This window comes from Scardinius erythrophthalmus (assembly GCF_964197995.2).
Source record: "Scardinius erythrophthalmus genome assembly, chromosome: 10".
Lineage (NCBI taxonomy): Eukaryota > Metazoa > Chordata > Actinopteri > Cypriniformes > Leuciscidae > Scardinius > Scardinius erythrophthalmus.
In genome coordinates, this window is record NC_138230.1 from 35,275,931 (window position 1) to 35,333,565 (window position 57,635).

A 57,635-nucleotide genomic window follows, 5' to 3' on the forward strand; every position below is an offset into this window, starting at 1 on the left:
GCCACTCCTTGGTTATCCTGGCTGTGTGCTTCGGGTCATTGTCATGTTGAAGACCCAGCCTCGACCCATCTTCAATGCTCTAACTGAGGGAAGGAGGTTGTTCCCCAAAATTTCGCAATACATGGCCCCGGTCATCCTCTCCTTAATACAGTGCAGTCGCCCTGTCCCATGTGCAGAAAAAAACCCCCAAAGCATGATGCTACCACCCCCATGCTTCACAGTAGGGATGGTGTTCTTGGGATGGTACTCATCATTCTTCTTCCTCCAAACACGTTTAGTGGAATTATGACCAAAAAGTTCTATTTTGGTCTCATCTGACCACATGACTTTCTCCCATGACTCCTCTGGATCATCCAAATGGTCATTGGCAAACTTAAGACGGGCCTTGACATGTGCTGGTTTAAGCAGGGGAACCTTCCGTGCCATGCACGATTTCAAACCATGACTTCTTAGTGTATTACCAACAGTAACCTTGGAAACGGTGGTCCCAGCTCTTTTCAGGTCATTGACCAGCTCCTCCCGTGTAGTTCTGGGCTGATTTCTCACCTTTCTTAGGATCATTGAGACCCCACGAGGTGAGATCTTGCATGGAGCCCCAGTCCGAGGGAGATTGACAGTCATGTTTAGCTTCTTCCATTTTCTAATGATTGCTCCAACAGTGGACCTTTTTTCACCAAGCTGCTTGGCAATTTCCCCGTAGCCCTTTCCAGCCTTGTGGAGGTGTACAATTTTGTCTCTAGTGTCTTTGGACAGCTCTTTGGTCTTGGCCATGTTAGTAGTTGGATTCTTACTGATCGTATGGGGTGGACAGGTGTCTTTATGCAGCTAACGACCTCAAACAGGTGCATCTAATTTTGGATAATAAATGGAGTGGAGGTGGACATTTTAAAGGCAGACTAACAGGTCTTTGAGACAGGTCTCATATATTGTGTTTTCTGGATTTTTTTTTTTTTAGATTATGTCTCTCACAGTGGACATGCACCTACGATGACAATTTCAGACCCCTCCATGATTTCCAAGTGGGAGAACTTGCAAAATAGCAGGGTGTTCAAATACTTATTTTCCTCACTGTAAATGTGTACCTTGAAATGCAATGTAAGTCACTTTGAATAAAAGCGTCTGCCAAATGCTTAAAAAAAGAAAAAAAATTAACTCCTTTAAACAAAATGTCAGATTTTCAGCTCAGCTTTTTGCCTTATCCTTATGCTGACTATATTATATATTTTAATATAATTTAATTAATTTCTAATATAAAATTATATTAAATTAGATGAATATAATATATAGATTATATCTATATATTATATAGAATATTTAAGAGTTTTGAATAGGGGTCTCAGACTATTGGACCACATTGTTTTTTTTTTTGCTTTTTTTTGCTTGTCAACACAAAATGACCAATTTTGGAGCCCAAGATCATGAAATCCTGATCCTTTCCATCCACTGGATGGCAGTGTTGATTCTTGAGAGATGGATGCAATGAATCATAAAAGGACTCAATGAGTCATCTGGCTCTGGGAAATAGTCTAGCACAATCAGTGCTCTCTCTCAGAGGACCAAAAAGAGCTTTCATACGCTGTCGCCATCTCGAAGCTCGTTATGGTTACATGTAGAAAAATCCCAAGAACGATTAAATAAAATACAAACCAGTGCATCAGCTTAGAAACTTTATTAACCACTTGATACTACCTTCACTTGGCAAAACTTAAGACGAAAATTGTGGTTGATCACATTGATTTCATATTTTTATTCAAAGCTGACAAACTACATAAGAAGCGTCCGTGTCAGAGACTCTGATGTGTTCGTGAACAGTGAGATCACTACGCGAGGAGACGGACAGACTGACAGCACACGTCACTGTACTGTCACGCCACAGATGAACACACAGCTTATGCAACTCTGATGGGATTGGAGTGCTATCATAAATACAAAGATCTCATTGCTTTATTTGATATCTACAGTTTACAGTACACTACTCATATAGAGCTAATAATGTAACAACATGGAAAGCAAGTGCTAGTCACTATGACTATACAGCAAATATGAATGCAAGTGCTCACTTCCTCATGACAGTCTTGGCAAGTCAAACTAATCTTAGTTGTTGTTGAGGACCCACCATGACGCTGTAGAAAAAAAACCTTTATTATATTATATTATATTATATTATATTATATTATATTATATTATATTATATTAAGAGATAATTTGTATGTAATTCACCTGGAACCAGCATAGTCGTCATCATTTCTGGCGTCTCTAAGAAATCCACATTGCCTCTCTGAAAGGTTTTACTGTAATTGGTTTGCAGATGACTATAAATAGAAAACAAAAACACTTTTCAGGCAATTATATTACAAGTTGAATATTTTTTACTATTGATTACATTAAGGACTTTTTAGGATTGTATTTTGAAAAGTGGTGACTTACTTCTTCCACACATTGCTTTGCTCCCAGAACTCGTACAGTATGAAGCGGGATTCATTGGCAAGCCGTTGAACTGCAACGCTGCCAAGAGAGCAGAGCCAGTGTAGGATTACTATCACTGGTCATGTCATAAACTTCTACTGGTTTTGAAATATGGTTAAAGTGTACTGCCGAATGTACTGACAAGCTAGCCTGGTTAAAACCAGACCATTCTCAGTAGTAACTGAGTTATGGTCTGGCAAAGCTTCATTAATAACTCATTTCCAAAGGGGCGTCACCAACGGACGTCGCTCAAATGCCTCTGGGCGCAATTGGATAGACCTAAAACCAATCAGAGCGATCGTCATTGTGTAAAGCCGGCCTCAGCGTTTCTGATTGGTGCCGCGATTTCGACGGATTAGAAATGGGGTTGAATGAGCTCTTTGCCAGACTACTTGCAGAGCAAATCTAAATTTGCTGGAAGTTGTCTGGGTTTTCCCAGGCTACTGACAAGCATTTATGTACTTTTAATATGAAAATTCTCTTGATATGTTGTGTGTTTATATATGTTTGTCATTACATATTTGTGATCATAAAGTTGCAATTTAGAACATTTAAAATATATTAACTTTAAATGTAATATTGAACAACATACTGCAATAAAAATTACAATCAAGTACTTTACATGTGCTTTAGTATGTTAGTCAACACATCAAAATAAGTGTACTTCTTTAAAGCAAGACAAAGATTATTCAAACATAATGATTTAAAAGTTTTTGGTAAAAATGTTACATTATTTCAAAGTGCACTTTAAGTGTGTTAATAGTGTTAACACTCTTTAATTACACTTAAATGGCATTTTATTTCAAAAAACATTTCCAAGTGCAGTTTTTTAAAAATACACTATTCATATTTGAAGGGCACGTTTTCATGATGTTTTTTGAACCTAGCCCACATTCCCTTTCACTGAATGGAAAATAGCAGCTTGAACATTCTACAAAACATCTCATTTTGTGTTCCACAGAAGGAAAAAGTTAATACGGGTTTAGAAAAAAATGAGAGTGATTAAATGATGACAGAATTATCATTTTTGGATGAACCGTTCCCTTCATTAAAAATAATGAGAATATTGGTAAGTCATCAAATCCTTCATTCAATGTTCTTGGCGTGAAAGCTTGTCAGTGAGTCATTTGAACTGACGAGCTTGAAGCAAGTCAATTATCTAATAAGCTAAAGTAGAACTCTTCATCCAAGCCATTCCCACTAATTAGCCAATTAGGAAAAAACTCATGATTAAACCAGACAATGGGTTCACTTTTTTAGGGGGAGAATGTTCCAGAGAAATCTACCGCTACCTGACGTGATCACTGACATTTAGTTAAAAGTCAAACCTGGACTGAGGGCTTATAAACACACGGCCACATGCTCGCAGCAAGCTGCAATTCATTCACGGACCGTAAGCTTGCTGATGTTACACAGGCTGACACGTGAGAAACTGGATGTTGTAGCTTAAATATTTCAATTGGATTTTAATGGAAATAAATACATAGTTCAGTCATGAAACTCTTCCACACAGCAAATTGGTTCTCCTAAATCCAGCGGCATGACTATTCAATCTTTTTGCTCAATCAATGTAACCTATTTATTTCTAAATTTAACTATAGGTGCCATAGGAATTTCCTAGCCCCCCTCCTTCCCCAGCACCACCTGCCTAGATCTGATTCTCCCTACTGTCCTAGCAGCAGCAATTATCCTATTCCCTATATATATGCATGTTACGGAAACAGCAGCAGCAGCGTAGAAGATCTAGTCCACCAAAACAAAGTCTGTGTACATTTTATTCTTATCAATAAAATGTTGTTTAAGTCTATTCTGAGAGTTGTCATGATTGAATTCATGGAGAAAACATCTAGATCCACAGTTCTCCACAAACCCAGAAACTGAAATATCTGATTCATCGAATTTAAACACATGGATATAAATACCAATTACTTGATTTGCCTAATGTGGAGAACTTCCCTAGTCTGACTCACAAAGAAAGCTGTATAAATGCAACAGACATTAACCCAGATGCAGTGGCAGTGTGTACTCACTGGAGGCAGCCGGTCTGGGCGCTGGCACTTTCAGTGTACTGCCTGAGAGCCAGCCGAAACTCCTCCACGTCCTCCTCCAGCACGGACAGCTGCCTCTGCACGATCAGGATGTGCTGGGAGGAAGGTCACAGAAGAGAGCAGCCCATCAGAGAACAGCAGTCAGAGAAGACGCCTCATATAGGATTCAGACCATGGGTTATTTATAAAAGTGTGCGAAACTGCTCCTGGATCAGTTCTCTCTTGCAGTACATGAAACCCTGATGTTATTCTGACTGATTATTTATGAAATATTCCCTTTCAAACATATAATAATAATTATATGGGGAAAGTAGTAAGCAAAAAATGTGTCCAAAAAGACAAAGTGATAGGGTTGAGAAGCACTGCAGGAGAAATATTATAAAATTATTATTAAAAATATCAGTAAGGATGGTAAAATTTTTATTGTTTTTAAAAAAAATAAGTCTCTTATGCTCACCAAGGCTGCATTTATTGGATTAAAAGCACAATAAAAACTGTGAAATTTTATTGCAATTTAAAATAACTGTTTTCTGTTTTAATATATTTTAAAATGTTTGAAATTGAATTACTGTGATGGCAAAGCTGGATTTTCAGCATCATTACTCCAGCCTTCAGTGTCACATGATCCTTCAGAAATCATTCCAATATTGCTGATTTGATGTACCCTGGTAATCCAGAGTTCTCGCGAGAGCAGAAGTTGAATTTGCTCAGTGAGTTACTCTGGGGTCGAGTAATGATGCTCATTAATATGCCCCTCGATCTGAGCTGCACCAATCACATCGGGTTATCTGATATAGGCGGGCCAGAGGCGAGCTAAACAGATGACGACAGCGCTGTGACGTCGAAGTCATTAGTAAACATGGCAAGATGCCTATGGATGAATACCAGTTGTTTGAAACGGCTTTGGCCGCTACAATGAACGAGTTAGACTTGGCTTTTTATCTAAAATAGGAACAGAAGACGGCGCTCAAATCGTTCCTTTGCAAGAAGGACGTTTTTGCTGTTTTGCCGACCGGATCTGGTAAGAGTATAATCTACCAGTTAGCTCCGCTGGTAGCTGGGGTTTATTGTTGTGATTGGTCGTAGTGTTATCCAATTGCTTGCAGCGAGATTTTCAAATACACGCTTGGTGCCGCCCCTCGAGCTTGGCGATTTTCATTAGTCGACGCCAGACCATTCATCTTTTAGATTTAGGTCTGCATTTCCAGGCTAGATTTGATGCTCAAGAAACATTTATTATTATTGTTATCAATGTTCAAAAAAGTTTTTTTTTTTTTTGAGAATCATGATTTACATGGCTTTCTGAGTCCCAGACAAGAGATGTCAGATCAACAATATTCCAAAATTAGGGGGTCCAAAAGCTGAATCCAGGAGGATCAAACAAGCAGGAAGACTAAAATGTCCACCAATGGTGCTGTGACTCATTGAGCGTCAGATAAAGCCATGAAGTCGTGCATCATAATAGCTGCTTTTTCTAAAATAGGTTGTTGACAGGTGGCTGAAGGGAACAGTAAGTGAGAGTTCGCACCCTGCAGCAGACGGTGACCTCTTCACAGGCTCTGTGCTTTTGCTATTGCCATTTCCCTTCTTTCACAATCTATCTTTATACACAGAAATAGGGGAATAAACTATTCCCATATTTATCTGCAACAAATGAATGTTATGCCAAGTACGAAGTGTGTCCTTTATAAGTATCCTCAAATCAAGGAGATCTTTGAACATAGTCATATGAACATGATCTTGAAGACTTGAATGATTAATGAGCATGAACAAAGCGATGAAATGATACAGATGCATTAGCAATGCTGAAATTGTTATTCCATGCATACAGTTTGTGCTAGTGAATGTCAGTCTGACAAATGACAAATGGATGCGAGGCTATTTAACTTTAACCATGAAATAGAGTTTCATAGATATTAGAGAGATAAATGATTTCTAATTTGGATGTATTAGAACGTGACTGCATAACAAATGCAATGAATCAGACTTGAAATATCGCTCATTATAAACCGACTGCTTGAAATCCCAGAAAGATCACCCATTTGCTTGTGAAAAGGATGTCTGCGAGTTGCTCTTAAGAGTCATGTGAAATAGGATGGGAGTGTTATTTAAAAAAAAGAATGCACTTGTTTGTAATTTTATGCTTCAGCATGTCCAATATAATGTTGTATTGTGCCTCTATCAGCACAGCAGTCACGCATTACTGTGTTTACAGCTAGTCTCCACAGGGGTCTGGGTGCCACTCTTTCACAAACAGAATCACACACAAACCACCTATTTAATGTCTGACAACAACATCTTGTGAGGCTGAGAGAAAAGCTCTCTGAAAATACTGCACAAAAAAAGATGGCAGAGCCAAATGAGAGAGGAAGATTGACAGACAGAGAAAAGCAATAACTTGGAACTAGTTTTCAGATCCTCACTGTTTCGACGACAGGTGTCTGTGGTCACTGTGTGAATGATTTTCTGGGAATATGGTAATAGACAGAATGATCATAAATTACTTACTGATTTGGTGGTGCTCTCCAACACCTCTTCTTCCACTGGCTCCAAGCGCAGTTCCTATTAATTTAGAAACAAGCTAGTTTTTCCACATGTTTTTAAATCTCATGACAACATGCTAAGATGAAATTAAAATGAAAAAGAAATTGCATGACAAGGAAATTTCCCCCTAAAATGCTTGCCACTGTAATGCAAAAAATCTGACACTGATCAAAGTAATGCGGCATAATCATAATCAAAAAAAGCTGTTTTAAATGCAAAACAAAATAACCTTTTTATTACCATAGTACATGGGTATTTCTTTATTATTACTGTAATTTATTATTTTGCAATTCCCATTATTCTCAATAGTTGTTGTCTGTGTGTGTGTGTGTGTGTGTGTGTGTGTGTGTGTGTGTGTGTGTGTGTGTGTGTGTGTGTGTGTGTGTGTGTTTATTAATGCTTTCTCTTGCATTTTGAGTGAAATATTTGAGGGATTTGTGAGATTTAGCCTCAACAGAAGAATTAGGAGAAGGAGCGATGACAGATAGAGATTTAGCATTATACTGAGAGATCATGTGTGTAGCCTGTTGCCTTTTTCTCGAGACGGTCGATCAGCTTTTGCAGTCTGTTGATCTGAGTTATCCACTGGTTGTCCTCTTCATACAGACCTGCAGAAACACACATTTCATCACACAAATACAGCTCTCTCTTTCACTGCCATATGTCTCTAGGAGGCATTTGCTCTGACTGAATGTAATTGAATTGGAATCAAATGAACTTATGAACTCAAATGAATATCTCCTTATACATTTTTTTGCATGAGGAATTAGCACAATTAAAGATGCTTTTCACCTTACATATACTCTTCTAAATTGTGTATTTGATCTGTCAAAATTAAAACATAAGCCCTACTAGAGAAAAATCCATAGAATATCCATATTACTATAATAATAATATAATAATTTGGTTCCCTTTAAAAGGTAGACTATAATCTATATTCTTTCTCTTGGGTCTCACCGATAGTCTTTCCTCACACTCCCTCCTACCTAAACTTCCTTCCAGATTTGCTCTCAGCTGGATGCCTGTCGGGTGTGCATATGTGCCCTTTTCTTCCTCCAGAGCACTGAGGCAGAGAATAATCACCTGAATTGACAAGGTTCAGAAGTGGGTTGTTTGGAGACAAGCTGTTATTCCTTTGAAGTCTTCGATTAGATCTCCTTCCTGACCAATGAATGGGCAGAACCTCTGGCTTCACTGGCCCCTTTCTGTGATCGAGACAGCACACACAGAGACACGTGCAAAAGCAAACAAAAACACACAATGAATATGTGTACCATGTTTTTTTTCCTCACTCGCTTGTTATCAGCTTCTCATTATTCTGCCCAGGTCATGGGGAGGTCAAAAATAATTATAACATTAGTGTTACATATGGCCAACCAACACCATCTCACGAAAAAAACGTAACTATTTTACTCCCTAAACATACCCATCTCTGGGGTGTATGCAGATCGTATTAAAGCATACGAATACATACGAATTAGCCACCAATTCGGTAAAATGGTTAAAAATTGCCATAAGATTGTGTTGGACCGACTGATAAATATACTTTGGGATTTGAACCCCTCTGAAAATAATAATTTTGAACATGCAGCGGGACTTAGTCTCAGGAGTGAATATTGAGGGACTTTAACAGATCCCATAACAGAAACGTTGAGATAGATAAAGCTGTGTGTACAGCATGTACATAAAATGATTCTGACTTCCCCTCATGCTTTATTTAACATCGTCACCTAAGTACTGTGACAACACCACTAAGGACCACTGAATGCCTATAGAAATACAATGTATAGCCTCTTTAGCTAGACTGGATGACTGCAGCTTTAAACAGCATGTTCCAAATAAAGAATCTGATGAAGAGTGAGATTCCTGGGCTTCACTTCAGACATTTTCAACAGTTTTGGTGCCATGACCCGGAAAGAACTTCTCGCTTAACATCGCTTGAGTGTTCCTCTCTGCAAAGAGAAGGGAAAAATGTTCTTTAGATAAAGAATGTTCTTACCAAACTTTTCGATAAACAGTTCTTTGGGGAACCAAACATGGTTAATGAAAAACATGGTAAAAAAAATAGGTTTAATATGCTGAAAATATATCCAAGTCTCCTGGTTTTCACTTGAGTTTCCAACAAACCCCAGGTGTCAACGTAACATATCCTGTAGATAAAATTTGTATCTTCATATCCTAATGAGGGGAAATAAGGAAAAACACAATCTATTGCTTATAGTATATGTCAGTTGCTTGTAGTATTCGGTATGTATATATTTATCTATTGCTTGAAGTATATGTAACATGTTGACACATTTTGAAGAAAATGCGAGTGTAAAACACCCCACCATATGCTAGGGTGTTGTGGGTAGTTAGCGGGGTGTTATGCGATTCAGTTACAAGAATATTGAGAAAGATTTTTTTGTCCAAAGATGGTTTGCGTCCCTAATTAATAGTAAATCTATGGGATTATTTGGCACACCTCCCTTAAGCAAGTTGCATGATTTGAGGTATCATTCATGTCCATAGTATAAATTGTGTGGGATGCGTTACATGCCTAAATATATACTAAATGTACACATTCTTGAAATCCCAAACCCATAAGCAATAATAATAGTGATTCTTCCCTTTAAAAATTGTGTTATAATCCTACATTATCTAGGGCTTTTCGCTGCAGTAAAAGCTAAAATGCCTATGCTAATATCATTCATACACTGCATCTAATTGAATTGCATTAGCAGAAACAGTGTATTCATATGCAAATGATGCTTCAGTGTTTTCATCCATCATCACAACGCAGTTCTTAAACATTACGACACTGATGCCTCTTTGATTGCACAAGACCTTTCTACCCTGCTCCTCATGCTACCAATTAAAATAAACAAAATAAGTCAGCTTGATTCTTCCACGCTTTCTTCAAGAACAGGAAATCTATCTATCTATCTATCTATCCAACCATCCATCCATCATCCATCCAGTAAGTATAGCCATAAGTGGAATGAGAGCAGTCAAAATTAACCCATATGGATGATTCAAGACTTGATCCTGATAATCTGGTTAGAGTTTATTTTGCAGTAATGACCACCTGATTGTACATTACCCCTTACTTTATGATAAAGTAATCATGACATATATTTTGTAACTGAATACCATTTTACTACTCGGTTGTGAGAGTGAAAAATACGAAATCTAATTATATCAGCTGTTCAGCTGTTCTCAGCAGCAGAGGAATGCTGTGCCTATTTTAACTCTGAGACAATGAAATAAATAGAGGCAGGCAGGTGTCAAAATTAAAGCTCGGTTGGCTGCTCATTATCCCTAAAGACACTGTTGCGCAACGCACATCCTGAGGGGAGCTTACCCTCCGTGGTTAAAAATGGCTCGCAACTGCATCAGCACACCGAATTCAGCAGCAAATCTGCTTGAGCCACACAGGTGAAATTCAGCTAGAAAATCAGAGCCACACAGGTGATTAAACTCAGCTGGAGTCACATCCACAGACCTGCATGAACCAACTGACAAATGCAAGGAATCGTTCTCTAGAGATCAGACACCTCTTATAAAGTGCATACACTCTGGGCTGTTTACACGACACCTTCAACTAAAAACATAAAACTTTTTATGCATTTTGGCGGTTCAACAGCATTTTGGGTGCCTGAAAGCGCAAGCTTTTGAAAACGGGTTTCAAAGTGTACGTTTTTGAAAACGGTCTCTGTGTAAACATGTCACGGTTTTGGTTTTGGTCCATGTTCTATGTCATTAGCCGCGTTTCCATTAGGCTACCCTTCAAATTGTGCAAATTGAAATTGCGAATTGAAAAAGCGCTCATTGGAAACACGTCAATTTTGCAAAAACTCCCATTTATCGCAAAAAAGTTTTTACGCTCGCATGAGGTGGTTTTTCAGGCAATTCGAAAAAGAAATATTTAGCAAAACTGCAATGGAAACAGTTTTTGCACATTTACAGGTCACCTGACTTAGAAGGCGCGGTGTGTTTGGACAGAATACAAGACGGAGTTCTTTATTGAATTCATAAAAGACAAAAGAATGACAGAAATACTGGATTCTAAACCTCAAAGAAATGCCACAATCAAGAGCTCGGAGCAGAAATGAGTGAGAAAAACCCAGACACACTTCATATGTGCTGCTCACAGACACAGTATAAGGGTCTCTCCTTGCCATTTATGCTTGGATAAACACACCTACATTTCCTTCCATTAATAATAATAATGTCTAGTGCGGTACATGGCTGTGATATATATAAACCTACCAACGTCTGTTGCCATGATTTTTGGAATGACTTAACGCGAGAGGAAAAATGACGTTTTAGTCGCATAACATCAGTTAATGGAAACGCCGTCATTTCGCAATAGTTTTTTATCGATATTTAGAAATAAATCACAAAAGTTTTGCGCGAATCTTTAATGGAAACGTGCCTACTGTCATTTGATTCCCTGTGTCATGTGAACCTGCCATGTGTCTTGTCATTGGTTAATCGTCTGATCATTATTCACAGGTGTTCCTTGTCTTGTAATTAGTCTGTGTATTTAAGCCCTCATGTTTGTCATGTGTGTCATGTGTTTTGGTCTTGTATTTTGATTGTGTAATGGCTGTCGGTGAGTCTTATGTTTCATGGTTTGCCATACCAAGCCTTTGTTTTGGATCTTTTGAATAAACTGCACTTGGGTTCCACAAACTTGCCTCCAGTGGATCCCTACATAACAAAAACGTGAATCTCTGAAGACGATGACGTCATGCACATGCGTGTTACATGTTCAGTCTATAGTGTTTCATCGCCATCTAATGGCCTGGCAACAGAAAACAGCTTGTTTTTTTTTTCATTTTTGCGGATCTGTGTAAATGGTTCTTTATTGGCATCTGTGAATCAATGGAGAACCTTTTACATCCATGGAACATTTCCAATGCACAAAAGGTTCTTTATAGTGGAAAAGGATTCTTAGGATTAAAAAGTTCTTTGCACTATGAAGAAAAAGTTTTTTTTAGGAACTGTTCACTAAAATTATCTTTGGGGAACCAAAATGGTGGTTCTTTATAGCATTGCTTTGAAAACTCCCTTTTGGAAATTTTATTTTTAAGAGTGTAAATGAAAATGATGCCCTGTGAAAAACAAAAATGAAGCCATATCAGCAGTACTGCTGCTTCCTAATAGCTGGTAATGGTCGTCTTTGCACACAGAATGCAGCACACCGGTGCTGTAAATGGGGTGAGTGCTCCTGTGAGGTGTGGATTCAGATTTGAGCTCATCTCCCTCGTTTCATCCCTGTGTGCGGTGCTGCTCCTCAGAGAGCCTGACTCGACGCTTCAGACAGAATAGAGAATGGACCACTCTATTTCAATTTGTTCTGGCCACTAGCCACTTTCAGCACATCTAACGCAGTGGGAATCAATCCCTCCTGACCAGCACACAATGAGAAGCCTTTAGGCTCAAAATGTGTAAACAGTTCATACAAAACACCAATGTTATGAAACTCAACACTGTCAACTGTGACACAAAAGCATGGTGACATAAGAGGTTACACGTGTGTTCTGTCCTTGGAAAAAAATTCCTTACGAAATTTCATTATGAAAATGGAGTGTGCTTATTTGTATACTGAATGTGCACTTGCAGTGAACTTCAAATATTAAAAAACTGTACTTGCATGATGTATAACATTAATTAAATAAAACATCACTTTAGTGTAAAGTACAATTAAGTACACTTTTAAAAAGTGCACCTTGTAATAATGTCACATTAACAGGTTTATCTTAAAGTACCATTTAAATCATTATGTTTTAATAATATTTTGTCCTGCTTTAAAGAAGAACACTTATTTTGATGTGTTGACTAATGTAGCCTAGGCTACTAAATAACATGTACGGTTCAATACAAATGACAAATTAATAAAGTATGTTTTAGTTTACCATAAATGCATGTCAGTACATCCGGCAGTAGGCTACACTTAAACCATGTTTCAAATTACTTAATTACTAGAAATTACTTAAGTGAGCAAAAAAAATAAGGTAATAAGGTCTCTTTTTAAAAGTATGCTAAAGTGTACTTCTTTTTCACAAGGTTTGTACCCTTTTGGATCTTGCCAGCCTCTGGTCACGCAGCGTGATCATTCTGCCAAACATCTCCTTTTGTGTTCTAAGGAATAAAGATAAAAAGGATTTGTGATGATGAGGGGGAGTAAATTATGTTTTCATTTCGGTTGAACTATCCCTTTAAATGCCTAAATATGTGTTCTGTCAAAAATCATCCAACCAAGAAAAAGGTCAGAGGGGACTTGGCATGCCAGTGCAGTGGAGATATTTTGAGTGTGCCCATGGGATTGTGAGTGAGGCTGTAGACTTGGTACAGTTGTAGTATCATTTACATTCATTTAGCAGACGCTTTTATCCAAAGCGACTTACAAATGAGAACAATAGAAGCAGTTAAACTAACAATGGGACAACAATATGCAAGTGCTATGATCTTTCCTAGTTTAATCTAATGCAGTATGTGTACTTTTTTTTATAAAGATAATAGATATAGAATAGAAGATAAAGTGTAAGTATTAATGGATCAAGTGTTGCCGAAAAAGATGCGTCTTCAGCCGTTTCTTGAAAATGGCCACGGACTCAACAGCTCTGGTTGAATTGGGCAGGGCATTCCACCAGCATGGAACAGACCAGAAAAAGCCTCAGGGACCATCCAAACCTGCAACCTAACACTGTTGTTCTGATTCTAGATCCTCAATTTCCCAGATCCCAATGGTCAGTGGGTAAGGTCATCTCCCTTCATCCCAGCAAGGATGGCCGTTGTAGGGTTGCTGATGTCCAAGTCAAGGACAGGACATATACAAAGCCCGTTGCCTGCCTCATCCTTCTTCCGGCCCTACCTGATCTCCCCTGATTGATCAAATTTGCTATACAAATCTGGGGGCGGCTGTTGAGAAGTTTTTGTGTCCCTAAGCTGCAAGGTGCAAAGCATGTGCCACACCCCTCTTAGGCCCCGATCACACCTAACGCGTTTTTCAGGTTCGAAAACGCGAGGTACACAGACAGCACTGCCCCATCACACAGAACGAGCAGTGCGCTGCGTTTTTTATGTTGCTAGGCAACCACCGAAACAGCTGTCCTGTCAGTGAAGTAAACGTCAAATCAGCCTTTTATTAACGTTGTTAAGCTCCTGGTAACCCGTAAGAGCACCACAAGTTTATCCTCCATCATCGCGCTCTCCGGGCGTTCGAGCAACTGTATCTTTCATCACTAAAACGGAAGGCCCGCCTCTCCATTCATTCGATTGGACAGTGGAAAAAAACATGATGATGTCGGGCGCTTTTTCTGCTCAGAGTTGCTTTTTTTTCAACTGCAAAAACGCAAGGCGCAGCAGGCGGTAAAACGCGAGGCGTCCGGGGCGCATAAACAGCGCGCAGAACGCTCACTGCCATAGAAAACCAATTGAAAAAAGGCGATGGGCAAATGAAGCCTCATGAAGCACTGAGGCTTTCCCCTGAATGTTTCGGGAAAAGATTTGATGCATCAAGAGTGTCGAAAACAGCGCCATCTTGTGGCAGGTCAAATTTATAGCAGCCATGTTTATGAGCAGCTGAGTGCGCAGCGCCGTTGTTTTATCCATTAAGCACAAATAAAAAAGCACAAATAAAAGCCTGACAGCGCTAAATGTTCAGTTTTCTGATAATATAATTCACATATTAAAGTGTGAAAATAAAATAAATGTAATATTAATACTATACAGAAATAAAAATACCAAAGAGTTGCTTGATGCAAGTAAATGTTGGTCTAATTATTTTATGCTTTCTATGCTGTTTATGTGTCAGAATATATGATCATGTAACATAGGCTGTTAATTATCTTAATTATATATATATATATAAAAAAAAAGTAAATGGACTTAAACTTCCAAAAACCTGTAAAGTAGGGGTCTAGGTTCAAACATTCCGACACGCAAAGTGAAGCATTCACGTGACTGGAAAGAAAGTGAGGCTTCGTTTTTGTTTTTGTTTTCTCTGAAAACAATACGCGCTCCGGCACGGAGCTTCATGAGAAATTGCACTGCATATTCAATACTCGTTTGAAGCTTCAGTGTCAAATGTAACATCACTAGCCTCAATGTATTGCTTAAATAATTTAATTGTTCATGAATTTCCTGTGAATTCAATGTAACATTGGCAGTTACCATGAAATTGATCTGGCATTGTTTATTGTAAACTAAAACACTGTTTTTCTGTTCTTTTGTAGAAACCACATGCGCACACACACACACACATACAATACCTGATTGGATGTAAAATAAAGACCTTTATACCTGAATGACTAGACTGGACCTGTTCTTACCGACAGCCCCATTGGCTTCAAGCTCACTACCTAAGCATCCCCTTACTCCTTTTCATGCATTGCTGAAGGTTTTTAATGATGCACTAATAACCTGTGATTCTGACGACTATGCTGTTATTGTGCTTTTAAATTTAACTGCTGCATCTGATACAGTAGATCATGCTGTTCTTATTGCCCGGTTGGAACATTGTGCAGGCATTACAGGCAGTGCACTGGACTGGTTTAATCTTAGCTTACCAACAGAAGCTTCTCAGTGAAGATTGGAGAACATGCCTCTAGTAATGCTCTGTTATCTTGTGGGCTCCTCAAGGGTCCATTTTGGTCCCCATTCTTTTTTCTTTATACATGCTTCCACTTGGTTCTATTATTAGAAAACATGGGCTGTCATTCCATTGTTAAGCGGACGACACTGATATGAACATAAAATAAATGCTTAGCTTTCACTGTTATGCCGACAATACTCAGCTGTATATTTCTTCAAAACCTAACGAAACTTACCAATTCACAAAACTAACGGAATGCATAGCTGATATAAAAAATTGGATGACTCGTAATTTCCTATTACTTAATTCTGAAAAAACAGAGATTCAAATTATTGGACAAAAAACTTCCTCACGTAATAACCTAGAATACTGTCTAACACTGGATGGCTGCTCTGTTAATGCCTGGCTCACACTACAGGAGTTTTAGGCCGATTTATGCCCGATTTACCCCTCCCGAGAATCTGAGAAAAAATCTTGTCGAGGACCTCGATCGGTTCCGATGTTCGGCGCAGATTATCTGGTAATGTGAGGCGTTCACAGATCGAATCTTGCCCCTCCCGATCTGCTCTCACACAAATCGGGCTCGCCCCGATCATATCAAACATGTTTGATATTTATCGGGATGAGCAAGATTGTGATTACGTCAGTGCTGTCAAAAAGACAGCAGGGCTGTCGTGCTGAAGGAATTTCCCTTGAGATAATTTTAAATGACTCAACTCGATATGCGTTTTTATCTCCATTTATTTATTGCTAAATAAATAAGTATTACGCTGTGGTCAGCAGGCACAAACGTTACATGTTCAGTAATGAAACCGAAACTAAAAAGCGCGTTAAAAAGCGTGTGGATTTCAAAATCAATGCACGCATCACCGGATTTAAAAATGCACATCTAGCTTGTTGCACGCACACATATTATGCCGAAATAACGATAGTATATTATGTTAACATTATTAGCCTAATAATAATAAATCTTTAATTAATATTTGATTGAATGCTGAATGTTGTGCTTGGTCAATTTAATAAAACGAATAGGCTACTTTAATTGTGACAATTAAAATGATTGAATATTAAATATTAAGTGGACAATTTTTGCAATAGTATTTATATGCTATCTAGCACCCCCTCGTTAAAAAAATATCTCGCACCGCCCCTGGCCCACGTATTAAAAAATCGGGCTATTTTTATAAAAATATATTTAAATCGGGCTCGGGCTCATAATTACAGTTATGTTAATGTGTTGTGTTGTGTTGTGTTGTGTTGTGTTGTGTTGTGTTGTGTTGTGTTGTGTCGGGCCGGGCCGGGCTCGGACACAACGTGCATGGGCTCGGGTAGGGGTCGGGCTTGATTTTTTTGGGCCCGATCTAAGCTCTTAACTCAAAGTACCGGTAGGTTCAAAGTCTCTGTGCGTGTGTATGTGCGTGCATGCGTGTGTGTCTCATGGCAATGCATATCCCATATGTTTCCATGTTTTTACACTTCAGATCTGCTGCGTGAGATCACGTGAGACGCTTCCTCTGGCACGATAATCTTAATAACATTTTGTAGTGTGTGGTGCACCGCGATTTTCAAACCTTGTAGTGTGAGCATGTTTAAGATTTGGGGGAAGAAAATCTGCAAAGATTCTCCTTAAGTGTGTGCTTCAACCAGATTTCAAAATCGGTTAGGATTTTAAAACTCCTGTAGTGTGAGCCAGGCACAAGTCTTCGTCGTCGGTTAGGAACCTGGGTGTGCTCTTTGATACCAATCTTTCATTTGAAAGTCACGTGCCTAGTATCTGTAAAACTGCATTTTACCATCTTAAAAATATATCTAAATTACACCATATGTTCTCAGTGACAAATGCGGAACAATTAGTTCATGCGTTCATGACCTCAAGGCTAGATTATTGTAATTTTCTACTGGGTGGTTGCCCTGCACGCTTAATAAACAAACTACAGCTAGTTCAAAACACAGCAGCTCGAGTTCTTACCAGAACCAGGAAGTATGACCATATTAGCCCGGTTCTGTCAAAACTGCACTGGCTCCCTATTAAACATCACATCAATTTTAAAATATTGCTGATCACTTACAAAGCACTAAATGGTTTAGCTCCGCAGTACTTGAGCGAGCTCTTAACAATTATAGTCCTTTGCGTTTATTGCGATCTCAAAATTCCGGCCAGTTGATAATACCTAGAATATCAAAATCGACTGTTGGCGGTAGATCCTTTTCCTATTTAGCACCAAAACTTTGGAACAGTCTTCCTAACATTGTCCGGGAAGCAGACACACTCTGTCAGTTCAAAGCTAGACTAAAGACACATCTCTTTGACCTAACATTCACATAATACATTACAGACTTCTAGAATTCAGTGTTAGGCTGCATAGATTAGGTCAGCTGGAACCGGGAACACTTCCCATAAATCTTGATGTACTCATTACATCATAAGAAGAATGGCATCTACGCTAATTTTAGTGTCTTTTGTTTATCCCAAGGTTTTCCCGCAGCCTGCCGGATCCAGGCCGTATCCAGATCTGATGAAGGACCTGCGCCTGGACCCGATGACAACGCAGTGCTGAAGTGCCAACTAGTCTCTCCCTATGGAGGATCCCTTTACCACTCTACAGATAAAGCGTTGTCGGGAAACTCAATTCGCGTATCTACCCCGAATTGATAAAATAAAATAAAATTCTGTATCAAATATTATAAGGAAACACCAGTACTTTGTTTAGGCCTGGTTTGTAGGGAAATCGAAACTTGCGCACATATATTCAAACGCACATAACTATAGAACCAATTCTTAATGCGCATGTGAACGCCATCAGCGTTTCTCACAGGTTCGCGTTTAAAGTCTGTGTAGAGAGAATGGTGTCGTCTTAGCGGCCCCTAATTTAAGACGGAAGCGAATCAATCAAAACTAACTTTAGCTGGAAAATAACTTATATAGCTTATAATAACTTAAAGTGTAAGTTGCAGGTTAACCACCACAGCCAATTAATGTGTAAATTAAAGTGCTCTATATGTATATATTTAATTATTTCGGTCTTAAAATGCGTTAAAATAACATTTATTGGGGTTTCTTCAAAGGTAGCGTGTTTTTTCAGTTACTGGGTGATGACGTCACAAGAGGAACTCGCAAACCATACTCAGCTAGATTCCTACTGTATTATGGCTATTTGGAGAACGACTGAGGATGCGGAAAACCATCAAATTCTTTATGGACCACAGCCCTACAATTTTTAACTGGTCAGGCGTGAGAGAGGGCAGCCATATGGCACTCAAAGAGTTATTAATGCTTGGTGTGAGGAGAATAAGTGGAGGGTTAGCCAGGTGTCCCGGTGAGTAACGTTAGCTACGTTAGAGCTCGTCTGGTGCAAACTTAACCTGGATAATATAACGGAACAAGCAGTCTTTTCAAAATATTGCCGTCATGTAGAATAGCAAGGAGGGACAACGACTGAAGACATTATTTACTTACAGTAAGTCAGTCCAAATCAGAGCTGTAGAGATGCACACACTGCACAGGCATCAATCTCATCGATGCCTCAAACGTCATGTACTTCCTCAATCCATGCGTTATCAGTTTCTCACGATTTAATTAGCGATGTTTATTGTCAGAAAAGAAAAAGAGAGATCGATGTCCCCATCACTGTGTGTGTGTGGGCTATCAGCAGTGGAGAGTGTGTGCTGCCGTGAGGTGAACGCGTTTAGGAGTTTAGTGGAACAGCTCAACCTGCGACCGACTGATATGACGTGCCTGAACCCGTTTGTTTTGCGAATAGCTTATTCTCATTTCAGGCAGGATCACGGTCCCCTTGAAGTCAGCACACACGAGTATGTTTACAATTGAGTTATTTTATCCATAATTTTTTTTTATCAAATAAAACATACAACCAACTTTTCTGAACTTATGTAAGGCGAATATAGCTGCTAGCGTACGGTGACTCTACTAGTGAGTTCCTCTTATGACGTCACGCCCCATCTAGTGGAAGGGAGCGGGAGCGGTTAAAACCACTGTTAAAAGTGCCAACTTTTCGTATTATATCAGCATTTTGGTATAAAAAACAATGGTGGGCGGTTCTTATCTTTATGTTTAATAAACACATTGCATTACTTCGTGAAAAATTTAACCTGCAACTTACACTTTAAGAACCGCTATAAAGCCAAAAGAATCTCTGTTACCTTAAAATATACGTTTATCTCTGTAAAGCTGCTTTGAAACAATCTACATTGTTAAAAGAGCTATATAAATGAAGATGACTTGACTTGACTTAAATGCATAATATTCAATAAAAAGAAACATGAATAAGATTTATTCATGTTTCTTTTTTATTTATTTTTATCATTGCAAAAAATGAACTAGATTAATCAAATTTTTTTCCTGTGATTTATTCACGATGAATCGCCATTAAAAAAAACTAATGTTTTTAATATATTTTATAATGTAACAATTTCACAGTTAATCTCCAAATAAATGTAGAAACAACATAAAGACAGTTTTTTTTAAATATGTCTAAAAGGTAGGAATTCTACAGAAATTGAATAAAGTTATCTCACAGTTTGCACTGCATAAATGTTAAATTATATATAGAATAATCCTTATTAAAGTTACAAAAGTTCTTTAGTCAAGAGCAGTGAGTGATTTTTCTGTTACATTTGTTCTTTGATTACCTTTACTGACAGTAAAGCTTTATTGGCTGCTGTCCCTTTAAAACATGCCGCTGCTGACAGACGCGGATCTCACACGCGCCTCATTCTCTCACAACTCTTTACCTTCATTTAATACTTTATTTAACTAATTTAAGACTGCTCAGTCTGCTCTTATGAGGATACTCAACAAAATGGACATTTTGGCATAATTGCGTGTTAGTGTTCGGTCAACTTCAAGCCGAAAGAGAACTCAGTTCTGACGCTCAATTTGTCTTGGCTTGAATGGTTTAAAAGCATTTGCAAGAATAAGAGCGCATCATATAATGTAACGCCAGCCAAAAGATGAAAAACAGAAAAACGGATGCTGCGTAAATTGCTTTAAATATTTAACACTGAGTCTTCTCTTTTTCTACCAGTTTCTACCAGTGAGGCTTTTTTAAACGTTCTAAATTTGAATGAGAGTAAAATGGAAATTATTATATTTGGACCTTCCGATTCCTCTATCACTCCTAAACTAAATTTTGGTGGTTTGTTCTCTTGTGTGAAGCCCTGGGTGAGAAATTTGGGCATGGTGTTTGATGAATGTAAATTTGATGAAATTTAGTAGTGAAATCCTGCTTTTTCCTAGCCTGGGTCTCCCCATGCTGCCTTGCGCGCAGCGCGATTTTATTCACGCTGCTAGGCAGCCTGGACACCATGGACCAGATTTTCCCCTCAAAAAGGGAACCAATCACAGAACAAGGAGGGAGCAGCAAGACGATGACGACGTCTATGAGACACACCGTCACCGAAGCAGTTTGTTTATCTTTGGATCCAACATTGCATCAGACGCGAAGTTACCTTTCGATGCAGCCTTAGATAGTGTTCTAAGTAGTTTAGAACGCAACTTTATTTCGTCGTCTTCCTCGTCGAATTTCTGTCGCTCTACATACGTCATCTGGTATAATTGAAACGATTGGCTATGAGCTACATACAGGCGCATTTGATAGACATTCGTAGTGCCCAATAAACGGCTCTGGGCATTCGTAAACCACACCTCAAATACGAGAAAATGAACATGTGGTTCCCAGACCACGTCTCAATGAGACGAGGTCTGACGTTAGCCAGGCTAGCTTTTTCCAGCTCCGACTGCTATCAAAAGTAAAGACATTTCTTACTTTTAAAAATTTAGAAAAAGTAATCCATGCATTTATTTCTTCAAGGCTGGATTACTGCAATTCTCTTTACGTTGGGATTAGTCATTAAGATATGTCACAATTACAATTAGTCCAAAATGCGGCAGCTAGACTTCTGACAGGTGCACAAAAACAGGATCATATCACTCCTATCTTACGTTCCTTACGGTGGTTACCAGTGAGTGGATTTTAAACTTTTACTTCTCGTGAACAAATCTTTAAATGGTATGGCTCCACCCTACCTGTCTGTCCTATTGACTGAGCACCATCCAATTAGATCACTCCGGTCGTCCAATCAGAGACTGTCTGATAGAGTCTATCCCTAAGTCAAGATTGAAGTGTAGGGGGGGACCGTGCCTTTTCTGTAGTTGCCCCCACACTCTGGAATGACTAGCCCATTTCGATTAGACTGGCCTCATCTTTATCTGTTTTTAAATCTAAGTTAAAAAAAATTTGTTTGATAAAGCATTTAATACATGTTGAAGAACCCTTCCATTGTTCTTCATTGTTATTTTAAAATGAAGCACTTATTTTATGGTATTTTACTTACATTTTTATTTGTACTGTGTTGTATTGTTGTTAGTTTTTGTGTTTTTAGTTATTGTAATGCACATTGGATAATGTGGGTTGTATTTAATTGTGCTATATAAATAAATTGCCATTGCCATATCAGAGCCAGAGTGTTTTTAAGAACAGACAGAAAAAGAAAAGGAAGCACTTCCTTTTAAAACCCAACTTCAGCATCCATAATTTCTTTATGCCAGCTGCTCCAGCTAATTTTCGTGAGATCGTAAGGTGAGTGGAACAGCACAGCTGCTGCATACTGAGAGGGAGGGGAGGTAGTGGGCACATTATGACACACACACACACACACGCAGCCCTGTAGCATGCAATCATCCAGGTGCTGGAACAAAACAGCTAATTCTGCATTCTAAATTCTGCGCTCTACTGACCCCCACGGTGGGCCATGCAGCAGACCCTCATCTGCAGTGAGTCAGAGACACTGTGAGCTTGAAATGAGCTGCTAATCAACCGCAACACACAAACACACACACAGGTTCTGGTGATTCGGTGACAGTTTAAACTGGCATTTGTCCCCTTTCTGCACAAAAACAAAAGCCTGGGTCATCAGTCTGCTGCTCACCTGGTCTATTAACAATTTATGCCGTTGATGCTCGAGAAATTCAGTCCCAAGGATGACTGTGCACAGAATCCTTTTTGCTTGTGTCAGTGCACAAGGGCTGTCTACATGAATGTTGCAAAGTGAAATGGTGTGTTTAAATCTAAGGGGACTCTGCATGTCCACTGGTGCAGAAGAAATCCACTCAATACCACTAAAAATGCTAGGGTCTGATGATTTTGGAGTGTGTGATTGCTTTCAGTACATGGTCAATAAAGTCATCATATGTATGAGTACAGTTGTAAGAATGCATATCTTAAATCCTGTTACAGTTTAGCCTCAATGGAAGCACTCAATTGAAATTTAAAAAAAAAAAAAAAAATAGTGTAATATTGGTTTTGCATAAAGTTGAACATTTCTCAGCTTTCAGCGCGTGTTCCTCAGTGCTTGTAACGCTATCTCACACAATCCCCAGTGCAAGCATGACATTCAGCTTCCGAATAGAATTATTGAAAATATCCACTCAACTCCTTGTTTGGTACATTCTTGGCAGCAATTGTATGTTTAATAAAATGTAAAAGTGTGTTCTGTGTCACTTGCCTCTCCTGCCGGGTCTGCTCAGCTGTGGTCTCCATGGCACACTCCAGAGAGCTCTGGAGAGACTGCAGCTGACTGGTGGTCTCCTTCAACAGGAAACGGGTCACAAACTGCTCCAGATGCGTGGCTTCCTGGTAGTCCTGCAGATTAAATACACAGTTTTCATTGTCACCGCTGCTGTAGAATGGGCTTTAAACATACACTGGCCTTTTAGGCAGAATGTTAATTTTATATAAGTATATAATGTATAATTTATATATAACACCATTCAAATAGTAAGATTTTACTTATATTCACCTGCATTTTTTCAAAAGTGATATTCGGAATTATTATTACAATTTCAAACTGTTTATATTAATATATTTTCAAATGTAATTTATTCCTATGATGGCAAAACTGAATTTTCAGCATCACTACTCCAATCTTATTATCATCAATGTTGAAAACAGTTGTGCTGCTTAATGTTTTTGTGGTAACCATCAGAGATCATTCTAATATGCTGCTTTGCTGCTCAACAAACATTTCTAATTTTTATCAATGCTGAAAACCATGGAAACCATGATACGTAAATAAAAGACCATTCATTTGAAATACAAATCTTTTGTAACTTTATAAATGTCTTTACAGTCACTTTTGATCAATTTAATGCATACTTTCTGACTAAAAGTATTAACTTTGAACCGATATAATGCATAATTAATATATAAATCTTATCAAAATAACTTTTATTCACAGTGACAGCCCCAAAGAAATTAAAAAAGGATAACAATAAAAAGCGCAGTGTAGGTTTCTGCATTTAGACAGCTGAATAAATGCATATGAGCCAAGCTCATAATACTCCCTATAAACCAGAACATTTCACTCTATCTTAAGTTCTTTGCAGATACTTGCAATCATGTACATAAATTAAACAGTTCATGCATCATAAGTCAATAAATCATCAAGGGGACAAATAAGACTGAGGGATTTAAAATGTTGGAGATGGTGTTTTTATTGCTCAACAGGTGATAAATCACCATATGTAGCTCTCTAACAGTTCATTGTAAAGCATTATATATTGTGTAGGGTTATCAGCACCGTCACGCAGAACCGAAGCACAATGTTCTTCTGCAAAATGCATGCAATTTAGTTTTTTAACTGCTGGAGGGCCATAAGTTCCATAGTGTACCTTTAATAATATAACTAGGCTATCTCAAACCGAAGTGCCAGAATTTTTGAATGTGATTTTGTCTCGCATCCGCAGACTCAAAGCTGCAGGGGTATGTTATTTGCGGGTGGTACATCAGTTTTTCAACGTTAGGAATCAACAGCCGCCTGTATAATTATGTTGCGTGCCTGAGCAACCATGTTCTGTCACTATAAGAAAAGCCATTATTAAAGCTGTGAACATCCCTTAGCTAACAAGACACATAATTCTTCTGAGCATCCAATAATGAAACAGGTGCTGCACATCTATTATGAACTACAACATCTATTATGATGTTGACATTCATAAGATAGGGAAATCCAACACATCAACCACCAACACATGTATTTACAAAGCAGGATATATCGACAGACTTTCAGAATCACCAGCAGCATGATTCACAGCTCTATAACCTGTGGATGTTTAACAAGCAGCACACATAACTAATCTTTCCTTCCAGTGCCAGTGCTTGTGGCTGACATTTTCATCAGTTTACACAACAGCCAATCTCGTAACGGTATATTCACACTCACACACAATTCTGTTGTTTCCAATAACTAAGGCAAGCAATCCATGTTGAAAAAGATGTCATCCTTATGAAAACGTCTGGAAATCTGGAGATAAAATCATAAAATATAAAAGCAATATTTTTTTAAGATTTGAGCTATTAATCTGTCTTAACTCTACCTGCAAACTGAAGGTAAGAGAAATTGTCTGGATGATACGAGCACCCACAGTATGACATTCAGATGTGTGGTTGCTGTTTATAGAGGTGGCCCGAGGGCAGAGACCACACGAATCACAGCAGCTGGTTTGCGCACCCACTCATGGCCCTATTCAATAAACACAACGCTATCTGTTGTCATACAGCATAACTATCTGTTGTTGCTCATGAATAATGGAGCTCATGCATTAGAGATGTACAGATTATCAAGTGGTGTGAATAGAAAGATCAAAGAAATGTGGCTCCTGATGTTTTTTTTTTATTACACTATATATATATATATATATATATATATATATATATATATATATATATATATATATATATATATATATATATATATATATATATGCTTCAAAGCCATTAGACACAAACTTGAAAATCTAATTTTTTATTGTTCATATAATGTTAGCATCTCATATATCACTGGACTGTAGTTCCTGTTTTAATGCTCAGAAATGCATTTTCGTTCAAGTTTTGTTCAACTGTTTAAATATTTTAAGCACTGCAAGCGGAGACATTCAACTCACTTTTTGTTTCTCACTTTGAGTTTTAATACTGTGAATTCGGCTTTTGCCTCTAAATGAGAAGTGTGTTATTCCTCATACTCTCTGAACATTGCAAAACTGCACCAAATTGAAATGAAATTCTGGCTGCACAAAGCAGCACCTGTCAATGTACCTAAACCTTTAAAATCATGCAGTGATAAAACATGTTTTACCTCTCATACATACCTACCTCTCATACCATACATACCTCTCTCTGATCATCTTCAGCAGATTTGTTTTTACTGATCTTTTGATCATTGCTGGTGGCTTAAAGATTTACGATAAAACATGGAAGCAAATTTCAGTTTCAGTTTTAGTTTCAATTAATTTCATTAATCGTGTTTCACTTCCTCTGTCTGCCTCACTAATCAAAGAGGCGTAATGAAATGACACAGCACTGCCCTTCATGCCGACGACTCAATTTCTGAGACGCTCACGTGCATAAAGAGCCATGTCTGCTGGGCCTGGAGTCAGTGCTTGGATAATTTATTATCTGTGCGAGGCAGCAGAAAGTGTCCGTTAAATGGCTCAGCGGGAACTGAAGCACGCATCTCATACTTGTGCGTTCTTCTAACGGTCGGTGTGACTGGACTGTGCTGATTACTAATATCAGATGCTCAGACTGTTCAGACCAGAATGTCAGTGCTGATAACCACCACCAATATTGGACATCTATACGAGTAAGACAGCAGCCAATAACTCAATTAATACATTTGTGAGTGTGGATCATCATGCATGTCACATGAGAGATGCAGTGTTGTAAAATATATGGAGTTCAGCTAAGTCTAAACTGTTTCGAAGGTAATAATTACTGTGGTGCAATAACCAAGCTCATATAGTAATTTATTGAATTTAATGACTGTGACAATCAAGTATTAAGTAATTATTGCACATAAATCCTAGCTTATATATACAAAAACTTTATTAAATCTTTGCATATGAACATTTCATGGAATTTGAGGCCAGTGTTGGAAAGTTACAATCCAACACTATCAACATTACTAACTACATTCTCAGTATGTGAGAGTATTTAGTAGTAAAATAGTGTCGTTTTTATTATAACAAGTTACAAGTAGCAATGTAGTGTGATAAAAATGTGTCACTTTGTTTCCATCTTATCTGTGGATATGGAAGTAAGCTATTTCCTATGAACAAGACTATGGGTAAATAACTCTAATTACAAAGTACACAAAAGTTTGTTGCACAGTTGTTCAATGACAATAAAAGTATTCTATTCTATTCTATTGCACTACAAACCAGTGTGTTTATGATAAAGATAATAAATTAAAATAATATGATAAGAAATACCAGTTTGCAACATCAAGCAGCATAACAGACTGTTTTTGTACAGCTAAAATTACTGGAAGGGTTGAGTTTTTAGTGTTTTGTTGTCTTATAATTTATTGTTGTCAATATATTTTTTTAAATTTTATTTTATTTTTTGTTCTTAATCTTTCAATAAACGAAAATAAGAAATGTTGTCATGGCAACAGCTGAAACAAAATAAGTGTAAGTGTTTTTTTAATAAATAGTTAATAGTTTTAGTTCACAATATTATACATGATTCATCCTAATTAAAATTGTTGTTTTTGTTTCAAATAAATGCAAAGATGTTCGATTGTTTAAAAACAGTATACTATTGTTCAGCTATTTCAAACTTATTTGTACCCCTTAGTGAAGAACAAGATATATATTATCTTGACAAATAAGACTCAATTTAGCTGGTACATCTACTGTACCAAAAACCAAAAAATTAATCATGAAAAATGAATAAAGCACGTTATCTTATTGAGATCAAACACCATCATAATCATGTTGAGGACAGAGAGCAGCATGGTTGTTTGTGTCAGAGAAATGTGAGTCTGAGCTAGTTCAGATCCATCTTCATTAACTCTAAAAGTTCCCACAGGTTTATTACGAAAATTACACATCTAACGGCTGCATTAGGGGCCAGGGAACATGCTGTGAGTGATTATGATAAGACGCTGAAAGCCTCCAGGATACCCACATAAATACACAAAGCCTATGTTCAAGTACACTTAACTAACACCATATTCAATCAGAGGAAGATGAGACGAACATTAGACAAGAAAACAATTTTCCTTCTTTTCTCCTAGTTTCAGTCAACTATGTAATTGAGATCATGTCCATTTGTTGAATATATGCAAAGGAGGTAAGAAGGCAACCCACCTTCTTGGTTTTGTCCATGGCTTTCAGTATGGATACGTTCAGGTCTTCCAAGGCAGCAAGGACATTTTCATATTCTCCAAGATGCTGAGAGAAGTATTCTAAGAGAAAAGAAAACCCATTTCAAATACATACGACAATGTTTTCATAAAAGCATCAGCAAAAAAATACACAAATTCTAGAACATCAATTAAAATAATGTCATATTTTGTTATTTTGTTTTACATTTAAGAATTTTTTTTATTTATTTGAATTTCTCTAGAATATATTTTCACTGTTCAAAGCAAATTAGCATTTGAGATCTACTGTAATATTTTTGTATACATTGCAAGTACCCCATGCAAAATGTACATATAAACCTAATGTTACTTTAAACCTAATACTTTACTTCATTAGTTACTTTCTTCTTCACTTAATTTAAAAAATGTATTATACACTACCTTTCAAAAGTTTGGGGTAATATGTTTTTGAAAAAATACTCTTAATGTCAGGTTTATGTTGAGTTTCATTGTTATTTCGTTCATGTGTTTACTTTCGTTTTCGATTTTCCAAGTCATATTACCTGCATCAAGCAACTTGAATTGTTGGACATATTGTACCACTAAATATGTCACCATGGCTGCATTAATTTGATTTTATTGAAAAATACAATAAAAAGTGAAATATTGTGAAATGATAAAATTTAAATTAGCTGTATTCTATTTGAATATTTTTATTAAAATGTATAAATGTGATGGCAAAGCTGAATTTTCCGCATCATTAGTCCGCATCATTAGTCATTGATTTGGTGCTCATCAACCTTATTGTCATCAATGTTCAGGATTCTTTGAAGAATAGAAGTGTAAAACAAAAAAATCAGCATCCACTTGAAACTGAAATCTTCTCACACTCACACTCACAATCACTCACATTTTCTGTGCACTTGTAATGACACATCAAGGATGTTAAGAGGCTAAAAGCAGGTTTAGTACTTGCCCCATTGAAGTCAACAGGGTGCAAATTTTAAAAATAGAATAACTCGGTGTAGGCAACACCGATTTTTGTCGTTGTTCTCTGTATTGACAGCACTCCAAATGTACAAAAAAATGAGCTCAATGTTAAAATTGACCGGAGTTCTCCTTTAAGAACCCCAAATGGTGGCTCAAGTATCATTTCATCATAGCTGTGAACATAAAACCTCCCAGTAATAATGTCAATAAAAACTGTTGAACTCTTACCACACAGCTCATCCGTGTCCACATTCCTGTAAACAGACCATAAACAGACATGTTAATTTCATTTCCAGTTAAAAGACACGTGACTTGCGTCTAAATGTGATCTAATGTTCTGTGCTGATTTTTAAGATGTAGACAGCATCTTGCTCAAAGGCAGGTCCTTTGGGACAGCAATGTTTGCCTAATGAGAGCGGGTCATCTTAAGACAACTAGACTCTTACACTACATAACAGCCACCAGGCAAACACTGACAACTCCATGTGTCAACCCTGCTCTGATTAGAGGCTCAATGCCGTGAGGTAAAGTCATCATCTTACAGGCTGAGAATATAAAAAGTCAGAATGTAATGTGTCACAATGCATAGAAAGCAAACTTTCCTAATGTGATTTTCAGACTTTGAAGCCAGTAATGTATAAGGGTCATTCACACTAAACAGTGAACATTTTTATATAATATTTTTAGATCAGTATTTCAATTTTTTGTAAAAAGCAAAAAACAAACAAATCACTATGTTTATATGAATCTAAATTATAGGTAGCCAAAATGTAGAAATAAATGGGAACATGCAAATTGGTTGAAAGGTAAAATTTGTGTTTTATTTTACTTTCGCACTAGACATCAAACAGCATTTTTATCAAGGGAAATATGACAGATTTAAAAGCAATTTCTATTAGCTTCACACAGTGACAGTGATTAGCGCAGCACAGAGGCTGAAAGATTTTCAGCATTTGGCAGTTGTAGAAGCAATGACTGGATTCTTTGGGTTTCTGCAGTCTAGAGCAGTGCATGGTTCCCCAAACTTTTTTCCAGGAGACCCCTAATTTAACAATCAAAATTCTTAAAATGGCTCTAGAGGATACTAGAGGATGGCTCTAGAGGAAAAAATAACTATTGCTAGATTTGGATAAAACACAGAGGGCTTGGCGTCAAAGCTGAACTGTTAACTGACTGAGCTAGACCTCGTAGCGGGAGGTAAAGTCATCGATAAACATACAAAGACTACCACCAGCCGTACACTGTCAATAATTTTCATATTTCATCTCATTTCTTCTCCCCCCCAAGACATTAGAGTAAAAAGCATTATGAGCTACAGGGATTGAAATTATCTTTAAAATGGGATAAAATCCCTATAATTTAGTTTCTACCTTTTGACATTTGCATAAAACCCTGAGCTCTTTTCACATCTAAAGATTAGACTTTAATACTGGATAATAATGAAGGAATTGTTTTCAATGAATTCTCCTTCCAGGTTCCTCTGACTATGACCAATGAATTGTGATAATCCATATCCATGAGAGAATAAATGCAGGACCCCTAATCTTACACAATTTCATATAATTGTCACTTTCCTGATAAAAAATAATTAGGTTTATACTTTACGCTTCTGATCACTATCTTTCATAATGAATAATTGATGCTTGGCCAAAAACAGTTGTGTTAAGGGGAAGAGCCAACCATAATGTTGGCACAGGAAAGTGATTTTCCCTTTGAAATACTACATCAAACCAAATCTGCCCCGGCCACACAATGAATAGAAAATAAAATCAGAAGCACATTCTCATCAAACACCTACTACAAAGGGAGCATGTACCAGCCAGAAGAGCTGCTGCTATGGAAACCAAGATGACTTTAAGTGACATGGAATCATTCCGCAAGGAGGTGAATGTTAGATAATAATCTGCTCCTTTAACATATGCTACATAGACTTGCTAGTTGCACTATATTAATCACTTCATAGACATGTCTCTAAATATTGGGCTAAATATCCAATTTTTATTTTGGGGTGAACTTTTCCTTTAAATGTAGATTTATTATTTCTCCTCTCTCACAAAAAAAAAAAAAAAACCATACTTGAATTTTTTTCTTTGGCATGTCATGCATTATTTCTCCACAAGTTAAAACCCTTTAATTTTCATTCAAGATAATCTGACTATGAGGAGGAAACCAAACTGTTTTATCTCTCTCAGACAAACACACACATCAACAGGGACCATTGACGCGGCTGTGTCTAACAAGCCTGAAGCACGATAAGAATCAGTCTGACAAGAGTCCGTCGCGTTTGAGAGACAGCGCACCCTTGCCCTCAGTGAATGTTACTCACAGCAGACGCTGTAATGAAATCATCAGGACAGAGTTGCTGCTGGGTGGAAGTCTATATGCTTGGAGGTCTATGACTCTTGTCGGTTTGCTAATGCATAGTCATGACTGTTTTTTTGTGACAAAATCACACAGCAAGAAAAATGGCAAGAATACTGTAAAAATACTTGAAGCGCCATTTAGTGTTCTAATCTCTATATTTGCGGTTATTCATATGTATACAATAGCTGGGAGTTGACTCCAAAAAGATTCAATTCTTTGACTCAGGGGCATTGAGTGGACTTCAATGCTTCAAATCAGTTTCTTTCAGGTAAACTGACTCAGTTGAAGGGCATTAATCCTGAGTGTGTTCATTAATTACGATTCATTCACTGATTCTTTCATTACGCCAGTAATGAATTAATTTACTTGAACACACTATTTTTTCTTACCAATCAATAAAATTAGTCTGGAATCAAGTCTTGAAATTGATTCTAAAGACTTGGAATCCAGAGACTAGTCCTATTTGTATTTAACAGCTCTGTTCATACGTAAAAGTGTAGTTCTAGCTATCGTTGTAGTACTCGAGTCCAAGTCTAAGACCATATTTTTGTGGTCTTGGGCTTGTCATGGACTCGGTTTTGACTCAAGACTCGATCCAGTTCAAGTTAGGGTTTCACTAGCCATTCAGAGTTAGTATAAACTAAGTTCATACTTAAATTGGAATGTAAAGTCCACACTAGAGACTTAGAAACTACTAGCTAGTTTGTCACTAACTTACTTAATTTGGTTGCACCATTAGATCTTAAGGCATAGTTTCATAATATGACATTTACCTTCAATAATTCAATAGCAGCCTTCAAATTCATGAGCAGAAGCTATGTGAAAACAGCACAAATATGTAACGTCTGAGAGGCGAGGAAAAGTGGATCTATTTGCAGCATTTTACTATAATAAACAAATCAAAATGAAAAAACAAGAAGGTGATAATCCATAGAACTCCCAAAACACCTAAAAATGTGTGCTACTAAACACAAGCAACATTGAACAAGAACAGAACAAACTAAGGGCAATATACAGCCAAACTGATAATCTAAACAAGGTGCAGGAGGATGTAATCAATCAAACATTGAGTAACTATAACAACAAATGAAACGAAGGACGAAAAACGTAAGAAATGAAAACTGAAGTCTATAATAAAAAATACACCTGAAACCAAAATTGAACGTGACATTACTCCCTCTCCCGGTAGGCACCATGAGAGGAACAACATAAGCGGAGGGAGCGTGGGTGTCTTGGTGGAGTAAACGGCGAGGCCAGCGACAGAAGAGACCGCAGGAGAGCCGCCACTGGAAGAGACCATGGGGGAGCCGGCAGGTTACAAGACCACGGGGACCATGGGGACACTAGTGGAGTAAGAGTACTTAGAGCTAGCCAGATAGGAGCCAGGAGGAGAACAGGCAACACTGGAAGACCAGGAGGCCAATCGGAGCCGCAGTGACGAGTGACCGTGGTGGAGCCAGGGTGCCAGAGGACTGAGGCGGAGCCGGTGCGAGTGCGGATTGAGGAGGAGCCAGAGGGAAGGAGCAGCTCGACCAAAGCCAAAGGGGTGGAGGGACGAAGCACAGCCGGTGGCCCAGAATCCATGGTGGAGGCTGAGCGACTGACCAAGGCGAAACCAAAGAGATGAGGGAGCCTAGTGGAGCCGGCATGCTGATGGGCCATGGTGGAGTAATGAGCTAGGAGGTCCGAGGTGGAGCCAGGGAATCCGTGCACCAAGGTGGAGCTGGGGGCCGGGATGTCCCAGGCAGAGCCATATCGCTGGGCAATCAGAGGAGGGGGAGCCGAGGAGCTGGACGATACAAGTGGAGACAAGGAAACTTGGAAGCCAGACAGGACTGGCAGAGACAAGGACGACTTGGACTACGTATCAACATCATACATGTCTAAAGAATGGAAGTTTTTAAAACAAGAGCTTATATTCATGCAATTCACTCAATTTACTGTTTTATTCCAAACATTATTCCTGGTCAGAGGCTTCTTTAAACATTAAGTTAACACGTAGACTTACATTAAACTAAGTTTAATGGTGCGACACAAACATATTTAGTAATGCATAAGTTGTAACTTAGTGCCCCTTTACATTGTAACTAGGCTAAGTTGTTACTTACACACAGCAGGTAAACCATGTCTTCGCCTGGACTCAAATGAGCTGGTCTCAACTACAACACGGTCCTGGCACACATGTATTTTTATAGTCAAAACAATTAGATTCCTGCTATATGACTGTCTGAGACATGTGGCAGTACCCACACAACAGTTCCAGCAATTAGATTTATTGTCAGGTGTATGTGAATGACAAAAAGCAATACTTACTCTGTGTTATGAGTGTCAATTGTATGGAAAAGCTCCTTTAATTCATCTCCTGACAGAACACCATCTGAGAAATAAGCCTTGAACTCATCAAAGGACAGCTTCCCATCATCTTTTGAGAGGAAAATGTGGTTAAAAATGTGCCTTGAAAAACAAAATATAACTCATAAAAGCATTTCAGATTTAATAAAGACAGAGTTGAATCCATAAATGAGAAAGAAAATAAAGTTAATCATCCTTCAGAATATGACAATTTAGCTCATGGACATCAGATCGCAGGTGTTTGGGGAAAAACATGCGCACAGACGCCACAAGATAATGTTTCCGATGGAACTGAGGGCTCGCGTTAGTTGGTACAGACGCCCAGAGGTTTTTAAACAAACAGTGACAGGTGAGTCACGGCAGGCTATACTCAAAATAGAATAAATGTACTGCTGCACATGTGGTGTGTGCTATACACCTACTAATATACACAATATAATATAAAATGCAGTAAAGGAACCTCAAAACGAACACAGTATGAGGAAGAGGGAAAAAGATCAGCAAAAATCCTTGTGAATGACATACGCCTAGGCTGTATTGTCCATTAATATTACATTGACTGACATGATAGAATCCAAGTATGTGTTGTAACAGAGACAGATTTCACAGACATAAACTGTGAAAATTAGAAGTTTCTAATACATAAACTTCTCATACATAAACTTACAATGTTTTCTTTTAAGAACATTTTAATATTATGCAGTTATCTTTAAATGAACAAAATATTAGTTGGATCACCAAAGTGTCTATCTTTGTGTTTCACAAAATTTGAAGGCAACCAGTACTTAAGTTAAACCAGCAAAAAAAAATTTACAGTGATGCTAAAGAAAAGTAACTGAGTTGAATTCCAATGCTAAACTGAACTTCAGAAAAGTATAATTCTAAACTATAGGAGGGGAGGAGCACAGTGAAATTTGTTTGGTATTGCTCTACTAAAATAATGACTATCATTAGGAAATGTATGGACAGTCTAGTGTTTCCATGACAACAGAGCAACAGCATAGGCTGGGAATGGACAACCACTCAAACATATGGAGGTATGGGATAATGTAGTCTATACCAAACAGTTTATTATGCAGGTGAACAACAAAAGAAAGAAAGGGCAATGCCTTACCATTTTTGTCAGCTCTTCTCAGTATCTGAAAGTAAACAGGGCATTATCAGTTCATAGCCAGGAGAAATCATGCTGCGTTGATCATATAAAGGGACTCTAGCACTGTAAATTATTTAGGTTGAGTCCTAAAAAGAGCAGAGATGAAAGAAAAAGTGATGATGGCTATGTTGAATTTGAACACCCAGGCGCACTGTAGCAGTCTGTTAAATAAAGTCCCAATTCACAGCAAGAATATTCACACTCTAAATATGGTCCTCTGCTATAGGCATGCCAAGACGATGCTGAATTTAGCTTTCTCCTTAGAGGAGTGATAAAACTATGCCACCAATCTGTCAGGGACCGGTGCTTCCTTATTCCAGAATGATAATTAACAATACACACCTCACGTCCCTGGGGAAGCTCTTTAGACAGCATACTACAATTTAATTAGCAACTCAAACTGTACTACATGTCTTTGTGGTTAAAGAAGATCTACATTATAGAGCAGAAAAGAGACTAGCCTATTTAATAACTAAATGTTCATGTGAATAATCTAATTAACAATATGCTAATTAACAATAAGCATAATAACTGTAAATACAATGGGTAATGAGTGCTCTGAGCACAGTGCATCACATAAACCTATGAATATCTATATATATCTATGAAGGATGCCAGTCTCACATGACCTGGACACTTCAGAATCAGTTTATACTAACTCAAATCCTAAACAGTTTAGAATTGAACCTTGCTAGCCTATATATATATTGACATGAACGCATCATGCAGTTACTGCAGATTTGTCAATTTCACATCGATCCATGATGTGAATCTCCCGTTCCACCGGTTTCCAAAGGTGCTCTATTGGATTGAGATCTGGTGACTGTGGAGGTCATTTGAGTAGTGAAGTCATTTTCATGTTCATGAAACCAAGAGGATTTGAGCTTTGTGACATGGCACATTATACTACAGGAAGTAGCCATCAGAAGATGGGTACACTGGTCATACAGGGATGAGTGTTCAGCTCAGGTAGGCTGTGGAGTACTAAGGTGTGGTAAAAAGTGTGGCAAGAAAATATCCTCCATGCCATTACACCACCAGCACAAGTCTGAACCGTTGATACAAGGCAGGATGGATCCATGCTTTCATGTTGTTTACGCCAAAATCTGACCCTACCATATGATTGTTGCAGCAGAAATCGAGACTCAACACTCAAGTACTGAAGACAATGTAACTTATCCATGTAACAATCGATTAATTTATGTTATTAACTAATATTAAGATCAACAAAAACTGGGGAACCTTGAGGTAAATTAAGTCTGCTAAAATGAAAGGTCAATCAATCTGCAAGTGGACTCAACACAAACCCGTAGCACTGCGGATCCATCAACAGGTTATTTTACGTCTCCGTTTTCATTTTATCGTTCAGCACATTTATTCCGTATTGCAATCAGACAATATTTTTTTTAAAATAGCCTACTCACATCCAAAAATATTGACATTCCTTTCTTTAACTCGATGGGAGTGCTGGCTTCATCTGACAGTGACTGCACCTCTTCAGAGCAATCCATAGTGACTCCTCGTGATAAATATTTATCTAACTTTCAGCTACAATAACGCTTAATTAATCCAAACAAGTGCGCGTGCAGAGAGAAGAATCGCGCGTTCTGCGGTGTGTACTGTACTGTGTACTGCGCGTGAAAGGAATCTCCCGCTGTACTCCAGTGATGAGCCACAGGTCTCCTGATGCTGTGACACACGCACCAATGAATGACATTCGCTTTGTGGTGTGTTATCACGCTAGTCATTACTCTCTACCTGTCTCAGCGGGGATAAACTATTTTATTACTCTCTCACCATGCATTTTTACGATGCATTTTTTTCCATGTTTGTTATGATGCAAATATAAATAATATAGCCTAATGGAAAACTACGCGATGAAGTTCATTGCCTACGTGTTTAGTGTTACAGGAGAATTAAATTTAAAGGCATTTAGTTTACACCGACAATTAACATTTTGTCATCATTTATCCCCTCATTTCGTTTTAAATCTTTAAGACTTACTTTACAGGAATGCAAGAGAAATTCTGAACAATTGTTCTTGTTCTTTTCTGTGGAATGAAATGAATAGTGTTGGAAGATTTCAGCACAAAAAAAATAATAAACGTAAGAAACGTTATTACTCAATAGGCCTAACTGTTTGGATCAACATGAGGACATAATGTTATAATTTTATATTTGTGAACTATTCCTTTAAGTGTTCGTAGCACAGTAATTTCAAATACATTTTAGCGTTAAAGGGTTAGTCCACCTCAAAATGAAAATTCTGTCATTAATTACTTGCCATCAAGTGGTTCCAAACCCATAAGTCTTTCGTTCGTCTTCAAACACAAATTAAGATCTTTTTGATGAAATCTGAGAGCTTTCTGTCCCTCCATTGACAGCTACGCAATTACTTTGATTCTTCAAAAAGTTCATAAAGAGAACATAAAACTTCAGAAAACTACAGAAAATTTGAACTAAACCGCTCAATTCATGGATTAGTTTTACAGTCTCTTCATGAGCTTTTTGAAGCATCAAAGTAGGCCTAGTAGTTGCGTTGCTGTCAGTGGAGGGATAGAAAGCTCTCAGATATAATCAAAAAGATCTTCATTTGTGCTCCGAAGATGAACGAAAGTCTGACGGGTCTGGAACAACACGAGGCCAAGTAATTAAAGACAGAATTTTCATTTCTGGGTGAACTATCCCTTTAAGGATCATGTTCACACCGTGCACACTATTCACTTTTAATCATTTGAGAAGTTCTCCATACCTTCCCATCTAAAAATCATGTAAAAACGATTTCTGTGAGAATATAATAGTTCAAACTTTGTAAAATTCACTTTTAGCCAAGATAACAGATAGCAACTCCTTGCCATGAGGCACACACATCTAGTGAATTTTAGTGAATTGAAGGTGAAACAGCAGCGACATCTTGTGGTGAAACATGCCAAAATCAGAAATGTCATGTTAAAAGAAGTTTAAAGGGATACTCCACCTCTGGAAAGATGAATGTGTATTTAAATTGGGTCATTTATGTAGAAGAAATGTGAAATTATTTTTTAATTTGGAGCTTTCTAGACTGAGAAAAGCCAGAAAATGTATTTTTGGCTCATGTGGATGAAAAACAACAACTCCCAGAATGCACTTGCTTCGCTGCTCTACGAGGCAACTCCCAAGCCACGCCTACCTGGTTAGAGAGCAGTTGTAAACAATAAAGCTAACTAGTCTCCGTAAGTCTGCCCGGGTTTTTGAGATCACATCGCACAAAATTATTTAGATAAAAATAAACCGATTCTTGAGACACTGGACAAAACATGTCGCAAGCTTTTAGCTGAATTGGCTTTTTTTTTTAATAGCAACATTTCAATTTTTAAATGCATCAGAGATGATCACTAATAATACTCTTAAAAAAAGGTCCCAAGACTAGTCCTTTTTTTTCCATAGTGATGCCATATAATAAACATTTTTGGGTAAACCATTTTTTTTTTTCATAATGTGAAGAACATTTTAAAAATCTAATTATCTAAAGAACATTTCTCCATATAAAGAACCTTCTATTCAGTGGAAAGGATCCATGGATGTTAGAAGTTCTTCAGGGAAAATGCCAATAAATATCCTTTATTTTTAAGTGCATTAAAAATTCAATAAATGTTAAATGACATTAGTTTGGTAGCAAAGTTTAAGCTCACTAATGGGACAGCTGCTAAATCACACAAAAACACACCCACAAAAAAAACTATACAGTATTAAATAAACTCAGTTACCCATGCAGCCACATTAAAGGACAATGTGGTTTAGAACTAAGCTGCCATTAAGAAACCCTTTGACCAAGGCCATTGCATCCATGATCTGTTGTAAAGGGAACAATTCATTACCTTTGAGCAGAGTGTGCATGAATGTAGTGTGGCCGGATGAGTCAGTTTACAACATTTATCCGTTTACTTACAGACAAAGACAAATGTTGCCTTCAATGTCTAAAATCACAAAGGATCCATGACATGGAAGACAGGTCTGATGATTCCTCAATGTGGGAATACCTGAATTAATGGCTATGATGCAAACCCTACTCTCACATTCCAGACCAGTCAGTTAATATTCCCATAAATTCAAAGTTGATTTCCTGAAAATCGGTGTAAAGTCCAATGCCTTCATAACCTTCTACTCACAAAATCTATTCATCTTTGTACTGTCATGGTCCATTTGGAGGCACCTTCATTTGGCAGAGATCCAGACGCTTATCGTTATAATTGTGAAATATACAAAGCTAAGGGCTTGTGTGACAGAATTCCAAGAAGGGCAGGGTATGTTCTAAAGGTAAAGTGTGTCAAATATCACAATGATAAGACTGGAGGCCTTTAACTAGCTATTTTAGGGGCAGTTATTACATTTTACCATGTTGCAAAGTCAGATTTGTCAACCTATTATTATATTGTGCTTCAGTAGATTTACAAACCAAACTAGATTTGTATATGCTGAAGGAAAAGTATGGTAGGCGGAATTGAAATTTAAAAAGCTTTGACTTTGATTATGCAAATATAATACTACATCAGAGCAGCTTTGCTGTTGTCATGAGAATCGGATGTGCACGAGAATCAACACGCACTGCGGCTTTGTGAAGGCTGAATATTCTATCAGTGAATGTCAACGGGAGATTCTCAAACTTTAATTTCTTAAAAAGTATAACATTTATTAAAGCTAGAAACTAATCATGCCAACATACCAAAACAAATGCTGTAATTATCTGCAAAATAATGTTTGAGTCTATACGTTAAGCCAGTTTTGACTAAATTAATTGAACTGAACCTGTGTTTGAACTAAATTTATGATATGATCAAATTCATTAATAAATAAAGATATATATATATAGATAGATAGATAGATAGATAGAGAGAGAGAGAGAGAGAGAGAGAGAGAGAGAGAGAGAGAGAGAGAGAGAGAGAGAGAGAGAGAGAGAGAGAGAGAGAGAGAGAGAGAGAGAGAGAGAGAGAGAGAGAGAGAGAGAGAGAGAGACTTAGTAATGAAATTATCTGCAAAGTTAATGAAAATGACATACAAAGTCATCATTTTGAGATAAAACCAAATGATGTCGAAATTAGATATGTCGAAATTTGGAAGTCATCAAACGTCAAATTAGTTGAAAAATCGAATTTTAAAGAAACAAATAAAAAATAAAACATAGAAGGTCATTTTTTTACTTTTATCTCATAATTATAACTTCGGTAGGTCATAATTTAGATGTTTATATCTTATGGCTTAGCATGTATAGCCTAATTTAGACTTTTCATGTCAAATTGAACTATCTCAGTATTTCATCATTATGATTTAGCCTGCCAAAGCATGATTAAAATAATAATAATAATAATAATAATAATAATAATAATAATAATAATAATAATAATAATAATAATAATAATAATAATAATGAGGCACAGGCTTCCACACAGCTGGGAAGGGAAATGTTTGGGGGACCCACCCAAAAAACAAACATTTTTCCCGGGCTATAAGAACAATAATATTATACAACAGAATAGTTATGAAACCAGAAGAAAACCAGAGAGAGACAGAATAGAAACTGTCCAATGTGTGTTTTACTCGTCAACGCCCAAAAGCGGTGCTTTTACTAGACTAGTAAATTTATGTATATTGGATTTAACGATCATCTGACCTATATATTCCCATTAGTTAATGTTGTACACCACTGATATTCAGGGCAATCAGAGAGCTGTTTGTTATCGCGATACTTACAGTGACGGGCAGATAATATCACGTGACGACCTCGCACAGAATACTGGGAAACAAACAGTGGCATGAATAACGCTCGGCGTAAACATCCGTTGCTGAGGTGGACAAGAGCTCGCACAACACAAGTAATAAAACAACTCGTCCGGCAAACACAACGACCGTCTATCCGCGACTTTTAATATCGGTGTTATTCGGGCTAAGAGATGTGACATGTTGAGCTGGGTGAGCGGCGGGACTTTGGACCGGAGCCTGGTTGGGAGGAACGTTACTGCAGACTGCAGTGAGCTGTGCCTGGAGTCTGGAAAGTTGAGCGACGCGTGTGTGTGATTTATCCGTCAGACGCGATGACAGCGGCGATCTGAACACGCCTGGAGGGATTTCATTCCTCTGATGTTGGGAAGGAGAGTATGGCGTTCATAAGAGAACGACAGCATACACATTTGCATCTCGAGTCCTTGAAGTGGTACAACTCCACATCAGTGTTCCCCAGATAAATTATTACACATTACTGGACTTTTCGGGACAATTCCTCACTATCAAGGGAATTGATTGCTGATCCCTTTGTCAGAGGATCCCTGGGATTTGGCAACGTGTAAATCCAAGGGTCAATATTTTGGACTGGACGTCCAATCAATCAATCGAGTGAAGTCATATGAAGAAGGCATGAATATGTGGAGCTCAGGGTCGGTGCAGGGTGTGCTGAAAGCCCTGAAGCACGCCGCGGGTAAAGGACACATTCAGCTCAGCCGCTGGCTGCAAAAGACCCCTGACTCACTGGACTGCGACAAGATCGACATCTTGATCTGTAACGTCTTTGACGAGAGAGCCAACGGCGGGAAATCGGAGGCAGAGCCCGCGGGACTGGCCGAGACCGGTGCGCCCTTCACCCCCGAGTTCAGGCATCCGTGTTGCATTACCACCTGTTGCTTTAAAAGTGCCCTGTTGGCGTGCGTCCTGACAGCCGTGTGCTTCTCATCGGTAGCGCTCGTGCGCCAGTACCTGAAGGATGTCTTGCTGTGGGTGGAGAGTTTGGACAGTTTTGTGGGAGCCTTGCTGTTCATTGTCGGCTTGATCACGGTGTCTTTCCCCTGCGGCTGGGGTTACATCGTGCTGAACGTGGCCGCGGGGTATTTATATGGGTTTGTGTTGGGGATGGGACTGGTGATGGTTGGGGTTTTGATCGGGACTTTCATAGCTCATGTAGTGTGTAAGCGATTGCTGACGAACTGGGTTCTGAGTAAGATCGGGAGCAGTGAACAGCTGAGTGCTGTTATTCGGGTGGTGGAGGGGGGGAGTGGACTCAAAGTTGTGGCCTTAGCGAGACTCACTCCGATTCCGTTCGGTCTCCAGAACGCGGTCTTCTCGGTAAGTCTGTTTTTGACATTCTTGCTAATAATGTTATTATGCTAATTTTTAACAAGGCATTAACAAATGTTTTCATTTGAGCAATATCTCACCAGTGTTAGGCTATTTATTTTATTATCATTGATATTCTGTTGTTTTAGCCTATTTATTCATATTTTAATTCGGTTTTGTTCACTTCAATTTAAAAGTCTTTTTTTTTTTTTTTTTAATAGGCTGTCTTTATAGTTTATTTATTATTATACCATGGTCTGGGTGAATACTCGATTCTGATTGGCTGCAAGGTGTCCATTAAAAAGTGATAGAGGACACCTAGTAAATAAACCGTCAGGCGTAACCAGGGAAACCAAGTTATTGTTTGTAAAAACTTTAGATTTCAATTGTAAAGCTAATTAAAACTAATGTTTTAAAAAAATTGTTATTTGGCAAGTGACCAAGGTATAAGTGGGTTAATGCCCTTCGAGGTGTCCATTGTCAGGTATTAATGGACGACGGCGAGGCGTGAACTGTCCGACGCGCAGCGGAGTCCGAATGCCCGTCGGGCATTAACCCTTACTTGTTATTAAAGTTGTTTTATTTATTTTAAGTTAAACTAAACGAAAATTAGATGTTGCCTTCCTTGGCAACTAGCTGGAATAAAATATGCTTAAGGTTTCTTATTTTATGTCAGTTCATGCTTATTTTGTTCCAAGTCAAAAAATTGTTTATGGTTTTAAGTTTTAGTTGACGGTAATAATAACCCAGTATTGCACGAGTGCATGAGGATTACTAAATTGCAAGAGATCATAAATCTATAATTATGAAACATATGAATTGAGCGGTTTAGTCCAAATTTTCTAAAGAGACTTGGTCACTTTATATGATGAACAGTGTTGGGGCTAGTTACTCAAAAAAGTAATATATTACATATTACATATTACTCTCAAAAATAGTAATGCCTTACTTTACTTTATTACTCCCTGGAGAAAGTAACTAGTTATATTACTAGTTATATTACTATAGTTACATTTTTTTTCTTAATTACTCTATAATTGCCTGAGATGCATCAGATGGAGGGAGAACATACAAAGGATGAGTGTTCTTTAGGGTTTTTATTACGCCAACAACAGACTGGCACTGTCTAGCACAAATAACTACAAACAACTGTACTTGTACTTGCCGTTGTTGACGCTTCCATTTTTCCCCATCTGTCCCAATAATATCTGTCTGCAGAGCCGCAGTTTCACCACAGCAGTTTTACCCGCGCATGCGCAGTTTCAGGTTGTAATTCAAGCCCTATTAATAGTCATTTATATGCAAAATTGTCTATAAAACACAACCGGTCTTCCGACCTTTAACCGGTCTTCCGACTCATGAATATTCATTAGGGAAGTCATCCCTGATTGGCCTTAACTGCCGCGTGTCGACCAATCGGTGATGGTAAATGAAACCTCGTGCCAAACCCAGACCAATCACTGTTCCATTCACGCCCTCCTCCCCTTCCCTTCTGTTCTCTGTGCTGTGTGATGAAGGTGCTACTGGCAAATGTAACGCAAGTAACTAGCTCGGGAAAACTGTAATAATATTACTATTTTCAGACGAGTAATGCCTTACACTACTAGTTACTGAAAAAAGTAATATTATTACAGTAACGCGTTACTTTGTAACGCGTTACACCCAACACTGATGATGAACAGATTGAATGTAGACTTTTATTCACATATAAACATTAATCAGCGAACATAAACAGAAGCTCAACAGAACCTGCTTGATGTGCGAGAACAATCCTCATTGGTTCTTGTGGAAGCTCAAATGTGCTGTGTAACACGAAAATGAACCTCATTGGTTCTCACACATCAAGAGAACATGCTTGAGCTTCTGTTTACTACAACTGATATGTGAGTTCAATCTGTTCATCATATAAAACGATTGTGTCTCTTCAAACAATTTGGACTAAACCACTCAATACAAATGGATTAGTTTAACAATCTCCTTATGAACTTTTTGAAGCGTCAAAATGTCAGTTGCATAGCTGTCAATAAACGGACAGAAAGCTCTCAGATTTCATCAAAAATATCTTTATTTGAGTTTTTGCATGAACTATCCCTTTAAAAAGCTGGTCTGTATCAGCATATGAGTAGTGTGATAGATTTCCCCTCTCCTCTCAAATAATTCCGTAATCATTCCGCTTGAAATCCATTCCGGGATTTACATTTCTTCACTGGTGAGAGAAACCTGCATCAAGCGAGCATAAAGCAAAAAAAGCGCAATACACAGACTTTCAGGCCGGAGCAAAACATACAACTTTCCCAATATCAGTGCTCACAAAGTCTGTACGCCATGAACACAGACAAGCCAAAAGAAACAAAACGTGAAACAATATTCATATCAGTCTCAGGACGGTCACTCAATTTTGAGGACAGAACTGTTGTATAAATTAGTACTTGTAAATTTTATTGTTATGAGGTTTTTTTTATTAGTAAAGATGTTTATACAACATGGAGGTCTCTGAATAATTGCATTGAGGTGGCTGTTAATCTTTAAGGAGCATCCAGGTGGCTTTATCCAGCTTTGCCGGAATTAAACAATTAAGACCTCCTGCTCTGAGCCGGATTTAAATCAAACATAGCTGCTCTTCACGCAGGATCAAGGGTAAAAACAGGACTCTATGAACGTTGAAGTATGTTACCTTTAGACGCTCTGCACTACCGATATATTACACTTTTAATTAGCTGACATACGAGAAAGAATCTGCAATCTGTAACAATGACAGAGGACTGTAAAGAACAGTGACGCACAACTTCTGCAGTGTCTAGCATCATTTTGTCAGGCTTACTCAGAATTGAATCATTACTTACCCAGTTTCTTTAACCCTTTTGTTAAATACATAATGACACAAAAATATACAGTCAGCAACATTTAAATAAATAATTTACAAAAAAATAAAATTACACATTGGCTCTTAAATGGGATTTTAATGACAATGACAAGTATTTAGATCATATTTAGTGTTGTCCCAAAAAATATGCTCATGCTTAGACTTTTCAAAGAGCTATATCTTATTCTGTGTAACCATAAGTTTCATTTTAATACAAACAAAGATTACAATTGCTCATATTAAATTAGATTTGAGATGTACTTAGGCATTAAGGCTGGTTTGGTTTGTGATATGAACGTGGACCAGCATCCTGCCATTGTGTAACATGTTTGACTATTATTTGTACTGTTTGCATAATTTATTCACTGGATGATTCATAGGTCAATGTTTTGCTCCTTTCAAGTTTTTTTTTTTATGATTATGAGCAGATGTCTTCAAGATTGATGATTTACACCACTTCTGCTTGAAAGGCTGACAGTGATTGACTGATTATATCTTGGTTTCTTGAATGCTGGAAATGAACATTGAACACCTGCTTACAGTTGGAGTTTGCATCATTTTAGCAAGCAGCTACAATGTTAAACAGAGCTGGTTTTTCTATTTACAAGTATAGGGCTGCACAATTAATTGAAAATAATCTAAATTATTTACAAAGAATTGTACATTTTGTCAGTTACGATATTCAATTTACGTCTACTCTTGTTGCATCAAAATAGTCTAGTATTGTGCTGTCTGCTTACTGTGTATAATTACAAGTTTGATTTCATGCAGCTCCACTTTTAAGGCCAATTCACACCGCACAGACAGTCACCAGTTTACAACACGTCACTTCTCAGACATTCTAACTCCTATTCAGCATGTTCAATCGGCGGCATTATAAAAATAGTGGTTCAAAAGGGGAGGGTCATAGAAGAACCATTATTGGTTCCTCAAAGAACCTTTCAGCGATCAGTTCTTTATAATAACAACCATTTTCCCTTAGTGTGAAGAACATTTTAATAATCTAATTCTGAATAACTGTTTTCCATTATAAAGAACCTTTTTAGGTTCAATGGATGTCTAAGGTTCTTCATAGAACCATCAATGCCAATTAAGAACTGTTATTTTTTTAGAGCGTAAGAGGACAAGGAAAAAGTTGACCATTTATGTACAGACTTGATTTACCGATGTATAGCCTAAACCCCCAATAAATTCATAAACACACTTCTCAGCTTGTTTTAGATAAGGGCAGTGTTATTATTAACTAAAACTAAAACCATAAAATGTGTACACAATAAAACCCAATAAATGTTAACTATAAAAACTTGTTTATATAACGTCGTTTTAGATGCATAAAGATTCTATACATGCAATTTCCCTGCACGAAAAAGAAAAAGATTTGTCATAATCATTCAGCCCTATTTAGACATTACATTTGAGTCAGAAGTAACCTACAGTACACTAGTAGAGTGTCATTGCTCTTGAAGCAAACATAAGTCTCTGTTCTTTTTAAAGGACACTGTAATGATCAAGCACTCATCTCAATCGCTGTTAAGTTCTGGGTTTGCTTTTACTTAGAATTGAACCTGATACCGTGAGTCAGTACTCTTGCTCCAGTAGCCTGCCTCTACCCATTGTCCTCCTTTGTAAAATCAGTGAGGATGATATTCAATTTGCACCAGTTGGAAAGCGAGTGAACATCAGGTTCTCTATAAGTGCCAGTGACTCTAATTGTGGTAGGCTAATTGGTTTTATTTCGCCTTTATTTTTTTACGTAACAGAGGGATCACAGCCCAAGGGTATGATGTATGTCGGCACCAAACAGGTCACACTGGAATTATGTTTCGCACACACTCAGTAAGCACGTCCTATAGAAGACGGGGCTATATTTCAATGTGCCCTGCATTTTCTGCTGAAGCAGAACGTGATGTGTTATGTAGGTAACCCAACACAATGCATACGTCTGCATAGTGCATAATAAAATTTTGCCTCATGGCCATTTATAATGAAGTCACTTCTAAGAACAGGAATGCATCATTTTACCTTGTTCATGAATATTCATAGGTTGACGCAACCCAAATCCGACACCGCCTGCATCTTCTGCAGTCTATTTATGAATAAAAATGCATGGGTTTGATGTCATGTTTAATAGTTTAGGACTGGAGATACAGGTTTGTGCCTTCTTTAATAACTCGCACACAGCAGGTGATGCAATTCAATTACGCTAACCTTTAATGTGTTTATATGGGGTGTGTTTGCATAGAGACTATCAGATTTGGAACAGGGCAGAAGCGCTGCTTAAATATTTGTTTTTTGCTTTTTCTTCAAAGCATTAGAGCAATGTAGTAAAACCAGTAAAATGTCCTACTGGTGTTGTTTCGAAAATATGTGCATTACATTGTGTCTATTAAGTGTTTAAAAAGAGTTTAAAATTGAATGAACAATTGCTAGCATATTAACATATCAGGGATGTACCGATATGAAAGTTTTGGCAGATACCGATTCTTGATATTTGAAAGCTGATAACTGATATATTGGCCGATAAATCTAAATCCAAATTTTTATATAATTATTGAAAGCCTGATTACACAAACAAATGTCTCACCATTGAAAGCCCTGTCCTAAGCACACAATTAAAATGTTCTCATAATTTTATGTAGCCTATATGACAGACTTGTGCTGTGACACCATATTTCCCTTTTTTGAATTGATTCCAATCATATTTCAAGCAATTCAAAACCATTATGGCAAACTGCACATCTGAAGTGTCTCAGCTGAAGGAAATAATCCATTATTTATTGGCTTTAATATGGCGGCCCAATTTTCCTTTTAGGCCGATAACGATAACGTTAAAAACGAACATATATCGGCCGATACCGATATGGTGGCCGATATATCGTGCATCCCTACAATGCATGATTATAAAGAAAACAATATAGATTTTTTGTGTAAAGTGATCTAAAGAGCAGAAAAAAAAAATGTTTATTGCTTTTGAGATTGCTGAAAAAGTCTATTTAAAGGAACACGCAGACTTTTGGGGACTTTAAGCTTATTCACCGTATCCCCCAGAGTTAGATAAGTCTATCCATACCCTTTTCATCTCCATGCGTGCCGTAACTCTGTCTGACGCACCCACTGCTAGCCTAGCTTAGCACAAAGACTGGAGGTAAATGGCTCCAGCTAGCATAATGCTCCCAATAAGTGACAATATAACGCTAACATTTTCCCAGAAGATGGCTGTGTCTCATGTGACCTTGTTATTTGTACACGCTGTGACTATACAAATCACAACATGTAAATAGGAAAACGTTGGCGTTATTTTGTCACTTATTGGGAGCATTATGCTAGCTGGAGCCGTTTACTTCCAGTCTTTGTGCTAAGCTAGGCTAGCGGTGGGTGCGTCCGACAGAGTTACGGCACGCATGGAGATGAAAAGGGTATGTATGGACTTACCTAACTCTGGGGAATACGGTCGGTGAATAAGCTAAAGTCCCAAAAAGTCGGCGTGTTCCTTTAACATGTGAAGAACGGGGCTAAACAAGGCTGATGACACATTCTTGCAGGCAGTGAAAACACTGTGATTAATCTTGACCAACACCATGACCAAATATAGTTGTTGCTCTCTTTGACAGATCACAGATGTGTCCTTGCCAAATTATTTAGTGGCTTCCTCAGTGGGACTCCTCCCAACACAACTCCTTAACTCCTATCTGGGCACCACCCTGCGCACAATGGAGGATGTGATCGCAGAACAGAGCGTCAGTGGATACTTTGTGTTCAGTCTACAGGTAAGCCGTCAAAAACAAGTTTGAAATTAAATCAGCAAAGACCCTGGATATACAGTTGGGCTCATATGTTTACATACTACTTGCAGAATATTCAGCATATTATTAAAGTTTATATAAAGTAATTTTTTTGCACTGCTTCGAATTGTTCCACATGACAAAACATTAACTGAATAATCTTTGTACATTATTTTAACATGTTTTATCCATTTTATAAGTTTACACAGCCTTACACCTACACAGTAGTCTGTAGTCTACACAGGAGGCGAGTAGCGTGGCACGACATGGCAAAAGACAATAGTGATACTGTCAACACAGATTCTTATTTACATTTATTTATTTAACACAGGCATGTTTATTCAGAGCGACTTGCAAATGAGGATCATCACAAGCGATTTTTCAGTCACTTTTATTTATATTGCACTTACAATGCAGGTTGCGACACTGACAATCTTCCTGTTTATTTAATGTAAAAGAGGCAATAATATCCATAGCAAGCAGTAACATCCTTGAAGCTGCCCATGTTAGTTTCCCATCATGCTCTGCATTTTGTAAATCTCAGAATTAGCAGTGATGTTTAGTTTCAGATTTGCAGTTGAGGAACTAATGGACAACTACCACAAAAGGATACAATCAGTCATTGATGCTTGAGAGTGTTACACAATATTAGGATTATTCAAGTGTGTGCACTTCCAGTTTCATTTAAGTTGTTTTTGTTGTAGAACATACTTGTTGTCTGTCTTTTCCTGGACTAAAATTAGATATTTTAAATATTTTAATAGATTTAATAAATATATTTTTTCAAATGCTAAACATTTTACAGATTCTGCAATGGATATATAAAATCAAAAGCAAATGAAATATTTATGTCTAGCCTAGATTTTAGGGTCATTCTTGTGGAACCTGTAGTAAACCATAATTATATATGGTCACTGGCAGAGCTTTAGCCAAAAATGTGTACGCATTTTGCATTTGCTCTTGTGTGTAGTAAAGTTAGATGCCAATAATGGATTCTTGACTAAAACAGACTTTTCCGATATATCAGCCAAGGACATTTGGACAAATTTACAACCGCATTGAATAAGTCACATCATCTGGATCTTTGTATCAACCGTCGTCCAGCTCAGTCAGCAGATCCTCCCGGTGACTCACTCTCTCTGTTTCTCTCATCAGATCTTCATCAGCATAGGCCTGATGTTTTACGTTGTACATCGAGCACAAGTGGAACTGAATGCCGCCATCGCCGCCTGCCAGATGGAGCTGAAGACGTCGTACATGAATGGCGGAGCGACCAACCACAGCGGCTCGACCTATTGCAGCAAACGGGCTGTGGCGGGAGGGGGGATCAACGTTGTCTGATCAACCTTTTTATTGATGCTGAACATTTTTCAACCCTCCATCCGGTTGCATTGCCCTGACTGGACGGCAGGAGATCCGTCAGAGGGGAATTCCTTGGCTGCGTCAGGGAGTCTTGGGAGCTGCTACCGTCCCAGACAGCTGTTCTAGTGATGATGAAGGTCTGACTGCGGAGCGGTACCGGCCCATCAAACAGAGATGAGAAGAGCTGACCATCAGATCTGATGGAAACGTTGCCCAAAGATTGGGACCCTGGGCCAGTATTAACTGAGAAGTTTATGAAATTGACTTGAGATGTTTTTGAGGTACGTTTTCTTTTTAAAGTTCTTTTTTTGATGCTAATAGAAATTATAACTTTATAGGAGGTCTAAAGCATGAAATGGGTTAATTAATTAAAGAGAACGTTATAGAATTGTAGTTAGATATTACAGAGGGCCCAACTAATATATCAGGTTAATATGCTTCAGATGTTTGCTCTTTTGTTTTTATAAATATATACTGTTATTTGGTAAAAATGAAGAATTGTTGAATTTCTTTATATACTTTTCTGAGTTAATCTAAAGGTATTGCTTAATGGATTGTTGTTGTTTTTTTCCATGTTATGTGTAGAGTAAGAAAAAAAATTAGTCCGTTAGTACCACCTGGATAAAATTGTGGCTTTTGCCAACTGGGAAGACTTTTTTGCTACACTGCAGTTTTGTAAGGAACAGATGGAAGGACCGGAAATTTTCTTAGCTGGATATTTAAGGCTGTCCTGCCAAGAACCTTTAGTACAGCATGATTAGCTCAGCAGTATATGTTCGATTTCTTATTCTCATATTGAGAGGACTGAAATGATTTGCCTTCTTTCTAGTATGATTTAACCAAATGCTTTATTATAGGGCTGTTGGCATTTTATGACATCACTTTTGTTAATTTATTCATTGTTAGAATCATATAATTCCAAAAGTTTGCACATATGGGATTCTACACAACTAAATATGTAAGAGACAAAATGCTGAAAAGCTGGAAAAAGCAATTTTATTAATATATTCTATATACTGAAAATATAATGTATTTGTATAATTATATAAATGTTTATGTGTGTGTATAAACACATATATACATATTTATATAATAATCGCGATTAATCGCATCTAACAAGTTTTTGTTTACATAATGTCTTACATAATATATGTCTGTGTGTATATATACTGTATATACACATGCACACATATATTTATACATGCATACATTTATAGATTTATATAATAACTGCTGTTAAATCGATTAATCGCATCTGACAAAAGTTTGTTTACATAATATATATAAATATTATATATATCTGTGTGTGTATACATGTATATACACAGACACTCACATACAAATATATATACATATATATATATATATATATACATATATATATATATATATATATATATATATATATATATATATATATATATATATATATATATATATAGTTACGTAAACAAAAACTTGTTAGATGCGTTTAATTGCGATTAATCGATTTGACAGCACTAATATACAAAGGGAAGTATTTTTCATATGTTAGTTCATTATTATTCTTATGTAATGAATGCTGAAGTTGAAGCTGAAGAACATGGGTCACATCAGTCTGATGGGTTGCCAAAATGGCTCACAGTTGCCTACAATGCATCTTTTTGCTGTTTTTCTTGTTTCTCAAAAATGCTCACCAGTGAAATTTCAGCTCAAACCCTCTGTGGCACAGTAACTCGTTGTGAGTGCAAGGCGAACGGCTACAAATATCTGACAAAAGTGCAAACTACAACCAAAATATTATTACGTGAGTATTGTCTGTCGTTCCCTCCTTAGAGGTTCACCTAATTAGAAACGAAAGACTCCTGAGCACTGACTGACGTATTTGGGTCCCGGCTATACCATTTAGCACAGGCTTCTGTTAACGAGCCCAGAGTCGAAATGAACAGAGTCGCAGCTTCCACACCGGGAACATGAAATCCCTCAAGGCAGGGAATTTCACGGAATCCTGGTGCTTAGTTTGTTTTTGTCTTTTCACTACATTCACTCATTCTCAATGGTCTGTAATACTGTTGAGCTGTTTAACATGAAATGATACTGTAAATACAGCTGTTCATGCTGTAAACCAGTATAGACATGGAAAAGACTTTGATTTAGCTTGATTTTGTCATTGTGAGCTTTTATTTGTGTTGAAAAGAAACATGCTCGAAATGATGGATTTCTTAGTAACTGAAATTTACACTCAGTTGGTGGTAGTGACTTCATTCTCAGTGTCATTTGAGACTCACCATTTGGTTTACAGCATCAACACTAGAGCGTCACCATAAACTGACAATCAGTGGAACACTGGCGCGCTGCTCATTCCGAAGGCTGATCTCATCTTGTTACTCTGTATTTATGTCTTCAGTCATAGTTTTGCTGCTACTTAGACTGTAGGGTCTGAGTGAGATGCTGACAAGGGCTCGAATTAATATTGCAATTTTATTACAATGTGATCAACACCATCTTGTTTTTTTCTTATATAGAGTGTGTGCAAAATAATAGATTTTCTAACAAGTTGTTACATTTACTTTGAAAAGTGCTGGTGTAATGGTGCACAAATGGACACATTCCTTAACTTAAAAATGGGATGAATGTTTTGTTTTTGAGGAAATTGAATAAGCCCCTCTGTTTTCAGATATTAGCAATAAATAAAAACTGAACATGCTGACTCACCATCTGAGTTACATTGTAGAGATCCAACAATCCTGGTCTTGTGTTACGATGTCAACCTGCCTTGTACCTCTTGCTGCCTAAGACATTGAAACAGGACACTTGCCTGCGGTGTGTTCAGAATCCGACTGTAAAATGCAAAAATGTAAAGATTTGAAATGTTGCATAAAAATCCAACAGGCAACAAAAAATAAATTACAATTTGAGGATAAGTATCAGTGCTTTTGTCTTATTTTTCCAGTTCAAATGACAGAATGGGATATGCAACATTGCGTATAACAGTGAAGGGGTCTTGCGTGGTTCTTGGCTAACTTTAATCTGAGATTACAGCACATTTAAATAAAAGAAGTACATATGTAATTTCAGATTAGGGCACATCAGGTACTATATTGAAACCCCTTGACCCCTTTGACAAGTGCATTTTACATATACTGTATTTTGTAATACAGAGAATTTTGCAATGTAAATGGATATTTATCGCTGTACCATGCTTGTTCAGTGTTATTTATGAAATAAAATGGTTGAAAAAAATCACACAAGCGTGTTTGTTGTGCCGTGCTGTGCAGTCTGCATAAATACCCTATTGTTTCTTCATTTAATTCAGTGTATCAGTGTAGGAGATGCATCTTAAAATGAGTTCCTAACAGAAGACTGTTTGTGTGCTGATAATTCAGTTTAGTTACAGATTGATAGTGTTGTTTTGTATAATTACGTAAGATTTTCTCCCTCTCCTGGTTCCCTCCTCTTTCATTATCTGTTATCTTTGAGTTGCAGTGACATGGGACAAAGTACACCGTAATCTAACCTAAAGCATGTAATCTGAACGGTGAAATGAAGGGGAAGATCCAACCCAGTCTCATGAGAAAAGTAACTATTTTACGAGGTGGTGATTTTGTACGATTTGAATAGTTTGAAAATGCACGATTATTAGGACAGTGGTATTTTTAGGATTCATTTAGGATTTTAGGAAAACAATAAGCATGAAGGTCCACCTCTAAACATAACCGAGCTCACTGGAAAACTTAACTATTATGAATTAGAGAAAAATGCTATTTTTAGTAAAATAGTAACCATAAACCCTAAACATACAAAATAATTTTACGACGTGTTGATATTGTTTTAATTGTATGATGTGATTTATACAAAAAAGTACAATTTTTAGAAAGAAGCAAGCATGAAGGTCCACCCCTAAACATAACCAACCCAGCTAACACACGATATAGCCTAAGTTATGTAACGTATTGGTATATTTGGTAATTACATGACTTACTAATTGACAATGTAACAACAACTTTGCATTACATTTACATTTAATTTAATTTCATTACCATCAAAATACCAACTACAACTAACGTCTGCTCTCGCGTCAACAACACGCATGCGTCTTGGTGCTCTTGACAATGCGTGTTGGAGGTTAATTTTTTATTTATTATTTTTTTTTTAATTATTATTATTCTGGGGCTTGAAAGTGGTAGTTGCATAGGTTGTTTGGAACATGAGGGTGAGTAATAACAGAATGTATTTTTTTTTGGTGAACTAACCCTTTAACATCATCACGTTGAACAAAATCAATTGTAAAGCTGTCTTAGTCATAAATAACACCATTTGAACTTATTTAAAGAAATAATTTGAGCCATTTTACTGCATTTTGATACCCTGTTCTCGCAAGAGCAGAAGTTGAATTTGCTCAGCGAGTTACTCTGGTGTCGAGTAATGATGCTCATTAAATATGCCCCTCGATCTGAGCTGCACCAATCACGTCGGGTTATCTGATATAGGCGGGCCAGAGGCGAGCTAAACAGAAGATGACAGCGCTGTGACGTCAAAGTCATTAGTAAACATTGCAAGATGCCAATGGATGAATACCAGTTGTTTGAAACGGCTTTGGCCGCTACAATGAACGAGTTAGACTTGGCTTTTTATCTAAAACAGGAACAGAAGACGCCGCTCGAATCGTTCCTTTGCAAGAAGGATGTTTTTGCTGTTTCGCCGACCGGATACGGTAAGAGTATAATCTACCAGTTAGCTCCGCTGGTTGCTGGGATTTATTGTTGTGATTGGTCGTAGTGTTATCCAGTTGCGTGCAGCGAGATTTTCAAATGCACGTTTGGTGCCGCCCCTCGAGCTGGGCGATTTTCATTAGTCGACGCCAGACCATTAATCTTTTAGATTTAGGTCTGGATTTCCAGGCTAGCATTTTGAACCATCATATATAATTTTTCACAGGCTTGTAAATCCCAATTTAATTATAAATACAACACTTTCATACGCAATTCGATGGAAATTCACTGATTCCATTCTGTAATCAGATTACTTTTTGTATGTAACTAGTGAAGTAATGCATTTCAAGTATTATACTTGCAATGTACATTAGAGAATATAATCACACTACTTTTTTGATGTTAATGCAAATTACATTCTAATAATACAACTACATTTATTTACAGTAAAAAAAGTTACTGCATATGACAGATGGACAGATAATCAGAATTTCCTCCCAATCTAAAAACAATACTTGGAAAATGTAACTGTGATATGATTCATTAGATATCGCTTGATGCTACAACATTTTGTTTTAAATGCAAGAGTCTCCTAGGATAGAAGGAATGGATGGATATTCCGGAGCAACCTGTCCGTCGGCCATCTTGGTTTGGAGGGGGGGGGGGAAATCGACATACGTCGGCTTGCCACTTGGTTGCAATGTATAGGATGATGCACTGGTTCCACTGTAGAGGTTGATGTGCAACTATGCCATCAAAACCCATGCGTATGCAAGACAATGCTTTTTGAATAGCTGTCCACTGTGGTGACGTCTATGCGTGAAAGGGTTAAGGCATTTGTGTATATATATATATATATATATATATATATATATATATATATATATATATATATATATATATATATATATATATATATACATAACTTAATTACTTTCTCACAAATCATCACTTTACATTTTTTTTTTTTTTATACAAATGCCTTAACCCTTTCATGCATAGAGGTTACCACAGTGGACAGCTATTTTCTTGCATACATACATATACTTGTACTTCTCATATATACTTGCATACATATATATCTTGCATATATTCTGATAATGTATCCGTCTCATAACCATCAATGGGGCATAAGCAGATCATATGAAAATGTACAAATGAGATTGTATGAATTCATCATCAATTCGCCAAAGTGTAGTTATGAATTGCCTTGAGATTGTGTTGGAAGACCCCTGCCGGAGTTGCTCCATGACTGCAACCTTCACTGTGTCCTTGATAACGGAAAACCCTCCTGGAAAAGTGCTGACCAAACAAACACATTGTGTTCCCCTTGTGCAATACGTGGTGTGGTATACTGACATTTCTGTCTTTAACAGTTGGAGTAGGACTGATCTGAAAGTCCCACTATCCCCCCTTCACTGAAATAGCATGTGCTCCTGGCCATGTGTCAAAACAATTCAATGTGCTACAGTGATGCCTATTGAGGGGAATAGCATTGAGAATCACTATGTCTCATTGGAGGAGATTATGAGGACAGAGCGATCACTTTAACTATCTCCTCATGTCATGTTATTCTGTCGGCTATAAGTAAGCATTAGCTAAGAAGGATGTTCAAACAAAACCAATTACAGGGCTGGTCCTTTAAGTGGCAGTGGACGTGAACCCGGTGAGAGGGCCAAGGAGAGTGTGTTTGTGCTTCAAGCAAACTTCTGTAAGCCAGTCATACAGACCCAGAGGGCAGATCCGTGGCAGTCTGACCTGTTTTGGATTTAATATTTACTCATCTGACCAAGCAAAAGGTTTATTAGCCTTGGCAGTAGGATGCCTTTCAAGGTTGTCTGCAGTCACGTGTGTCCACCCTGCTAGAGACAGCTGGTGCCTTGACACTTATTTGCTTTCCTCTAATTTAGGGCAGTTAAGAAGAGACCTCACGCTTCTCAAACTGCAACAGCAATAAATGTAAAAAAAGCATTTATCCAAAAATTATTATTTTATTTTTTTTCCAGAGAACCATTTATCCAGTGAGCTCCAATCCTGATAGTTTAAGCATCAGAACATGTATTTGTTTAATAGCATTCTGTGATGGAAATGTCAGAAATCTAATTTCATGTATTCAAAATACACAATAGTATTTTCACACCTTTTGCACAAAATTTGATTGGTAATAATTGGAACAACAGTATGTTTGCAAGGTCTATTTACCTATTTTCCACTGCACAACACATGCCATATTTCATCTAAAGCTCTTCACTGACACTGTGGTAAACAAATATATAATAACTTTTGAGAAATCTTTATTTGGGGCCAAATTTATGACATCTAAAAATAAGAATAATTAATAATACAATTATTATTAATAAAACAACAATAAATAATAAAATATTTTATACTTTAAATTTACCAGTTGAGTTTGGTTTAGTATTTTACAATAGTATTATTAGTATTTCCAGATGACTGTAAATGTAAGTTTCATTTTACTTTTTAGTCAATTTTGATGATTTTACACAGCATTTCACTTTCATTGGCATTTTTTACAGTGTGTTTGTGTGTGTGTATATATATAATCGTTTTAACAGCACTTATATATAGGCCTATATACACAGTGGTTAAACTGGCTTTTGAAGGGAGGGGACGCCCTTATCGCATCGTAAAATGACTTAATGTGTTGAGAAATGTGGTGATCAATGTTTAATTTCACTGTAATAAAGGTATTATCACACTTTAATAAAGGTATAATTAAACATTTATATTACACTGTAATAAGGTATAATTACACAATGTATTACATTGTAATAAAGGTATAATAACTAGGGCTGTCAATCGATAAAAAAATGTAATAGCGATTAATCGCATGATTGTTATGAGTTAACTCGCGATTGATCGCAATTCATCGCACATTTTTTATTTGTTCTAAATGTACTTTAAATTAAAACTTTTCAAGTTTGTAATACTCTAAATCAACATGGGCATGGATAAATATGGATGCTTTATGCAAATGTATGTTTATTATTGAAACCATAGTCAACATAGAGCATGAAGACAAGACATGTTTCAAAGGTCATAGATGTTTTTCAAAGAACTTGTTCATGTCTATTAGACACATGTAGAAAGAACAAAGATATACCAGATTCTAATTATTCTCTTTCTTTGCACTGAGCAATTTACTAACACAAACATGCTTAGATTTTTGC

At 37.4% G+C, this 57,635-nt stretch overlaps 2 protein-coding genes across 3 annotated transcripts; one reads left to right on the forward strand and one right to left on the reverse strand.

Moving 5' to 3' along the window:
- Nucleotides 1-1,378: 1,378 nt before the first annotated feature.
- necab1 (N-terminal EF-hand calcium binding protein 1) lies at nucleotides 1,379-36,378 on the reverse strand. 2 transcript variants are annotated; one of them, XM_081376392.1, is made up of 13 exons: nucleotides 36,091-36,378; nucleotides 34,628-34,652; nucleotides 33,475-33,583; nucleotides 29,026-29,051; nucleotides 27,812-27,909; nucleotides 23,167-23,303; nucleotides 8,142-8,263; nucleotides 7,590-7,666; nucleotides 7,023-7,076; nucleotides 4,497-4,609; nucleotides 2,428-2,505; nucleotides 2,221-2,312; nucleotides 1,379-2,123 (listed from the first exon to the last, which is right to left on the reverse strand). In XM_081376392.1, the coding sequence occupies exons 1-13, from the start codon at nucleotides 36,175-36,177 to the stop codon at nucleotides 2,095-2,097; spliced, it is 1,047 nt and encodes a 348-aa protein (XP_081232518.1). In that variant the 5' UTR covers nucleotides 36,178-36,378; the 3' UTR covers nucleotides 1,379-2,094. The 2 variants fall into 2 exon arrangements, with proteins under 2 accessions (XP_081232518.1, XP_081232517.1); XM_081376391.1 differs by having other exon boundaries at nucleotides 1,656-2,138.
- A 4,055-nt stretch (nucleotides 36,379-40,433) lies between these two features.
- On the forward strand, nucleotides 40,434-50,314 carry tmem64 (transmembrane protein 64). Its single transcript, XM_081376002.1, has 3 exons — nucleotides 40,434-41,755; nucleotides 48,221-48,376; nucleotides 49,547-50,314. The coding sequence occupies exons 1-3, from the start codon at nucleotides 41,054-41,056 to the stop codon at nucleotides 49,730-49,732; spliced, it is 1,044 nt and encodes a 347-aa protein (XP_081232128.1). The 5' UTR covers nucleotides 40,434-41,053; the 3' UTR covers nucleotides 49,733-50,314.
- The last annotated feature ends 7,321 nt before the right edge of the window (nucleotides 50,315-57,635 follow it).

What these genes read in the sequence shown, in the direction of transcription:
- necab1 (XM_081376391.1), bottom strand. Translation starts at nt 36,177, where the DNA reads ATGGATTGCTCTGAAGAGGTGCAGTCACTGTCAGATGAAGCCAGCACT. An exon ending in GAGAAGAGCTGACAAAAATG is followed by an intron (nt 33,584 to 34,627) that starts GTAAGGCATTGC and finishes TCCTCTCAAAAG; the next exon opens with ATGATGGGAAGCTGTCCTTT. An exon ending in TCTGAACCTTGTCAATTCAG is followed by an intron (nt 7,667 to 8,141) that starts GTGATTATTCTC and finishes GTGTTTCTGCAG; the next exon opens with GTCTGTATGAAGAGGACAAC.
- tmem64 (XM_081376002.1), top strand. Translation starts at nt 41,054, where the DNA reads ATGAATATGTGGAGCTCAGGGTCGGTGCAGGGTGTGCTGAAAGCCCTG. An exon ending in TCCAGAACGCGGTCTTCTCG is followed by an intron (nt 41,756 to 48,220) that starts GTAAGTCTGTTT and finishes TCTCTTTGACAG; the next exon opens with ATCACAGATGTGTCCTTGCC. An exon ending in ACTTTGTGTTCAGTCTACAG is followed by an intron (nt 48,377 to 49,546) that starts GTAAGCCGTCAA and finishes TTCTCTCATCAG; the next exon opens with ATCTTCATCAGCATAGGCCT.